Here is a 68853-nt window from a genome sequence, read left to right as displayed (position 1 = left end):
CTCCTTCTCCCTGGCCAGGCAGTGCCTGGTCAGTGTCTCCATCCTCTGTCTCCAGGTGGTGGCCTCAGAACCACCTCCGGAAATGGGACCGGCCACCTGCCCTGCTCTGGGGGTGCTCCCTGGGTGCTAGGGTGTGTCAGGGCCAGCCAGCCTCTCTGTAAAGCCCCCCCAGGTCCCAGCTCCAGGGCTCTGCCCGCCCTTCTCCTCCTGAGCTCCCTGCCTCCCTGCTTCCCTCGCTCACCTCTAGGTGGAGGACTTCTGTGGATTCTAGAGTTCTCGGGACCAGATGCAGCCTGTCTTCGGCCACAAGGATTACAGGCTCCCAGGGGGCGGCTGGTGGACACAGCCAGGTCCAGCTCAGACACGGTGCGGCCAACCCCTTGAGGTCAACTCCTTGAGGGAGCGGGTGGAATCATGGAGGCAAAAGTCCTTTCCGCTGTGAATGCCCCTTCCACCTCCTGGCATTTCCACCCAGGCCGAGGCACCTCGCACCATCCACTTTTCATTCATTTCTAGTTATGGAGCACCGTTTACTCTCTCTCTGTCTTTGGGGACATGTCTAGAGGAGGTGACAGGTAAACAGATGTGACGACACAGGGTGCTAAGTGCTTTGAGAGCAGTGGGTTCTCTTTTTCTTCAGAATTTTGCTTTCCCTCTGGCTTCCAGTCCCAGTCAGTGGCATCATTACTCAGCCCCCTGCTCAGCCCCGAAAATACAGAGTCATCTCAGTGCCTCCTTGGCTCAGGCCTATCTCCCTGTTGGCCATGAAGTCACCCTCACCCTCACCTTCAGCCTCACCATCTCTCTCCCAGGCCATCACTTCAGTCCTGGTCCCCCATCCAGCTCTCACCTCGTCACCAATGTGAGCCCTTCTAAAACTCTCTGATGCCTAGATGCACAAAAGAAAAAAATTAGCAAATATGACTTAGATGAAACTGTCTGTTTGGAAAAAGACACTGCAAACAATGGGAGACCAATGGCCAACTGGGAAAAACGCATTTGCAAGCCATGAGCCAAAGGCTTCATTCCCACGTTTACCCAAAGGTCATGCCAGTCCGAAGGAAAAGACCCCACAGGAAAAATAAGGAAAGAAGAAGGGAAAGAAGGAACCAAAACACAGAGGGAAGGATGTCCAGTCTCGTTCCCAATGAAAGAAATGGAAACCAAAGCAACAGGGAGGTCTTTTTTAATGATCAAAAAGACAAAGGTTGGCCCTAACCGGTTTGGCTCAGTGGATAGAGCCTTAGCCTGCGGACTGAAGGGTCCCTGGTTTGATTCTAGACAAGGGCACATGCCCGGGTTGTGGGCTCGATCCCCAATAGGGGGCGTGCAGGAGGCAGCCAATCAATGATTCTCATAATTCATGTTTCTATCTCTCTCTCCCTCTCCCTTCCTTTCTGAAATCAATAAATATATATTTTTTTAAAAAAAGACAAAGGCTGGAAAACAATAATAGACAAACCTTCAAACCTTGATGAGAACCAATGTGGGTGGGCATACAGGAAAAACTTATTCCCATGCATGGTGTGTGAACATTTGTAGAACTTCTCAAGAAAACTTAAATATATATATTTTAGAGGCCTGGTGCATGATTTTCATGCACATGTGGGGTCCCTAGGCCTGGCTGCCGATCAAGGCCGATCTGTGGGGTGACTGGGGGGCCCCCACTGGCACCTGCCTTGGCGAGCCTGGTGCCACCCGCTCGCCAGCCCTGCCTGCCCCCCCCCCCCGCGCACCCCCCCCTCACACACACACACCGCTGCCGGTTGCCTCCCTCTGCAGGGCGACTGGCAGGGTGATTGGGGGCCTCCTGCTTGCACCCACCTTGGCTGGCCTGGGGCCTGCTGGCTGGGGGCAGCTCCTGCGTTGAGTGTCTGCCCCCTGGTGGTCAGTGCTCATCATAGTGACCGGTTGTTCTGCCATTCAGTCAATTTGCATATTAGGCTTTTATTATATAGGATGCATATATATTTTTTATTGATTTCAGAGAGGAAGGGAGAGGAAGAGAAAGATAGAAACATCAATGTTTCTATCACTGATCGGCTGCCTGCTGTACGCCCTCTACTGGGGATCAAGCCTGCAACCCGGGCATGTGCCCTGACTGGGAATCGAACCATGACCTCCTGGTTCATAGGTTGATGCTCAACCACTGAGTCACACTGGCTGGGCACACACTGCCATTCTTTTTTTCTTTCCAATGTCTTCCCTTTTGAATGATGTATTGAACAGATCTCTTAGCAAGGACATAAAATATTTTAAAAGATTAATTTTTCCAGGAGGGTGGCTATTTATATCTCATGAGTAACTGTAACTTTTAAAGAAAATCTTTATTGTTGAAAGTATTGCATGTGTCCTGTACTTCCCCCCTCCCCCCATTGGCCCCTTCTAGTCTGCCCCCACTCCCTGCCCCAGGCCTTCACCACCCTATTGTCTGTGTCCATGGGTTATGCATATAGGCAAACGAGTTCTTTGGTTGATCTCTTCCCACCCACGCACCCACCCACCCACTCACACACCATTCTTGTTTCTTCTCCTTGTTGGGAGGTGAGAATATTCTAAAGCAAACTCCAGATATCATTTCGTTTTACTCGGGAAGAAAGTTTGGAAATAGCTATCAAAGTAAAAAAATGGATTTACTCTTTAACTCAGTAATCCCACTGCTGATACTACCCCTTTTGTCTAATTAAAATCTTTATAAATAGACGCATGTAAAGTAAAACAAAATAGAGCCCAGCTTGAATGACTCGCTACCGCTACAGGATCAAGTCCAAACTCTTTAGCATCCTTTCATGATGATCTCCCCTTCCAACCCTCGGACTAGCCATTTCTCCCACAACAAATTGGTCCAGAGATTCTCAAAGTGGGTTCCAAGGAACCCTAGCTCCAGCTGCTCCTCCTGGAAGTGGCTCCAGGGTGAGTAAGTTTGGGAAACACACAGCACTTTAGCCCCACTTTGGAGGGTCACAATGCACATTAGCTTGCTGAAAGCTCTGGGAAGTCTGCAGTAAAACAAGCAACAACTGATAAGGATGCACCTGGGCCCAGCTCTGTTGCATCAGGGATAAGAAGCTCACTGCTCTGTGGGGTTGTCCCTGCCCCTTTCCGACCTTGCTCATCCCCATCCCAGCCATATTGGTCCTTCTTCCTGTTCTCAGAAAAGGAGTGCCTTGGTCCAAGCTCAGGGCCTTTGCACCTGCCTTGGCCTGGAATGCCCTTCCCTGTGCTGGCTCCTTCCTTAAGTCATTTGCCCTCTTCAATGTCACCCCAAAGAGGCCTTTCTGCCCCTCCCCACCCCAACCCCAAGCCCCTAAGCACTCAGATCCCCCTTATGTTTCCCTGGAGAATGTGTCAGTCCCTGGTTTGATTATTGCCTCTCTCCCACTAGCGTGTCTGCCCCATATCCAGAGCCTAGGACCGCGCCTGGCACATTGTAGGTGCTCCACTAACAGCAGCCGAACAGAGGCGCTTCCGTACGAGATCCGTTTTCCTCACTTCCCACTGCAGCCCCTGGGTGTTCTGATCCAGCCACAAGGCTGCTGGTGTTCCCCAACACCCCAGGCGTGCCCCCGCACCCGCATCATCTCTCTCCGGCTCTTCTCTGCCCGGAAAAGCCCTGCCCTGGTTTTGAAACCCAGCTTTGTGGTCCCTCCCTGTGAAACTGTCCTCAGAGGTCTGGCCCGAATGAGCTGCTCCCTCCCGCGCCTCCCAGGTGCTTGTACACACATTCCTGTATCACCGCTCCAATAACACTGCCACGATGGGCTGTTTGTGTGTCTGTCTCCTCTCGCTCACCCACCCGCGGTCATGATGGGCAGGGCTGGGCTGACTCAGGGCTGCATTCTCAGCGCCGGGCCCAGTGACTGCCACACAATGAACACAATGAGTGGGTGCTGAAAGAAAGCCAACTCTGGGCTCTCAAACTGTTGCATCCGTTCAGCAAGCGTCACCTGGGCGCTTCCTGTGTACACAGCGCTGAGTGAGACCTGGCAGTGGGTCAGAGGTGAATGGAAAGTTGTCTTTGGGCTGTAAAGCATTATCATTCTGCAGGGGAAGCAGGCCCACCTCCAGTGATTCTAACACAAGTGAGAGTGGCTGGCACTCACCGGGGCTAGAAGGGGCTCGGGGAGTGTGTGTGTGATCACAGTAGGGGAGTGTGAGTGTGATCACAGTAGGCAAGCGTGTGTGTGGTCACAGTAGGGGAGCGTATGTGTGATCACAGTAGGAGAGTGTGAGTGTGATCACAGTAGGGGAGCATGAGTGTGATCACAGTAGGGGAGCGTATGTGTGATCACAGTAGGGGAGCGTGTGTGTGATCACAGTAGGTGAGTGTGTGTGTGATCACAGTAGGGGAGCGTGTAGGTGATCACAGTAGGGGAGCATGTAGGTGATCACAGTAGGGGAGCGTGTGTGTGATCACAGTAGGGGAGCGTGTGTGTGATCACAGTAGGGTATTGTGTGTGTGATCACAGTAGGGGAGCGTGTGTGTGATCACAGTAGGGGAGCGTGTAGGTGATCACAGTAGGGGAGCGTGTGTGTGATCACAGTAGCCGAGTGTGTGTGTGATCACAGTAGGTGAGTGTGAGTGTGATCACAGTAGGGGAGCGTGTGTGTGATCACAGTAGGGGAGCGTGTGTGTGATCATAGTAGGGGAGCATGTAGGTGATCACAGTAGGGGAGTGTGTGTGTGATCACAGTAGGGGAGCGTGTAGGTGATCACAGTAGGGGAGCATGTAGGTGATCACAGTAGGGGAGCGTGTGTGTGATCACAGTAGGGGAGCGTGTGTGTGATCACAGTAGGGGAGCATGTAGGTGATCACAGTAGGGGAGTGTGTGTGTGATCACAGTAGGGGAGCGTGTAGGTGATCACAGTAGGGGAGCATGTAGGTGATCACAGTAGGGGAGCGTGTGTGTGATCACAGTAGGGGAGTGTGTGTGTGATCACAGTAGGGGAGCGTGAAGGTGATCACAGTAGGGGAGCATGTAGGTGATCACAGTAGGGGAGCATGTGTGTGATCACAGTAGGGGAGCATGTAGGTGATCACAGTAGGGGAGTGTGTGTGTGATCACAGTAGGGGAGCGTGTGTGTGATCACAGTAGGGGAGCATGTAGGTGATCACAGTAGGAGAGTGTGTGTGTGATCACAGTAGGGGAGCGTGTGTGTGATCACAGTAGGGGAGCGTGTGTGTGATCACAGTAGAGGAGTGTGTGTGTGATCACAGTAGGGAAGTGTGTGTGTGATAAAGGTGGTAAAGGTGAGGAGCTGTGGTACCTCCCCTGACAAAACCTGGCTGGGGAAAGGGTTCCACACCTGAAATGTTAAAAAGCCCCCAGGGCCAGGGTCCTGAGGCAGAGGGCCCTTGCTCCTGGGGGGGGGGGGGGGAGGTAGTTTCCAAGGAGGAGGCAGGGCTTGATGGGAGGAGCTGGTTGGGGGCAGTGGTGAGGCCAGGCCTCTGCACAGGTGTGCTCCTGCTCCGTCCTCCTGTCCTGCCCTGGAAAGGATGGACGTCCTCCCTTCCAGTGTAGACGTCCTGAGAGGAGAACACTGGGTTAGCAGGCCCCCTCTGCCCCCTGGTGCCCGCATGGGTCCTCCATCCGTCGTCCTCCTGGCCTGGTCCTCCTCCCTGATCTTCCCTCTGCTGATCCTGCCCCCAGATCCGCCCCGCTCTGATCCTTAACCCTCCTCCATTCCTCCCTGCACCCCCACACCTCAATCCTCCGCCTTGTTGGTCAGGCATGTGGGACAGAGTGGTGGCTGGTGGTCAGCACCAAGACAGAGGGCCAAGTTCTGTGAAGTGAAGGAAGAAGGACACAGCCGTGTCAGAATATTTGGGGTTCCCCCAGGGAGACACACCCCACCCAAAGCCAGTTCCCAGGCTGCGGGTAGACGTAGCTGCTGCCTTGAGGAAGTGTCTAAACTGAGGGGAGAGCTTCCGGCATGGCTCAGGGGTTGAGCATCAACCTAGAAACCAGGAGGTCACGGTTCGATTCCCGGTCAGGGCACAGGCCCGGGTTGCGGGCTCGATCCCCAGTAGGGGGCGTGCAGGAGGCAGCCGATCAATGATTCTCTCTCGTCATTGATGTTTCTCTCTCTCTCTCCCTCTCTCCCATCTTCTCTGAAATCAATAAAAATAAATAAATAAAAATAACCTGAAAGGAGAGACAAAGTCTCTCTCTTGGGGAGCCTGGGCCGCGCCTGCCCCTGGAGGAAGTTTCCAGCACCGTAGAGCGGACACCAATGAGTGCGGATTAATAGGAACAACAAGCATAGAAGGGCACAGAGGGCCAAGAACTGGGCCCTGGGAGGCTGGGGTCTGGATGGAGCCCGGAACTGCCCCAGGCCCTCAGAGCACAGCAAGGAAGGGGTGAGCCCCAGGTCTGAAGGGGGGCCTGACTGAGCTTTCCTCTCATCTCCCCCAAACCTCCCTCAGGCTGAAGTGGGGAAGCAAGGTGGGTGGAGGGGGGAACGGGGAGGGGAGAGCTGGAGGGAAGGGGGAGAGGGAGGGAAGGGAGAGGGGAGAGCTGGAGGGAAGGGGGAGAGGGCGGTAGGGCAAGGGGAGAAGGCAGCTCTGGGGGGTAGGAGAATTCCAGCCCATGGGAGGCGGAAAGAGGTCCCACATGTGCCTCGGCCAGGCTCAGGGTCCCCTTCCCAGACTTCCTCCCCACCCCTCCCTTATGGTCTGGCCCTCCCTTCCTCCCTTGCCCTCCCCTGCCCTGGGTCCCATGGGGGCACTCAGGCCTCCGGGTCCTTTCTGGGGAGGGACCTTGGGCAATGACGTCACTGCTTGGAAGGGCGAGGTGTCAGCAGGTGTCTGTATCCTGTGTCTTGGGTTCAACCTAGATGGATGGTTCCTGGAAACCAGTCAGGGGCGGGGCTGAGTCTGCTTGTCCCCAGGGGGAGCACCCGTGACAGGACCCCTGGGGGACCCTTGCTTCTCACTCTCCTCGCTGGGAGGAGGCTCCCAGAGCCCCAGGAAAGTTCCCCATGTCCCACCGCCCCCAGGAGGCAGAGGGTGGGGCCCCAATGGGAGCTACACACAAATCGTTAGTGGGTGGACCTGGGCGGGGCGGCCTCAGGAGCGAGGCTGAGGGAACTGAATGGAGGAGGAAGAGGATCCCGCCTGGCGGGTGTGGCTGGGAGGGTGCACTTCCGAGGGCATGCCTGGCTCTGTGGGAGTGCTTCGGGGGTGAGGTAAGGGGTGGGGGGCCTCTGAGCTCCTGGTGGCCCTGCCTAGCCCATCCCAGGGTCCAGGGAAAGGAGCTGGCAGGCCCCCTAGTGGCAGGGGCCTGGGGGTGGAGGGAGGGTCTTTGAGATCCCTGAGGAATGTGGGGTTCTCTTCTCATTAACCAAACAAGGCCCCAGCTGGGAGCCCATCCCAGCCTCCGGGGCCTCACCTGATGGGACCACACGCTCCCTTCCTGGGTCCCTGTCTTCATCCCAGTGCACGGCCCGGGCTCATGACCCCAGCGATTCACCAAGCTCCTACAGGGCACCTGCTGCTCTGGGCTGTGGGTGGGGTGGGGTGGGGTGGGCATAACCAGGGGGGTGACAGTTTATGCGTGGGGTCCTGTAGGAGCCAGGGTCAGCTGGGCAGCTATGGAGTGGTCTCCATCAACATCAATATGCCCTTATGGAACATCAGCTGTGTCCTGGGGCCCTCAGGTCACCTAGACCTTGTGCCCCCATCGCCATCAAAGGGGCCTGGGGGTCCCAGGACCCTCCCGCAGCACCTGGTCCTGTCCCAGTGCCCCCTGTGAGCAACCCCCGGAGAGGAGACTGGTGACCTCCAGTTAGTCCAGCCTTGGGCTGGTGTGAGGTCCCTGGGGGATGCTGGGAGCCATTCCCTGGGGCCTCCTCTTCTTGTCCGCCCGCCCCCCCCCACCCCCCCACCCCCCGCCGTGTGCTGAATTCCCAGAAGCCTCTGGGGTTGGATCTCATCCGCCTTTTCCTCTCATCCTCTAAGTGGGCCAAGATGCTGACGACGGTGGGGGCTGCGGGCCCAGCGCTGCCAGGGGCCTCTCCCTGCTGGGGGTGGAGGACAGGCCTGGGCAGGAGGCATGGAGGCTGAGAGGACCTGTCTGGCTCCTGCCAGGCCTTCCTCCCCGGCAGGGAGCGTGGGAGCTGCTTGGGCCCTGGGTCCAGGGCTGGCTCTGCCGCAAATGCCCGGGTCAAGCACCCTGAGCCTGAGTTTCCTCCCAGGGAGCGCTGATGGGCAGAGCTGGTGAGGGCTGACCCTGGGCTGCGAGGGAGGCATGGCTGGCCTCCTTGGGCCTGCCAGGGATGGCCGCACACTCGGGGGGCGGGGGGGGGGGGGCGGGCGGCCTTCCTGGGGTCTGATCCTGCCCTTTCACCTGGGGAGAGGGGCTGAGGGGCCTGTCCTTCAGCACTTGGGGCCTTTCTGCCAGAGGGGGCTCCGCAGAGCCGGGCAAAGGGCCCCAGAGTCACTGGTGGCAGGGAAACTGAGTCCCAGTCGTGGGCACGCAGCCTGACGTCAGGGGGCGGGAGCTGGAGAGGGCGAATGGTGGTGATGCGGCCGAGGGCCTGGTGATTTTGAAGGGAGGGGAAAGGCTGACAGATTCTTTGCCCCTTTATTTAAAAAAAAATGATTTCAGAGAGAAAGGGAGAGGGAGAGAGAGAAATATCGACGGGAGAGACACATTGATCGGCTGTCTCCTACACTGGGGATCAAGCCGGCAACCTGGGCATGTGGCCTGACCGGGAATTGAACCGGCGACCTCTTGGTGCCTGGGTCGACACTCAACCATTGAGCCACACCAGCCAGGCTCTCTGCCCCTTTAGACTGAGCCTCAAGGCTAAGGTCTTGGGGCTTCGGAGGTGGGCTCCAGGGGCAGGCACTGAGGACAGTTGGTGCCTCCCGGCCTGGCCCCTCCCCAGGTCCCTGCTCTGCTCCGGGTTCAGTGCTGGACAGTGGGCATCCCTCTGTGAGGGGGTGAGGCCTGCCTGGGGGGAGGGGAGGGAGCAGTCAGCCCTGGGGGGAGGGGTGTCGGGGGGGGGTGTCTTTCTTCACTGCATGTCCTCCTGGGTGACCGCGGGGGCAAGGCCTGCCGCTGTCGCGCCTGGGTGACCTCGGGCTCTGTTGGTTCCCTCTCTCCCCCGAGACAGTGTTGGAGGGCCAGGGAGGCCTTCCTTTCTTTGTTTGTTTGTTATATAAATTAACCCATTTATTACAGGCTCGCAATGTCTCAAACTGTGGAGCTTCTACTGGCCTTTCCATTCCTTCCGTCTTCCGGTGGCTGACTTTCCTGTGGCGGCAGAAGTGGTGCTGTAGGTCCCGGCACCGCCAGCGACCGTTTTCATGCAGGAGCCACAGGGCCAGGTCCCCACGGCTCGCCTCTTCATCCTGGTTTTGCCACAGGAGGAGCAGGTGTACTTGGCGAGCTGGCTGATTCCAGTTTTCTTCGCCATTTTCCCGAGGAAGGCGCCATAACGGGTCCCGTATTTACCGACGACTCCGACCTTCTTGGTGCGTTTAGCCATGTCCTTTTTAAAAAATATATATATATTTTTTATTGATTTCAGAGAGGAAGGAAGAGGGGGAGAGAGAGAGAAACATCAATGATGAGAGAGAATTATTGATCGGCTGCCTCCTGCACGCCCCCTACTGGGCATGGAGCCCACAACCTGGGCATGTGCCCTGACTGACGGGGAATCGAACTGTGACCTCCTGGTTCACAGGCTGATGCTCAACCACTGAGCCACGCCGGCCAGGCCGGGAAGTCCTCCTTGATGTCTAACCTCATGGAGCAACCCTAGTGGCCTGACCGTGGCTTTGAGCCCCTTCCCTCCACCCCCCAGCCACCCTCAGAACCCCAGATGTCTTAGGCAGGGCGGAAGCAGGACAAGATTGGGGTTCGTCCCTTCTCTCCCGGAGGGCACGTGCTGTCCCTGCTCTTTAAGCCAGGAAACACCGTGGGTAAGAGGCCACCCACTCTCTACGCAGAAAGTCTTTCCAGCGGTTGAGTCTCATCAGAGGAGCTCCAGCCGCACGGAAACCCGGCCTCCCTCCCTGTCCCTGTGTGTGGCGGAGCGCCCAGGCCACCCGCAAGCTTCCCGGGGACCAGGCTCGCCCTCCCCTGCCCAGCCCGCGAGCCCTGGCCTTCCCTGGAAGCTCCCCATGCAGACAGGCCCCGTGACGCCAGCGCCCTGGCAGGGCCTAAATCATTAGCGCCGCCGAGATTAGGCTGGTAATCGCCTTGTCGGCAGGCGGTGGCGGGTGCCAGCCGCCAGGATGTGGGATCCTGCTGCTCCCTCGCAGGGCAGGGCTCAGGGGCAGAGCCCACGGAGGGACCCTGCTTCTCCCCCTCATGCCTCCTCAGGGGCCCCACGGGGAATGGCTTTTCTCAGGTACTGGGGCGGGGAGAGGATGAGCAGGAGTGGTCACCCTAACCCTCCTCTGCAGAGTCCGCCAGAGACGGGGAGACAGGCATTATCCTCATTTTACCGAGGAGGAAGCTGAGGCCCATGGCCTGACCTCCTATAACAAAGCTCCCAGAGGTCAGCAGTGTGTCTGTTCCCCTTAGGTAAGGGGCTCCCCAGGCCAGGGCCACAGACTTGGGAGGACCCCAAGTGATCTGGGGGCTCCCCAGGTTAGAGGCGGATTCGCCCGCTCAGCCTGAGGGGCTCCTTAGGGCCCTTGGACCTGGGCGAGGGTGCCCTCCCCAAGTCTCTCACCGTCTCCTAGGGACCAGGAATGCTGGGTGGGGGGCCAGGGCAGCCCCAGGGGTTCAGGCCTGTGGAGCCTTGTTCCGGCCTTTTCTGGCTCCCTGGGCTGGGTTCTCCAGCTCCCCCCAGAATGAGCTCAGAGGCCTAATTGCTGCTGCGGATGCAGGATCACCCTAGCCTGGGGCTGCGGCTCCAACGCCACCTTTGTTTGTGAACAATGGGCTCCTAAGAGGCCGGGGCCCAGGCCAGGCTCCGGCAGGAGAGGGGCCTGGGGGGTGCACTCAGCATGTCCAGCCTGAGCCCCAGGCCCTGGGCGGCTGATACAGAAGCAAATTACGGGGCTGGGGTTCTGGCTCTGACTTCAAGGGCCAGGGGCCCAGCCCCCCACAGCCCGGCTATAAAGGGCTGCCCAGGGTCTCTGTCCAGACCAGGCTCTGCTCCTGGCCAGGGGATACCATGGCTGCCACCACCACCAGCTTCCGCCAGTTCTCCACCTCCGGCTCCATCAAGGGCCTGGGCATGCCCACCGGCGGTTTCTCTCGGACGTCCACGGTCCGCGTCGGGGGCGCCTGCCGAGCCCCCAGCCTCCTGGGAGCCGGGAGCTGTGGCAACATGTCGGTCAATTCGTCCCGCTTCATGGCGGGCATGGGGGGTGGCTACAGCGGGGGCTACTCCTGCAACCTGGGTGGGGGCTACGGCCCCAGCTACAGTGTGTCGGACGCCCTGCTGGGGGGCGGCGAGAAGGAGACCATGCAGAACCTCAACGACCGCCTGGCCTCCTACCTGGACAAGGTGCGCGCCCTGGAGGAGGCCAACGCCGACCTGGAGGTGAAGATCCGAGACTGGTACAAGAAGCAGGGCCCCGAGCCTGCCCGGGACTACAGCCACTACTTCAAGGCCATCGAGGAGCTAAAGAGCAAGGTGCGTGGACCAGGCAGCTCCCTGCCCTCTGACCTCTGCACTCTGCCCTCTGCCCTTAGTACCTGCTTCTGACTCATCCCATCCCACCTGAGTGAACATTCCTATCTTAGATCTCCATCATTCATTCACTCCCTGGTCTCAGGCCTGGAGGACACCCCATGCAGGGAGGTTGTTTGGAGTTCTCTCTTTCTGAGGGGGGGGGGGTACATGTTGGGGTGGTGATGGAGGAGCAGCAGGGTGCGGGGGCTCAGAATCTCGAAGGCAGAAGACGGCATCCCAGGTATAGAGGATGGTGTAGGCAAAGGAGCAGAGGCGGGGGAGAGGTTGGTGCTGGCTGCCGGGGGCTGGAATGTGAGCAGGGAGGCGGCTGCCTGCGGCACGTCTTCCAGGCAGTCCTCCTGGATGGATGGCACTTTCCTCTTCCCCCCAGATCTTGGGGTTCCTTCAACACGTTGAGGTTCAGTCTATGCCCTGCTCATTGTGCGGATCTCACTGAGGTTGGCAGGTACTCGCGCTGCCTTTGTTGTGGGTCCTCTTCACTCCCTCCATGCGGGTCACTCTGGGGCTTCCTGAGGGCAGAGCCCGTGTCTCTCTTTGCAGATTGGGGGGCGGGTTCGGAAGGAAGGAGCTGTGTCTTTCCTCTCAGACTGGAAACTTCAGGGAAGGGATTTCTCTTAGTCTGATGGATCTCTCTCTCTCTCTCTCTCTCTCTCTCTCTCTCTCTCTCTCTCTCTCCCTCTAAGAACATGGCCTTGGCATTCTGTGGACGTGGCACTTGGGTTTTCTGCACGAACCCGCCCCTGCAGGGTCCTAGTGTTGCAACCCCAGAGGCAGCGGGGAGGTCAATGAGAGCCAGAGAGCCAGGCGCGAGGGCAGCAGGGGTGTGGCCTGGCTGGCGCCCGCGGTCAGACTTGCTCCGTTTCCTGGTGGAGAACCAGGCGTGGTGCTGCCTTTCGGGGGGCTTTGCGGGTTCCTGCCTGGGACCTGCGCCAGGCGGGGAATTCCTGCAGCTGTTCCCTGGCAGCAGCGCTCCTGGGAGAGCCAGATCAGATACTGGGCTTGGTCTGGGCAGCGGGGCGCCCGGGAGAGCCCTGGTGAGTCAGTGTGTTCCCCAATCCATTCGGGGTCAGCCAGCTCCTCACCACCAACCCCAGTGAACCCCGCACCAGGCCTCCTCCCTCTGAGTCACTGTGCCCCTCAGGGGTTTTGGCAATGGCCCCGGCCCCTCGCCGGACCCTATTCTGAGCGGGGAGGTGAGTGGGACAGACCCACGGAGGCCTGGGGTGGCTAGCAAACTGGCCCCGGCTCAGTCTGGAAACCTGGGGCCTGACCCAGGGTGAGCCTACTGCCGAAGCTTCCCTCTCTTACACCTTCTACACTTCAGCCCTCAGTCTCCAAAAATTCCAAATGCCACCCCGCTAATCTGCTCCATCTGGGCCTCACTCGCCCCACCAACTCCATGGGTCTTGACTGGAGTTTCTCTTGGGCATTTCTCACAACAACAATGACAGCAGCAGTAATAATAACGAACCTTCTGCTCCTTCCTGAGTCTCCCCTGTTCGCATTTAAGCCTCCTGATGACCCAGTGGGAAAGGAAAGCTTTGCCCCAGGTTTGCGGTGGGGCCAGTGGTAACCTCACTAATTAATTAATCACCTAATTAAACGAGTGTTTCCTCGGGGCCAACTCTGGCCCAAGTACTACGCCCAGAGCCGAGGATTCTAAAGGGAAGGAGACAGACGTAGCCTTGTGCCCTGAATCTCAGAGTTCATGGGAGGAGGAAAGAATTTTAAAAGTCATGGAAAAATCACACTCGGGAGAAGTGCTGTGAAAGAGAGAGGGGCAGGGAGGAGGTATGTCCAGAAGGAGGGACCCTGGTGAGGAGCTGATGAGGGCTTCCTGGAGGAGGTGGCAACTGAGTCTAGAGGTGAAGTTCATTGGGAAAGAGGGAGCCAGGTCCAGGTGGCTTGGGCAGTGACCCCATGGTTGTTGAGGGGTATGTGTGGGTCCCCTGGCATCATGGTTACCTATGCCTGGGCACAGTGCCCCTACCACTCTGTGAGTCCCCCAGCCGGGTCCTCAGAGGAGGAGACCACACCACAGGGACCCTCCCTCACTCGGCACACTCTCCAAAGAGCTGCAAGAGGGGTGCAGAGTCTTCCCGGGGCTGCTGAGGGTGCTTGCTCACGGAGCCCATCATCGCTCTCCCCCAGATCCTGGCCGCCACCATCGACAATGCCAGCCTGGTGCTGCAGATCGACAACGCCCGCCTGGCAGCCGATGACTTCCGCACCAAGTGAGTCTGGGCCTCCGGGACTGCTGGCGGTGGGTTCAGCTCTGCACATCACCGGGCCCTCTGTGTGCACGAGGTCGGGGAGGGGTGGGGGGCTGGTGGGCCTTCATGGCTCATGCCTCCACCCCTCCCAGGTATGAGATGGAGCTGAACCTGCGCATGAGCGTGGAAGGCGACACCAACGGCCTGCGCCGGGTGCTGGACGAGCTGACCCTGGCCAGGGCTGACCTGGAGATGCAGATCGAGAACCTGAAAGAGGAGCTGGCCTACCTGCGGAAGAACCACGAGGAGGTGAGGCCAGCGGGGGAGTGACTGCAGGAGAAACTCGCCTGGGGACAAGCAAGGCTGGGGCCTCCCCATCTGCCCGAGGCCCTGCTCTGCACCCAGCGCCCATCCAGGGTGGGTGCCTGGCCCTGACATGGCTGACCCTCGGAGGGCCCCGGGGGAGGCCTGGAGGGTCTTCTTCCCACCAAGGTACTTTCCATGTCCCCGAAGGCACGGCTCACTGTGTGGTGGCAGTTAACGATCTAATGAGATCGCAGTCGAGGAACAGGCATGCTGATTACTACAATTAATTACAGTGGTGATAGTCATCTTCCCAGCACATAGTGATTCACAGCAATGGTCTCAGCTGACACCAGCCAGCGCTGCGAGAAGGGTGCGCGTTCTCCCCTTTACCAGTGAAGAAACGGAGGCTGAGAGAGGCTGAGGGATTTATCCAAGGCTGCGCAGGCATCTTCCCTCCAATCTGTCCCACCCATGTCCACATCCAGGGCCAACTCACCACTCTGCCACCTCTCCCACCTCCTTTTTCAGAGAACTCTGGATCCCAGGGACCCCAAGACTCAACCCAAGGCCCTGCAGGGGGACTAATGAGCCCGTGGCTTCCTTCTCAGCTGACCTCTGGGCTGCCCTGAGCTGGGGGAGCCTGATCCCCGAGTATCAGAAGCCCAGAAAGTGTCTCCAATTGGCTTTGAGGCTGGTGATAGGGGTTGCATTTCCTAACGAGGTCTGGTCCTGGGGCTGCTTTCCCCCTGCTGTGCCGCATGGCCGACCGGCCGTGGGTGACAAGGGTGGCGAGCTTGTCCTGGCTCGTGCCCTCTCATGACAGGGAGTTGGGGATGGACACACAGCACACATGGGGGATGGGTCCTGCGTGTGTATGGGGAAGATGTTTGATATCCACAGCCCTGCACAGTGGAGCCATGACCTCTGCCTCCACCTTCAGGGCGAGGAGCTGTTGGCCTGTCTGCGTCGGTCCATCTGTCATTGACACCTGTGTCCCCCAGGTGGAGAAGGCGGGCCGCAGGCTCTCTCCCCAGGTGGCCCTGGGTGAGCGCCTGCTCTCCTCTCTGCCCAGGAAATGAACGCCCTGCGAGGCCAGGTGGGTGGGGACGTCAGCGTGGAGATGGATGCCGCCCCCGGCGTGGACCTGAGCCGCATCCTGAACGAGATGCGCGACCAGTACGAGAAGATCGCGGAGAAGAACCGCAAGGACGCCGAGGACTGGTTCTTCACCAAGGTGGGTGGCCCGCGTGAGCAGGTGTGCGCGCACCTGTGCGTGCATGTGCGGAGTGCGGAGTGTGGGCCGGAGAACGTGTAGCCGCACAGCCTGTGCCATCTGGAAGGGCCTTTGGAAACCAGTTGGACCAACCCTCAAGTTTAGACGCTGATCGTGAGGCCTGGAGAGGCCCCAGGCTCACACCACCCTCGGGTGCAGCCTGGGGAACCAGGTCTCCCCCGCAGCGAGGGCTCCTCCCGCACAGGCCTTTGTAGGCATGTGTGTGTTTGGATGTGTAACTCAGACCCTGAGAAGACACACGGAGAAGCGACAAGAACAGGCACAGAAAGATAAAACCCAGGCCTGTCTGGCCAATGTCGCAGCTCCCTGGGCAGCAACTAATGCAGATGCCCGCAAAGCAGGGCGAATCCCGCTGAGGGCCCATGTGGGCACCCAGGGTGTCTGTGTGCACCCATGTGGCCACCGAGGGTTGGGGCCCCACAGAGGCCAGCGAGGTGCTGACGGAGCAAGTCCGGGAGGTCAGGGCTCAGGGGTGGCCCCTGCCCCCGGCCCCATGTCCACAAGCCTCCTCAAGCCCCCACGGCCCACCTGCTTCCAGACCGAGGAGCTGAACCGCGAGGTGGCCACAAACAGCGAGGCCCTGCAGAGCCACAGGACAGAGATCTCCGAGCTCCGCCGCTCCGTGCAGAACCTGGAGATTGAGCTGCAGTCCCAGCTCAGCATGGTAGGGCCTCCGTCCCCCCACTCCCCTCCCTGCCTCCTCCCTGCCATCCAGGGCTATCTCCACTCGGAGAACCAGACTCCCTCACAAATGTCACTTCACCCAGCGACATGGCCCTTCGCTGCCCCAGTTACCACCCCGCCTAGCTACTGGCTGCACCCACAACCCCCCACGGTGGGCTCCTCCTCTGGGTGGGGAAGGGTCCCGCCTCGGTCTTATCCATCCCCTGCGCTTTGGCCACAGAAAGCATCGCTGGAGGGCAGCCTTGCGGAGACCGAGGCGCGCTACGGGGCGCAGCTGGCCCAGCTGCAGGGGCTCATCGGCAGCATCGAGCAGCAGCTGGGCGAGCTCCGCTGTGACATGGAGCGTCAGAACCACGAGTATCAGGTGCTGCTGGACGTGAAGACGCGGCTGGAGCAGGAGATCGCCACCTACCGCCGCCTGCTAGAGGGCGAGGACGCCCAGTGAGTGGGGGCACCTGGGCACATGCTTCGCCCAGGGAGGGGTGATTGAGCTGCAGGGGCAGCCCCAGCAAAGGCCAGGAGGAAGTGTGGAGGCTTGCAGGGGGCGACACGGAGACCGCTGGCTGGGGTCCGGCTGAGAGGAGCACTGAAGGCCACCTTAGAGCCGGCGGACTCGGTGGTGTAGGCATGCGGGTGCCAGGGAGGGGCTCTGCACAGGATGGGCATGATCGAGAGGTCTCAGAGCCTTCACTCTGGCTGCAGACGGAGAGCTGCATCAGCGAGGCGGGGGGGGGGGGGGGGGGCACGGCGATCTGCCGGGAGGCTGAGGAAGGGGCAGGGGCAGGGGCAGGGGCAGGGGCAGGGAAAGGCCTGGGCGTGGGGCGAGCGTGGCTCACAGCGGGACTCAATCAGTGCTGAGTGAGCATGTGAAGGCCTGGGTAACGATGAGCCTGGGTTTCTGGGTCCCATGACTTGTGGTTGGCGACGCCATTACCCAGGATGGGCTGAGGACCAGGGCGGCATCTGGTTTGGAGTTGGGAAGGTGGATCCGGGCCCTGCTGTACAGGGGCTGAGACCATCCTTAGTCATGTGCTCCAGCTTTTCTGTATCCCTAAGATGGTGAAGTCCCCTTTCCCGTGGTCGGCAAACTGCGGCTCGCGAGCCACATGCGGCTCTTTGGCCCCTTGAGTATGGCTCTTCCTAAGCCTTAGGAGTACCCTAATTAAGTTAATAACAACGTACCTACCTATATAGTTTAAGTTTAAAAAATGTGGCTCTCAAAAGAAATTCCAGTCGTTGTACTGTTGATATTTGGCTCTGTTGACGAATGGGTTTGCCGACCGCTGGTCTAACCACAGTCTCTCTTGCTTTAATTGAGTCTATTTGTGGGGGAGTCCTTCTAGGTACAGGAAAACGTGCTCAGCTTCTTGTACATCCCTGGCTAGCTGCAAAGGGCCTCTGGGCCTCTGTTGGGGTGGCCCCTTTCCATACTCCTGCCCACCAGGCCTGTGCCCTTTGACCCTTGCGGTTGCCATTCTTTTCCGTGCACTCCCAGCTGGGATTCCTCTTTGGTTTTCTGGGACCTCTCTCCCCTCACCCTGGGGCTCCCCAGCTGCTTCTCCTCCCGGGGGACAGGGCTCCCAGCGTCACCCCTGGGTTGACAGGTCCCCTCTCCCTCCCTGCAGCCTGGCCAACCAGTACTCCTCGTTCCTGGCCTCGCAGCCCACGCGGGAAGGTAAGAGTCTGCCCCAACCTGCCCAGGGGAGGCGGGAGAGTGGGAGGACCCTTCTGTGTGGGAGATGGGGGAGGGGCTCCGGCCTGAGGTTCCCTGCCCCACCCCCCCTTCCCTCTGCAGCCACGGTGACCAGCCGCCAGGTGCGCACCATCGTGGAGGAGGTCCAGGATGGCAAGGTGGTCACCTCCCGGGAGCAGGTCCACCGCTCTACCCACTGAGCCCTTCCCACTTGCAACAGCCCAGCCTCGAGGGTCACGGGGCAGCCCTCGCCTCCAGCCCCCCGCACGCTACTGCTGAGCCCATGCGCCCATCGGGGCCACTGCCTGAGAGCTATTGCCTTCCTGTACCTGCTTCCCAAAGCCCTCACGGGGGCCTCCTGAGTTGGCCCCAGTGACCACTATTAAAGCTTGGCCTGAAGTTCAATGCCTCCTGGGGTCCGGTGTGGTCATTGGTGTGGGGTGGTGTGGGCTGAGGGACTGGGGGAGGAGGAGAGTCTGTTAAATTTTGGGGTGGTAGATGCCTGGCTGGCGTGGCTCAGTGGTTGAGCATCAACCTGTGAACCAGGAGGTCACGGTTCGATTCCCGGTCAGGGCACATGCCCAGGTTGTGGGCTCGATCCCCAGTGTGAGGCATGCAGGAGGCAGCCCATCAGTGATTCTCTCTCATCATTGATGCTTCTGTCTCTCCCTCTCCCATCCTCTCTGAAATCAATAAAAATGTATTTTAAAAATTTTTTGGGGGGTGGTGCTTGTCACCCGCCAACCGGTTCTACCCACCTCAACCAGGCCTGGGGCTCGTGGGAGGACGAGAGGGAAGGAGGCAGGAGGACCTACGGCTCAGGGATGGGACAGTCCACAAGCTGGGACCGTGTCTGAGAAGCAGGCCCTGGGGTCGCCATTGCCTGTGCTGGCCCCTGGGAGGGCCCCTAGGGCTCCCCGGGAGCTGTGCCTACTATAGACGCTCCCGCCTTCGCCTCTGTCTCGGGGAGAGAGGCCGGGCAGGGCTTCCTGAAGGGTGGTCCGGGACATGGATGGGTGAGAGGAGGTGGCAGCGGCACAGCCCGGGAAACCAGACCGGCTCTGCCCAGCTCGGGGGTGTGTGTGGGGCGGGGTGACCGCTGTGTAAGTGAGCGTGGGGGGCTGTCTTGTTTGCTTTGGTGGCTTGGCAGCTGCCGGGCTATTGGGGAATCTCTGTCGGCTGCTGGCGGGGGCTGTCCGGGCCTGCCTGGGAAGTGGAAGCCATCGGCAGCCTGAGACACGACCACATTCCGCCCAACCTGTCTGCTGGGGCGCTGGGACCCAGGCCGGGCCTGGGGTGGTGGGCAGGGCAGGGGAGCGCTGTAGGGTGGCTCAGGGTCCATCCTGAAGGGCCATGTCAGGGGAAGGACCTGTATGGGGGGGACTGGCTGGGAGGGTCTCAGGAATGCGAAGGTGTGTGCCCTCACCTTACCCCGAGGCCTCTTGGGGTGTAGGAAGGCTAGGGAGGTGGATGGGGGCCTGGCTGTCGGTTCTCCTAGTTCCCTTTTACCACGAGGCGCTCCCCACAGTGATCATGTCCCCATCTGGTAGCTAAGCTCCTCTTTGCCCCCCTGTTAGGGAGTCCTGGGGTTGGGACAGGTCAGAACACTGGCCAGATGGACTTGTAGCCCCTAGGAGCGCTCCCCTGGGGTCAGGGCTGGGCAGAGGGGGGCAGTGTGCCTGGCCCCTTGGGGAAGGGTCTGGAGCTGTGGGATGAGGAGTGAAACACTGCCAGCCCAGTCCCATGGGGGGCAGCGGGACACGATCCCCCTCAAGCCCCTATCTCCTTAGCTATAAAACGGGGTGGTCATCTGAGACTGACAGCGTGACTGTGTTGTGTGCTGAGCCTGGTGGTTTAGGTCCAGGTGCCAAGCGGGATGGGGGCTCCATCCTCGCTGCCTCCCCAGCCCCCAGCCCTGGCCGGTGCGTTGAAGGACAGTAACCTCAGGCTGGGGGTGGGGGAGCTGCCGGGTTCCCCAACCTTTCCCCTACCAGGCCCAGGGGCCAGGTGGGCTGGGCTGGGGTGGCAGCCGCCTGGAAGGGCCTGGGACGGTGACGTCCTGCCTCTCCTCTTCCCCGTATTAGGTCATGGGAAAGCATAGCTCGAGGGCCTGCCTGAATCACAGGTGACGGGCTTAAGAACAGAGACACGCACACGCATATGCAAACACCCAGCATAGGGGTTCGGAGAAATGAGGCAAAGCCCCGGTGGTGGGAGGGGAGGGGGCCCACAGGCACCTGGGAGCTGGCCGCCTGCCAGGGGTGATGAAAGCCCAGGGGAATGGAAAGAGGATGAAGCCTATTGTCATCGCAGCCCCCGCCCACCACTCAGCCTGTTATAAAGGAGGCAGGCGAGCCCCAGCCACAAAGGCACCCAGGTTTCTCTCCTCTCCAGCCCTCTCGCTCTGTGCCTGCCTGCCATCCGCTGCCACCACCATGACCACCACCATCCGCCAGTTCACCTCCTCCAGCTCCATCAAGGGCTCCTCCGGCCTGGGGGGCGGTTCGTCCCGCACCTCCTGCCGGCTGTCTAGCGGCCTGGGTGCCGGCTCCTGCAGGCTGGGGTCCGCCAGTGGTCTGGGCAGCGCCCTGGGCAGTGCCATGGGGAGTGGCAGCTACTCCAGCTGCTACAGCTTCGGCTCTGGCAGTGGCTATGGCAGCAGCTTTGGGGGTGTCGACGGGCTGCTGGCGGGAGGCGAGAAGGCCACCATGCAGAACCTCAACGACCGCCTGGCCTCCTACCTGGACAAGGTGCGCGCCCTGGAGGAGGCCAACACGGAGCTGGAGGTGAAGATCCGGGACTGGTACCAGAAGCAGGCCCCGGGGCCCGCCCGCGACTACAGCCACTACTACCACACCATCGAGGACCTGAAGAACAAGGTGGGCGCTGGGGAGGGCTCTGTGGGGACCATGGCTTCTCCCACATCTCCTGCCCAACCTGGAATCCAGCCTGGGGGCTGTCACAGGGCCTCAGGGGGCCCAGGACAGCTTGGCTCCAGCGTGGCCTCTGGGAGCCCACCTTGGGGCTGCTCTGTGGCTCATGTTATTCGTTTTTGGGGGGCAGCAGGCCAGGCCAGGGGCAAGCAGGTCTCAGGGGGCTCCTTCGAGGCTCCGTGTCCTTATCACAGAGCTTCTTGCCACCTCATGAGTGATAGGATAAGGCGAATGGACACAGCTGGAGGGCTGGGCGGGCTCATGAGTTTGCTGGGTATGTGGGCACCTCTCTCCTCGGAGCCCTAGGGGGTTTGGGGCAATGGTGGGGTCAGGGGTCTGAGTGAGCATCCCATGGCACCTGCTGGGAGGCGGGGACAGGAGAGAGGGGGCGGGGCCTCAGGAGGCCTCTTGCAAGCCTTATTTGGGGATTTTTTCTGGCTTCCCATCTCTCCTGCTGCTCCCTCAAGAACTGGGCCGAGCAAACCCGGGGAGGGGGGAGCTGCCCACTGGAGCCCTGGGCCAAGGTTTAGCAGGAGTCGAGACTTCAGATTGGAAAATACTCTTTAGTGAGGACTCTTTTAGCCTCCCTTTTGGGGGAGACTCTCAGGGGCACCATGTCCCCAGCTGTAAAGTGTGGGGGTTGCCCACATCCCCTCTGCTTTCTGGGTTTCTGGGACAGTTTCTGCCAGGAGGCATCCCCCCACTCCACCCCCCTCCCACCTCCGTTCTCGGGCTCCCAGCCTGAGAGCTCCCAGGCTGCCTGCTCTGGGAGTCTGTGTTGAGAAGGTAGGTCCTGGGGGGACAGGAGGCAAGTTTCAACGCATTAGACTCTCGCTGGCATGGATTTTGTCAACAATTACACACAAGAAAGGAGAGAGGCTGGGCGGGAAGGGAGCCTTCCTGAAGAAGGCGGCCCCATCCTGGCCCCCGGCAGGAAGGCCCATCTCAGAACCCTGGTCTGGACTGAACCACCCGCACCCAGTGATCCGACTCTTTCCCCACCTCCCCAGATCCTCACGGCCACCGTGGACAACGCCAGCATCCTGCTGCAGATCGACAATGCCCGCCTGGCTGCTGATGACTTCCGTACCAAGTGAGCCTTCGCCATTGAGCTGGGGAGGCACTGGGGCACCCCTCCCCACCCTGGGACCCCTCGGTTGCTTGTGATACAGGCCAAGAACTGGGGGTGGGGGATTCTACCTCTTAGTCCAGGATGCAGCAAATTCTGAAGGTCGCGGGGCTGAGGTGATGGACGAGGAGGCAGGAGGGAGAGGTAGGAAGCGAGGCGGGTAGGGCCTTGCCCTGTCTGTTCCCAGGGCCTCAGGCTGGAGTTTGCTTCCACTCCTCGCCACCATCATTCTTCATAAGCCCGTGGAGCCCTGGCGAAAGCAGGGTGCTGGCCAGGACCTGGACCTGCCAGTCCCAGTGTCCACATGGAAGTCTCTGGTTCCCTTTGCAGGTTTGAGACGGAGCAGGCCCTGCGTGTGAGCGTGGAGGCGGACATCAACGGCCTGCGCCGGGTGCTGGACGAGCTGACCCTGGCCAGGGCCGACCTGGAGATGCAGATCGAGAACCTGAAGGAGGAGCTGGCCTACCTGAGGAAGAACCACGAGGAGGTGAGGCGGAGGGGGTGGCAGGTGCTCCAGGGCTGGCCACCTGACAGGGCTGCCCTGTCTGAGGAGCCCTGATCCCGGGGGTCCAGAGCCAGCGTGCAGGCCAGCCTCCTTCCTGCTCCCCTGCATCAGAGGAACCTCCCAGGGGCCCACGAGGCCTCGTCTGCCCTCCCCTGCTTTAACCTCCCTCCCAAGGACAGGGTAGAAGGGAAGAGGTCCCCTTGTCCCAGCCCAAACCCTTGAATCTGGGCCCCATGCAGAAGTTTGGAAATTAGAGGGGACATTCTGGGGGCACAGGCCCGAGAATGAGGTTTATCTTTGGGGGGAGACACAGAACCTACCCTCAGGGTGCCCACAGCCTGATGGGGGAGGCAGAACCCATACAGAGCAGGTGAACAAGTCGTTAGGAGGGTCAGAGGGGAGAGGGCAGGCAGAATGAGGGAGAGGTCTGGAAAGCTTGTGTGGGAAGGGCTGGAGTGAGAGGCCGGGGCAGGCCTGGGTGCCCACACCACAGTCCCCGTCCTCCACAGGAGATGAACTCCCTGAGAGGCCAGGTGGGCGGCGAGATCAACGTGGAGATGGACGCCGCCCCGGGCGTGGACCTCAGCCGCATCTTGTCCGAGATGCGCGACCAGTACGAGAAGATGGCCGAGAAGAACCGCAAGGACGCCGAGGACTGGTTCTTCAGCAAGGTACCAGAGGCCTCTCCCAGCGATGGGGTGCAGGAACCGAGTCCCCACAGCAAGCCCAGGGCCTGGCATCTTGGGGGCACCCTCTCCTCAGTGAGCCAAGTGCACCCCAGGAGTTCAGGCTCACCCATGGCATCAACGGGCTGGGAGCTCAGCTAAAGCTAGGATCTGGGGGTGGGCGGGGAGCCCCACTCAGGAACACAGCCAGAGGATAAAGGCCCCGGGACCCTCCACCTCTCCTGCAAGAAGTCAAGAATGGCACCAGGGTCCTGGCTACTGGTCCTTAGCAGGGGAGGGGGAAGGGACCCATTAGGGTTCTCAAGTTTCCTACTCTTATGCCCTCCACCTGTAGGGATTAAAGATAAAACTTAACATATTCCCAAGGTTTCGGGACTTTGGGAAGTGGGAAGCTGATGAGAGACACTCCCCACACAGTCAGGTTTAGGAAGAGGGCCCAGGGGAGGTCAGGAAGGCGGACAAGGTCAGGGGGTTATGGGGCATGGGGGGGGCCCATGTGCCTGTCTGGGCACCGAATGGGTCCTGGGCTGAGGATATGCAGGGCGTGGTGGTTGTCTGACTTGGAGAAGGGACCCCAGGCTCACGCGGCACCGTCCTGTGTTCTGTCTGCAGACCGAGGAGCTGAACCGCGAGGTGGCCACCAACACGGAGCTGGTGCAGAGCAGCAAGAGCGAGATCTCCGAGCTCCGGCGCACCATGCAGGCCCTGGAGATAGAGCTGCAGTCCCAGCTCAGCATGGTAGGGGCGCGGCCAGGCCTGGGGTGGGCCCTGGGCCTCACTGGGGGCACCGACCACCCTTTCTGACCCTGTTCCTCCTGCACCCCTGCAGAAAGCATCCCTGGAGGGCAGCCTGGCGGAGACGGAGAACCGCTACTGCGTGCAGCTGTCCCAGATCCAGGGGCTGATCGGCAGCGTGGAGGAGCAGCTGGCCCAGCTGCGCTGTGATATGGAACAACAGAACCAGGAGTACAAGATCCTGCTGGACGTGAAGACGCGGCTGGAGCAGGAGATCGCCACCTACCGCCGCCTGCTGGAGGGAGAGGACGCCCAGTGAGTGGGGGCCTGGCGCCAGGGCTGTGGGCCTGGGGCTGGGGGCGGGGCTGGAGATCTCAGACCCACATCTGATCTCCCTTCTCTGTTTTCTTTGCAGCCTGACTCAGTACAAGCCGAAAGAACGTAAGAATCTTGGATCGTGGTCGCTGCGGGCGGGGCAGCACGGGGCAGGCACCCATCTGCACCTTGCTGGGGGAGGGTCCCCCGGAGCTCCAGGAAATGATGGCTGATCCTTTGTGGGGGTGGGAGAAGGGACCCATTAGGGTTCAGGACTGATGCTCAGGGGAATCAGACAGGGAGACACTGCCTGGCCCAATGGGGGCAGGGCAGGGAGATGGTCCTTAATCCTGGAGTCCTAGTGTGATGGGGGAAACCTGTTCCTAGCTCTGAAGGCGGTCCTCTGATGGGGAGGCAGGGACCAGGTCTCAGGACTTTTGCTCTGAGTCCCTACAGATGAGCGAAAGCAGTCTGGACTCTAGCCTGGAGGGAGAAAGGGGCTTGGTCCTTGTCCTCTGGATCCCAGGGAACATAACCCACTAGCCCCGTGGTCCGCAAACTGCGGCTCAGCAAACCGTGGCTCGTGAGCCACATGCGGCTCTTTGGCCCCTTGAGTGTGGCTCTTCCACAAAATACCGACTTCAGTGCATGGGCCACAAAGTTTCAATCGCACTGTCCGTGCATGCCCGCACGTGGTATTTTGTGGAAGAGACGCACTCAAGGGGCCAAAGAGCCGCATGTGGCTCGTGAGCCGCGGTTTGCCGACCACAGCCCTAGCCTGATGGAGGCGATGGGGACCAGGTGCAGGCCTTGGAGAGCCCTGCCCAGGCTGATGGGGGAGACAGGAGCACAGTCCATGACCCGGAGACTGCAGAGAAATGGAGTAGACCCATGTTGTGGGCACCCCGTCTGCGAGGTGCTGCTCTTGCAGAAGGACACGTGGGTCAGAATCACCCCACCCACCTGGGGGGCTGGGGCACCAGCAGCGGGACAAGCTGGAAGGGAGGGAGCCGTGAGGGCGGAGGGACAGTGTGGATGTGATGCCCAGGAGCCAGCAGAGGCGTGGACACCGTGGCTGTGGGGGAAAGAGCGGGCTCCTCTCAGGGGTGGGGTGAGCCAGGCTCTCTGGACCCCTGCCCCCCTCTGAGTGTCTGTCTCCCGCAGCCGTGACCACCCGTCAGGTGCGCACCATTGTGGAAGAGGTGCAGGACGGCAAGGTCATTTCCTCCCGCGAGCAGATCCACCAGACCACCCGCTGAGGACCCTGCTCACCTGCCCCGCCCCCCAGGGCCCTCATCAGCCCTGCAGCCTCGACCTCCCCAGCCTGAGCCCCGTGGCTCCCGTCCCTTTCCCACACCCCGTGCCTGACCAATAAAGCTTGTTGACTCAGACGTGGAATGCCCCCTGATTGTGGCCACTGAGGGGGCCCCCGTGAGGGAGGGGTGAACGGAAGCGGGGCGGGGGGATGGGACAGGGAGGAGTCCGCAGAAGCCCACTGTTGCTGACTTAGATCTCGGACCAGGGTGAGGAGTAGGTCTGGGCAGAGCTTGTGTGTGGTGGTCCCAGGGAAGGTGGTGCAGGCCGGGCCAGACCAGGGTGCGGCCAGCGTATGGGGGGTCTTAGGTGGCCTCTTCGTGTCCTCTGAGTGGGTCTGTGGCCTCGGGCAGTCGCTTCCCCTTGCTGAGCCTCATTCTCTCATCCATAAATGGGTGAGCAGATTTCAGGTGTGGGAGCCAGAGGCCCACGGGATGTTGCATTCAGCTGCTCCTCAAGGTCCCTCCTCGGAGAGGGGGCAGGATAGAAGTCTGGGTTCTCTTGGGAGAGGCACCGGGGGAGGGGAGGTGGTTAGGGCCTCCATTGCCCAAGAGAAAGGGGGAATCTCTCAGGAATGTTTCCTTAAATGGTCAGCTGCGGCTCGGGATGGGGTGCTGGGGCGTAGGTTGTCCTGGGGAGCAGGACCACCCTCCCTGGCAGCCTGCGGGTGCGGTGGTGGGAAATGCATTCTGGGGAGGGGCCAGGGCACCCCCCCCGCCCCCCCCCCCGCGCAGCCACGCCCAGGACCCTGTGGGCCCCGCCCCTTTCAGGGGAGGAGCCTGACACCGGGAAGTCTGCCTTTGAGTGAATCCGGAAACCATGGGGAGGGGTGAGCCTGCTTTCCTGGTTTTCCTGGAGAAGTGGGAGTGGGTGGAAGGGGTGAGTGAGAGGAGGGGTGCCCCCACCCCACCCCGATTCACGGACAGGCCTGGGGCTGTCTGCTGCTGCACAATGAGACCTGGGTGTCCCAACCCCTGCTGCATCCTGGTGCCTGGAGGCGGGGGGCGGGGCTTGGGCGGGGAGGGGGCAGGAGCGGGTGGGGCAGTGGCTATCTTTCTGTCTAGCTAGGAAGTGGGCAGCTGGGGTGGGGCTTTGGGGCAGGTCCCAGGCCCATGCTGGACCGCAGAAGCCACAGGAAGCGAGGAGTGAGATGAGCCCCAGCTAACGGCCCTTCTGGCCCTGATACCGGGGAGGACAAAGACGGCGAGCCCCTTCCCATGGCTGCGGCCCGGACCCCTGCCTGCAGAGGCCACTGCAGCGCCGTGTGCGGGCTGGGCCTGCAGGTGTTGCCCTGTCAGCGGCGGGCGCCTCTCCGCTGCCTGAGCAGCAGCCAGGACAAGGATGCAGGCCAGGCAGGCGGCATCGTATCCCCAGGCCCCCGCCGCACATCCGGCCACAACCAGCAGAACCAGCCGCGGGCCGAGGATGGCTCCTCCGGAGGGTGATCTCATTTATTTGAACAACCTTCCTAGGAAGCAGGAAGGCTCTGGGAAGAGGCGCCTCATTGTGTGAACGGGGACACTGAGGCTCTGAGGAGCAGTGACTCAGCCCTTGCACGTCAGGGATGGAGCAAGGTGCTGCCGGGAGACGCTGTGCTGGGAACCGGCACCCGGAGCCCCACCTCCTGCCCCACCTCCGGCCCCACCTCCGGCCCAGCCTCAGGCTGGGAGGCAGCGGTTCTCTCTCCACAGACGGGGCCTCCTCCTATGCTGCAGGGGCTGCGGAGGGGTCAGAGTGTGGGGCTGGCCAGGGCTTCCCTTCTTGTTGTTTCTTTTCTTTTTATTGTTGCCCCTCTGCTGGGGAAGAAGACCCTGCCCCCAAAGTGAGGGGGCTGGTGGCTCCGGAGGTCATAACACAGGAGCAGCCTGATGTGCTGAGAGCTGAGTTAGCAGAGGCAGTGGCTGCCCTGCTGGGGTTGGGGTTCGCGGGAGATAGTCCTGGGCCCGGCAAGGGGATGCCCACTCTCTCCGGAAGTGCTCGGCCCAGGCCTGGGCAGGTGGGGGCCACAGGGCACAGACGAGGTTCAGGGGACTATGGCCTCTTGGGGATGGCGTGGGAAACTTCGGTGGCTTTTTCCAGGCACCCCAAGCTGACCCAGTGGCTGGGGACATTGCCTGTGGCTGGGCTGGGAGGCCCAGCTGTGGGCTCTATATAGAGTCTCGTGGTTCATCCGTACCCACCCACTCACGGCACAGAATGTTTGCCCCAAATGGTTAACCAGTCGGTAACTGCCCTCAGCGTGCCTCACCTGCTCTCATAGGATGGACACCCACCCACCTGATTCCCAGGCTCAGGCCCCATGGGTAGCCAGTTCCTGAGACTGCCTCCACCACACCCCCGCCCTGGGAGGGTGACCACAGGCAGTACACTGCCCACCGTACTGCCCCGCTCTGTGCCTGGGTCTGCATGGGGACCAGGGGAAGCAAGAGACGCCGGCCCTGGCCTGCAGGGACCCTAGCCTAGGAGGGTGAGCACGGCACAGTGGTGGGCTGACAATACGCCCTTCGCCCTTATGCAGTGTGGGCCTCCTGTGCCACCCATGCTGTGGGTGGCTGAGGAGAACATTGGGACCAGAGCCAGGACAGTTCTCCCACCAGGCACAGGGCTCAGGCTGTAGCCAACATTGACCCAGCCATGGGCTTCCCTGAGGGTTGTGTAGACCATTGTGAGGGGCTGTGACAGCACCTGCCCTTAGAAGGGGGGCATCAAACATGGGGGAACTTGGCATTCAGATTCACCCAGATCCTGGGACCAGTCATGGGGCCAGCGCCTGAGTCAGGGACATTTGTTCACCCCCAGAGAGCCTGCCACACCCCCTGTAAGCCCCTCACCCTATCACAGCTGAGCACACAGTGTACTGGGATTGTCTCTGCCCCCAGTCCTTCCAAATGGTATGCCCTCAGGGTTTCTCTTCTTGTTGTTTTTTGTTGTTGTTCATTTGTTTGTTTTTCCATATCAATGCACATAGTAGGCGCTTTATAAATATCTGTGAATAAATGCAATATGGCCACCAGTCTGTTCTAGGTGCTTTATTTATTTCGCCTCTAACATGCCTGTGAAGTAGTGCTGATCTTCCCATTTCCCAGAGAAGAAACCTGAGGCCCAGAGAGGCACAAAGACTTGTCCAGTATCTGGTCCCTGCCTGCCTGGCTCCAGACTGCTCTGTCCTGGCTCATCCAGCCTCTTCTCTCTTCGTCCTCCCCCGGAGCCCATGGATCTGGCTGCCACCAGGAGCTGAGGGCCCTACAGCCCCCTCTTCTCTTCCCTCAGTCTCCCTGGGGCCTCCTTCCCCTGCCATCCCTCCCCCAGGCCTGGCTGGTTACCAGAAAGAAAACAGTCCTAGCACCTGCCTTGTCCTGCTGATGCTGGTGCAGTGGGCTGATGTTGATGCAATGGACTGATGTTGATCCAGTGGGTTGATGCTGGTGCAGTGGGCTGATGTTGATGTAGTAGGCAGATGTTGATGCAGTGGGCTGATGCTGGTGCAGTAGGCAGATGTTGATCCAGTGGGCTGATGCTGGTGCAGTAGGCAGATGTTGATCCAGTTGGCTGAATTTGATGCAGTGTGCTGATGCTGGTATAGTGGGCTGATGCTGTGCAGTGTGCTGGAGCAGGGCCCAGGGATCTGGATAGGATGCTGATGCTCAGTCAGGTTTGTGAATCTGCCAAGTGGAGGAGTGGCATTGGCCAATAATATTTCCTGGCCAACTCTGGAATGAGATGACCTCATACCTGAGATGGGACGGCCTCAGGAGAGAGGAATGAGGCGAACCCACCACCTGGAGGTGCTCTGTGCCCACCTGGCCTGGTGATTCTGGCGTTTGGCAACCTTGGGGCAGGTATAATGGAGGAAATGCTCCCCACTCCTTCTCTGCCAACTCAGATGTCTGAGGCCCAGCTGGAGCCATCGCGGGTTCAGCCACCTTCCCACGAGGATCTCAGAGGCAGCCCCTCCTTTATTGCTGGGCTGAGAGCTGGTAACACTCACCCAGCTGCATCCTGAGGGCAGAGCATCTCAGGGTTTCCTACACTCAATGCTATTCCCACCTCAGTGAGCTCCCCCAGGTCAAATCATAAGGTCCAGGGTCAGAGACTATGTCACATCTCCCCCACCCCCTGCACCCCCAATGCTGGGCGTGTGGTGGGTGCTTGGTCTGTGGTGTGAATGAGTGGTTCGATGGGTTGGTCAGCAACTTTATTCCTGCAGCTTCTCAGCCCAGGCAGCTCCCTGGACCTTCAGCGCTGGGCCTGTGTGCACCCCTCCCTGCACTGCAGGGATGGGGGAGGGGAGGTGATCCAATTAGAAAGGAGGCGGAGGCTGTGCTGGGGACCCAGAGGGAAAGCTCCCAGAGCCGGGTTCGAGTCCCGGCTCTTTGGCCTCCATGCTGTGTAACCTGGGAAAAGTCTCTCACTCTCTTTGGTGGGAGCGTGGTGGCCTTTGGTGACCTCAAAGGTCATTTCCAGTTCTGAGGGTGATGAGTCTGTAGTCGGCCTTGACCTCCAGGCCCACCCTGACACCTGGGATGGTAGGATTTTTTTTTGTCCCAAATTCCAAGGCCCCTTTACCCATTTGCGGAGTGTGGGGAAGGAGGGAGCATCTCCCAGGCTTAGTCCTAAAGGCGTGTGCTGGGCCCCAGGTCTGCTAATACCACTGGGCCCTGTGCCCACAAGCCAATGACTGACGGAGCGCCATGCTGCAATGGCAAAGCCTGGCTCTGCTGAGGCAGAGAGTTTCAAGGTGGTATCGCCCAGCAGAGCTCAGGCTGAGGCAGGCCCTCTCTGCTCCTCACCTTGACAGAGGCACTTCCGAGCAAGGGCAGTGGCCAGCTCTGTGGGTCACCCCCTCAGACCACCCCGAGGAGGCCTCTGACTTTGGGTCTAGAGACCCTCCCAATCCTGCCTCCAGCCCTTGGGCCAAGGTCATGCCCACTGTGGGTGAGCTCCTTCCAGGGAGGAGGCTGAGCCTAGACACACCTTGGTCCCTGCCTCTAAGACACGGTGGGCGAGTGGGGATGTTAGGGGCAGACATAGAACAGTGGGTCCTCGCGATAGCTGTAAGACACATTAATCATGCTCTGTTATTCGTGATTGTTCTGTTCTGATTAGAGGAAGCACATTCTGACCTGGCTGAGAGTTGTATGCCCCGGGACATGGGAGTCAACCTCGGAATGCGTCCATTCCTCTCTTCCAGAGCTGCCTATCATCATGGAAAGTTTAACAAGCCTGTTGCCAAAACAATCTGGTCCCGGAGGTGCCCTCCCTTGGCGACCACCAGCCTGCATTGCCTGTAACCTGTAACCATTATACTATACCTTGCCCGCTTCCCCATCCCTGTCATTCCTACTTTCCCAGGTAATCTTTGTCCTTCTTCCCAATGTAAGCATATGGAGGGGTGCAGAGCAGATTTTCGTGGATGGCCTGCTGCTCTCCCATACTGCCAGCAGTATTGGAATAAACACTCATACATGATTCAACCCTGTGCCTGCTCCATTGGCTCAAGTAGTGACAGGCAGCCCGGACCCATCCCTGTCCGGTTTCAGAGATGGCCTGAGCTTGGTTCTAGTCCCAGGCTAGTGACTTTAGGGGAATTGCCCCCTCTCTTGGTTTCCCTCTACTTCACAGAATGAGTTCAAGACAAAGATGTATGTTGGGGATGCATAGAGAGAGTGGCGCAGGAAGGTGGAAAGGGCTCAAGCTGGACAAACGGACAGACGGGGGTTCCAACCTCAGCTCCCCATTGACTAGGGTCTTGGGGGGCCCCCTTATCCTCCAAGCTCCCTGTCTGTGAACTAGTGGCAGGAACAGGCCCCCCAGGGAACCGTGTGGCACACGTAGGGCGCACTACACAACACCCGAGCGTGGCAGGTGACCAGACAGCCACCTCCCCGCCTCTCTCAATGGAATGAGAGAGCCCAGCCAGGAATCCATGGACACTTGAGAGAAAACTGCTGGGGACTGAGCCCTGGATACAGTGTGGGGACTCGAAAGCCCATGGTGTGGTCAGGGGTCACTCATGGCACTGGTAGCAGGACGGGGACCCCCTCCCATCACCGTGTATAGTGGGTCCCAGTGATTAGGTGGAGCAATGTATTCGAGGTGGGTTGCTCAGAAGTATAGAAAAAAGGGCAGGGGTGAGGGAGGGAGGTGCCAGGAAGAGGTGGGCTGGAGGGGGTAGGTGAGGGGCATCTGTGCTGGAAAAAAGGGTGGGGGGCTGAAGGAGCTGGCGAGGGTCAGAGCTGGCCATCGGGGAGGGGCCCGAGGGGTCCTTCATGTGTGTTCCTCTGTGGCTGGTGGTGTGTCCTCCTCTTTCACAGATAGAAACCCCTGGGGTTCAGAGGGGCTAAAGGACTGCCTATGCCATGCAGCTTATAAGGGGCAGAGCTGGGGTTGAAGCTGCCACCTGCCAGCTCCACGGGGCGGGCTGGTGCCATGGTGCACCTCACTTCTGGGGGTCCTAGGGGCTCAAAGGCAGCCTCCAGGAGAGAGAGAGAGAGAGAGAGAGAGAGAGAGAGAGAGAGAGAGAGAGAGAATCTGTGGAACTGGAAGGGACTCCAAGACCACCCGGCCCAGCCTGGTCACTTTGCTGAGGGGAAACAGGCCCAGAGAGGGCAGGTGAGGGGTCTCAGGTCACACAGTGAGCGAGGCAGAGCCAGGCCAGGAACCAGCTCTCCTGCCAAGAGCCAGGCGTGTAGATCCCCATCCCAAGGGGGCCCTGGGACGGCATGGCTGAGGCTGTCCCCGTGGGGCAGGGAGTCTTCACCGGGCTGACTCACTGCCCGGGGACGCAGCCGACACAAAGCCACCTGGGCCAAGGCCCTGCTGTCCCCTCGGGCTCCGGGAACAGGAGCCGATTCCTGCCGCCCAGCCTGAGTCACCACCGACCGGCTTTTGTGTGTGTTTTCTCTCAGCCCCACACCCCCAAAGCTGGGTGGGAACTCGAGCAGCACAGCAAAGTGAGTCGACCCCGGGCTGAGTAATCCGGAGTGGGGAGTTGGACGGGACCTGGAGTGATGAAATCCGGAGGGGAACCTGGAGTCAGCAGTTGGGAGGGCCCCGCCTCCCCAGGGACATATAAAGGTGCCCTGGCTCCAGGAGCCCCGCATCCTCCCCGCCTTCCTGAGCACCTCTCTCTCTCTCTTCTCTCTGCCGACTCGCTCACTCACTCACCTCCCTCCTCGGCACCATGACCACCTGCAGCCGCCAGTTCTCCTCCTCCAGCTCCATGAAGGGCTCCTGCGGCATTGGTGGTGGCTCCAGCCGCATGTCCTCCGTCCTGGGCGGAGGGTCCTGCCGGGCCTCCAACGCCTTCGGGGGCATGTCCTCCTCCCGCTACTCCTCCTCCGGGGGGGCCTGCGGGCTGGGAGGCGGCTATGGCGGTGGCTTCAGCAGCAGCAGCTATGGTGGAGCCCTGGGTAGTGGCTTTGGTGGAGGCCTGGGTGGTGGCTTCGGAGGAGGCCTGGGTGGTGGCTTCGGAGGAGGCTATGGTGGTGGCTTTGGCGGTGGCTTCGGTGCTGGCTTCGGGGGTGGCGATGGAGGCCTCCTCTCCGGCAATGAGAAGTTCACCATGCAGAACCTCAACGACCGCCTGGCCTCCTACCTGGACAAGGTGCGCGCCCTGGAGGAGGCCAACGCCGACCTGGAGGTCAAGATCCGTGACTGGTACCAGAGGCAGCGGCCCAGTGAGGTCAAGGACTACAGCCACTATTTCAAGACCATCGAGGACCTCAGGAACAAGGTGGGTGGGCCCGGTGGGTGGCTCTGGTGGGTGGAGCATTGAGAGAGGTCATGGCTGCAGCGGCTCCTAGAAAACCACTTGCCAGCATCTCCATTTTACAAACAGGGAGACCGAGGCTGGCCTGGGGGCAGTGGCCAAGGGCCACTCAGAGAGTTGGTGGCCGGGGTCCTTTTTCAGCATCTAGGTGTCTGAGCTGGGCCTGGGACCCTGACTCTCTTATTTCCCTGCATGCTCAGCTTCTCTCAGACTCGGGCCCAGGATGGGGTGGTGGGAGAGGTGGGTGCATCCCCTACACACCCTGAGCTGGGTGGGAAGGCACCCCAGGCTGGCTAGAGAAGCATAGAGCCTGACCTGCCAGCCAGGAAAGCCCCAAATGTGGGGACACTTCCTTCTCCCTTCTGTGTTCTTCGCCCCTGAGCAGCAGGATCGTGGTTAACGCTGCCTCCCGCCCTTCGCCCCCTCTGCAGATCATTACAGCCACCATTGAGAATGCTCAGCCCATTCTGCAGATTGACAATGCCAGGCTGGCAGCTGACGACTTCAGGACCAAGTGAGTCTCTTGGTGGCTGGGCTGAGGGCTGAGAGCAGAGAGCAGGGGGTGAACAGTGGGGCTCCCTGTCCAGGGGGACCAGCAGGGCTTGAGCCTCAGAGGCCTCATGGATGCAACCTGATGCCCTGACCTCTGTCCGCCAGGTATGAGCATGAGCTGGCCCTGCGCCAGACCGTAGAGGCTGACATCAACGGCCTGCGCCGGGTGCTGGATGAGCTGACCCTGGCCAGGGCCGACCTGGAGATGCAGATCGAGAGCCTGAAGGAGGAGCTGGCCTACCTGAGGAAGAACCACGAGGAGGTGAGGTGGCTGCTGGCATTGTTGGTGGGAGGCTGGGTCAGTGGCGTATAGATGCACCTGGGGTCAGGAAAGGAAGGGCTCAGCTGAGCTGACTCCCTCTCACCACCCCTTCCTAGGAGATGCTTGCGCTGCGGGGTCAGACTGGCGGGGACGTCAACGTGGAGATGAATGCTGCCCCCGGTGTGGACCTGAGCCGCATCCTGAATGAGATGCGAGACCAGTATGAGCAGATGGCAGAGAAGAACCGCCGAGACGCCGAGGCCTGGTTCCTGAGCAAGGTGGGGCTGGGCCCTCAGCCCTCCTGCGGGACTTCCCAGCCGGGGGGCCGCTGGAGTGCCTCACACCTTCTGCCCTTTTTTCCCATCTCAGACCGACGAGCTGAACAAAGAGGTGGCCTCCAACAGCCAGCTGGTGCAGAGTAACCGCAGCGAGGTGACCGAGCTCCGGCGGGTGCTCCAGGGCCTGGAGATCGAACTGCAGTCCCAGCTCAGCATGGTATGAAAACCCGGCCCCCCCGGCCCCCGAGTCACAATACAGTTCCACCTCTCTTTCCCCAAGAGTGGGGCTGAAGAAGGGATCCTTGTACCCACTATATAGATGGAGAAATGAAGCCCAGAATGGTGGAATAACTTTTCTCCATGTTGCCTGACCCACCCGTAGCCCATGCACCTCTCAGAAAACATGCCCAGAGACCTGTAGGGGCAGCAGTGACCACCTCCAATGACTCTCTTGTTCTCTCACAAACAGAAAGCATCCCTGGAGGGCAGCCTGGAGGAGACCAAAGGCCGCTACTGCATGCAGCTGTCCCAGATCCAGGGGATGATCGGCAGCGTGGAGGAGCAGCTGGCCCAGCTGCGCTGTGAGATGGAGCAGCAGAGCCAGGAGTACCAGATCCTGCTGGACGTGAAGACCCGGCTGGAGCAGGAGATCGCCACCTACCGCCGCCTGCTGGAGGGAGAGGACGCCCAGTGAGTGCCTGCCCCTGCACCCCCTCCCCCCCAGTCCTACGCCATAGACCCTTCAGCCCCCCTGCTGCTCCCAGCACCTCTAACTGCTCTGCCTTTTCTCCCCAACAGTCTCTCCTCCTCTCAGCACACGTCATCATCCAGCCAATCCTATTCTTCCCGAGATGGTAAGACTCCTGAGGGTCCCTGGCATTTCAGAGCCTCCAGCGCCCCGCCCCCCCCCCCCCCCCTTTCCCTGTGTGGGGCCAGCTGAGCTCCCAGAGTCCTTCTCACCTCATCTCTTCTCTCCCACAGGCATGTCCTCCTCCTCCGGCCGCCAGACTCGACCCCTCCTCAAGGAGCAGGGCTCCTTGAGCATCAGCCAGGGCCAGAGCTCCAAGCACTGAGCTGCCTCTCCCAGAACTTCCTGCCCGCCCACCGGCCTCACCCCCGGAAGGCCTGGGTCAGGCCTCTGTTCGCCCAGCGCAATTCCCAGCTGTCTCCCCTTCCTCTCCGCCGGTGATGGGCTAATAAAGCTGACTTTCTGGTTGATGCAAACATGTGTGGTCTCTGTCCTTGAACGGATGAGAAGGGAGTTGAAGGTGACGCCCAGGGGCCTTCTGGGGCTCAGTCTGAGGGATACGAGAAAGAGCGAAGCTCGGAGGGGTTTGTAGGGTCTTCCCGGAAGACCTCCATGCCATCGTGGGAGTGGGAGGTGAGAGACAGGGTGGGAAGGAGCGTCCACACGCCAACAGACACCACGCGAGGCGTCTTACAGAGGTTCTTTCCTTAGACCTTCCTAGCAACTCTGTGACCTGGGTGTGGTCACAGACACAACCCTGGGGTTCAGGGAGGTTAAGTCACTTCTCACTCGCATGAAGTCACGCTGATAGTGACAGGATTGAGGTTCCCAGCCAGGTCTGTCTGGCTAAAATGTCCATTCATGACAGTTTTACCAAGACCTTTGAGGAATTCACACGCAATACAGAACATTACAAAATAGACTATTAAGGTAACAGGATGGCCCCAGGGAAGATGATGCCACAGATAATCATCACCCCAGCTTCTCAGGGCCCATCTTAGCGAGCCTTTCTTTCATACCACCCTGTCCCATTCGGTATTTTAACCACAGACTCAACCTTGAGCTCTGAGCTTGATCGCTTGTCGCCTCACCTTTGCACACAATGGTTTTTCTGTGGGACGGTGGGAGGGTGAGACTCTGCCTTGAGGATAGTGCCCTCGGTTAGAGCCTTTCTTCTCCCCACCTGCTCCTCCTCATCACCCCGTCAACTCCGTCCTTTCCCCCCTTCCCCGCAGCCGGTACATTTTGTGCTGATGAGCTCCCTGGGAGATATCTCTTCTTCATTCCCCAAACCACTGCCCCATTCAGACCTGCTTCCTCTCTCCCTAGAACTGGCCACGGCCCACTCACCAGGGCCCCGTGCTATCCATCTCTCCCACCCCCGTTTCTGCCCAGTGATCTTCTAACAAAATGTGGTCAAGATGAGGAATAAGGATGTGATCAGGACTCCTCTGCTTAACCACTCATGATGTTCCTTTTCCCCTTCGATGCTTGGCGCTTCCTTCTCTCCCTGCTTTGCCTCCGTTCCGCCCTTCCCTGCCCTGTTCTCGTGAGTCAACCATACCTGGCTAATTGCATTGTCCCACGCCTCTCACTTGCTGTGGATGCCTTCCAGATTCTACAAATTTTAATCAAACAAATCAAAGTTATGTATGTATAACAGAATAAAACCTTTTATTAAAAAAGAGCCATTCCCCCCAAAAAGGAAAAAAAAAGAGCCATCCCAGTTTGTGTCATAGACCTCCATTCCATCCTCCCACTTTCTTAGCTGTTACTTTTGGCATTTGCCCCCTTATTTTATTTTATTGTGATTATTTTTTAATCCTCACTTGAGGACATGCTTAGAGAGAAGAAGGGGTGGAGAGAGAGAGAGAGAGGAGAGAGAGAGAGAGAGAGAGAGAGAGAGAGAGAGAGAGAAACATCAATTGGTTGCCTTCCATACATGCCCAACCGGGGATCAAACCCACAACCCAGGTATGTGCCCTGACTGGGAATCGAACCGGAAACCTTTAGGTGCACAGGATGATGCTCAACCCCCCTTATTTTTAGACAACAGGCTTAGACTAGCATTTCTTGATTTTTTTTTTAAGTTTTAGTGTTTAATGCTTGACTTCCTGCTATGAAGGATGGGGACTTACTAAGCTCTCTTATACAGCATTGCATCCCACTTCTTCCTCACTTTCCTTTTCCCCCCCATCTTCTCAATATATTCATATTTTCATTAGATAAATGTTTAATGTTTATATTATTATGACTATTTAAATACTAGTCGCAGTCAAATCATATTTTATACTATCTTAAATTTCCTTGGAATAAAGATCAATTTGTTTAGGTTTTCTATGTACCTATCACAAACTTACTCTCTCATTCACTGTTGGAAGTATAAGTCTCCTCTTCATATATTGAACACTGCCTATTCCACCAATTTCATCTTTTCAAAGATGACCCTTCTGGAGCCCTCTGTCCCCCTGCTTCGGTCTATCTGTTTGCTCTCTAGGCCTGCTGTCACCCTGGAATCTCTCTTCACCGTCATCTGGGGGTCTCTTCTTTCTGTGTTGCATCCGTTGTTTTCTGGATCCCATGTCTTACTTTTTCTTTTTCTTTTCCCCCTTCATTTTAGTGAAGCACATTTTCTAGTATTTTCTGAGAAAGGATTCATAGCACTTTTATGCCTGAAAATATGGTTAATCAACCCTCACTACCCTCACTCTTGACTGATAGTTGGGCAGGGTATGGAATACTAGTCTGGAAATAATTTCCCCTCAGCATTTGGAAGGTAGTGTTACACTGTTTCCTCGCATCTCAATAGTGTTGCTGTTAAGTCTAATGCTATTTTGATTATAGATTCTTCGTACGATCCTATTCCTATCCCTTTCCCCAGAACTTTTGGGTTCTCCTCTTTCTTTCTAGCAGCTGAAATATCATGTGTTGTGTCTTCACCTATAGGACTGGGCACTTGGCAGAATCTTTCAATGTGGAAACCCATGCTTTTCAGTTCTGGGAGATTTTCTTGAATATTTATTTGATGATTTCCTCTCCTCCATTTTCTCTGCTGTATCCTGTAGAGACAAGACATAAACCCTTTGGCCCGGCCAGTGTGGCTCAGTGGTTGAGCATCAACCTATGAACCAGGAGGTCACAGTTTGATTCCTGATCAGGGCACATGCCCAGGTTGCGGGCTGGATCCCTATGGGGGGGCATGCAGGAGGCAGCTGATCCATGATTCTCTCTCATCATTGATGTTTCTATCTCTCCCCCCCTTCCTCTCTGAAATAAGAAAAATATATTAAACAAACAAAGAAATAAACAAAAACAACCCATAAACCCCTTTGAAGAAGTACAACCTCAAAGCAGAAATGTGAGTTTCCCCTTTAATAAGGGAACCAGCTTTTCCATCCAGAAATGCCTTGATGCCTGGATTCCTCAAACAAGATTTAAGTCCCAAATCAGACTGCAATTTGCTTGTGGCTGGCCTTCCCCACTTCCTGAGATGCTAGTGCTGAGGTGAGGAGGTTGAGTGGCTCTCGAATGTTCCTTGTAACTTGTCTACTTCGAACACACCCTCAGATTCTTTATGCTTGACTTAATGTCAAGGTTTGTGAAATATTGTTTCAGATAACTGCGTAAAGTGCTGAAACAATGGCCCGAGTGAGAATTAATGATAGCCTGTAAAGTATATCTGCTGATGTAAATGAATTAGTGCTAAGCTTGTAAGCTTCTGCTTTCTTTGGGCCCATTGTTCTTGAGAGCTATAAAAAGCATAGCATGCCTCCTTGTCTCTGAGATAAGGGATTTCTTGTTTGCCTTCCCACTGCGGTAGGTCAGGTGGGTCTTCTGATGACTCCCTGAAACAAACAGGGATGACGCTTTCCGTGTTGCTTGTCCCCACAGCCCTTAGGCGGCGCCCAGCCCCTAAGGGACACTCAGAAATGTTGGTGGAGTCAAATCAGGGGTTTGGTGTAGAAGCCGCTGTTCTTGCTGGTCTCCACGAAACCTTCCTAGAAGCAAATTTCTTGAGAACAGGCTTCTTTGGCTTCCATGTGCCTCTCGTCATGTTGGTACCAGGCTGCTACTGGGGTTGGTATTGAGGAGCTTCTGTGGAAGAGAAAGCAATGGAGGGACAGAGTCCGGTCTGTGAGAGCTGAGGCTCTGAGCACCTGGAGCTCTTAATTGGGCGGGCCTTCCAGACAAAGTGTGTGGTCACCACCGCGGGCTGATGTAGCTTTGCGTCCTCTCTTCCCCCAAATGTCCAGGACTCCTGAAGGGCTTTGAGTGAACTTGGGGCGGGGGGTGGGGGGGTGGGGAGAGGTTAAAGCAAAGATGGCTATTTGGGGGAGTCCATTTTGGAGTTGGCTCCCTGCTAACTTGTTGCTGGGATCCCAGCATCTCTGTCTTCCCCATGATCATGGTATTGCTGCACATGAAACAGATAGGTTTTGTCCTTCCAGTTTTTATCTGCCATGCGAAGAGTGTGATCACATAAATGGAAATGGAAAAAATAGACGCATTCATCCATTGTTCCGTCCCCTGGGTTTTTCCTCTCCCAGGCTCTTCTCTGGCCCCATTATGTGTGAGTTCATGGCAAAGGTGAGTTTCAAAGACCTAAGGGGCTTCATGATTAGATGAATAAGTTCAAAGAAATAAAAGACCAGCATAAAAGACGCAAGTGCCATTATTCATATGGGACTGAAAATGGAAAACGAAGTGACCGCCCATCAGTACTGTACAGTGGAGTCAATAGGGTTCCACTCATACTATAAAATATTCAGCCACCATCACAACCATACATTGGAGCTATGTCAGAAGAGATTCCGCAGGGTCCGGGGGAGAGGGGAATACAGGATGCAGGAAAGCACACGTAGGATATTGATCTCACGTGTGAATAAACAAAACCAGTCTCCCGATTATGTAAATGCATTGTGTGTGTGTGTGTGTCTGTGTGTGTGTGTGTGTAATTACACAAACACCCAAAATATGAAAGGGTATGCATGAAGTTCTTAGCATGGGTTACCTCAGGGCTAGGGTAGGAGGCTGATGTGAGTGAAGGGGGGAGTAAGGGGAGGAGGGGAATCCAGAAAACACAGGAAAGGAAAAAGGCGGGCACACACATTTATACATACACGTGCAATTGTGTATGTGTCTACATGGACAAAGAAAACAAACAAAAAAATTTAAAGGCAAAGAATCAGTTAATTTGTTGAATATCACATTGACTTCCTAGTTAGAAACAGATCGCACACATTAACATCCTAGACTGTCAATTTCATAAAGCTGTATAATAGATTTTCATCGTCTTAATAATCTTCCAGTGTACAGTTCAGCAGTGTTAAATGTATGCACATTGTCGTGCAATAGGTCTCTAGGGCTTTTTTATCTCGCAGGGTTGAAACTCTATTCCCATTAAACACCAATTCCCTCTTCTCCTTCCCCCAGTCCTTGGTAACCAGCTTTCTACTTTCTGTTTCTATAATTTTGACCGCTGTAGGTACTTCATAGGAGTGGAATCGTATAGTATTTGTCCTTTTTCGCTTAGCACAGTGTCCTCTAGGTTTATCCACGTTGGTTAGCATGTGGCACCATAAAATAGATTTAATTCACTTTGTACTTAGATAACAGTGTGACAACACAAGTCAAAATGATACCCAGAAGAAAAGCACTAAAACGAAAGCAGGATCACAGTCCCTTGCAGAAGGTAGTGCGAAATAGCAGCGGGAGGCAAGAGGCCGCCCCGGTGTTGAGCTCCGAGCACGGCGTCGGGCCCGTTCCTTCATCTCTCTGCATCTCCGTTACCTCGTCTGTCAATGTTGGGTACTAGTATCTACCTGAGAGGGCTCATGTGAGTATTAAAGGAGATGAAATGTATACAGCAGGCACCAGCAAATGTTTGCTCACTCTTTCCCTCTCCGTTTCACAGTTTTCTCAGCAGCCTGGCCTGCACGACCTCATTTGATTCTTGCAGCTGTGTTTCTGGCCTGTGAAAGCTGAGCTGGCTCTCTGCCAAGACTCCCACCTGTCTCCCCTCACCGAGCCTCCCGTTTTACAGGTGAGGGTGCTTAGGCCCCGGGAGGTTGAGCGGCCTGCCCGAGGGTGCATGGCTGGCAGGTGAGGTGTCAGAGCACCCATGTGGGTCAGACCCCTGGCCTGGTGTGACTTGCTCTGGTCACGGAGAAGGCGAGTTCTTGCAGGAGCTCAGAGAACTCAGCTGGGCCCACTTCGAGGCTGCTCTGGGCCAGGTGTGCTGGGCTCGGGGTGGGGGCAGAGTGGGGACTACAGTGACCAATCAAGGGCTGCCCTGGTCTTAAAGGAGACACTGCCTTCCAGCACCTAGGCAGGGAATGGCCTTCTTCGTTCTCCTTCTCCCAGAGGTGCCTCTGGTGGGTGCAGGGTGGGCTGTGCTTACCAAATCCAAGCCCCCCTCCCACCCGGCAGCCCCATCTTGGCTGATGCCTGCCCTCCTCTTCCTCCTCCTCTCAGAGAAAGGCAGTGGGGTGTTTACGTCATGGAAGTGGTAAGTGCTCAAATCGGGGCTTGGACAGTGGTCGGCAAACTCATTAGTCAACAGAGCCAAATATCAACGGTACAACGATTGAAATTTCTTTTGAGAGCCAAATTTTTTAAACTTAAACTATATAGGTAGGTACATTGTTATTAACTTAATTAGGGTACTCCTAAGGCTTAGGAAGAGCCACACTCAAGGGGCCAAAGAGCCGCATGTGGCTCGAGAGCCGCAGTTTGCCGACCACTGAATCAAGAAAGCCTAGACTGCAACGTTTTAAGAAAAAAATATTTATTGATATTTTTTTTTTTGCTGTCTTGAGGGCTTTATTTAGTTTTAATAATTACTATTGAAAGTATTACATATGTCCCCTTTCCCCCCATTAACCCCTTCCATCCTGTCCCCGCCCCCACCCCAGGCCTTCAGCATCCTATTGTCCGTGTCCATGGGCCATGCATACATGCATACAAGGTCTTTGGTGGATTACTTCCTGCCCACCCACCCTCCCGGCCTTCCCTTCGAGATTTCCCACTCTGTTTCATGCTTCCATGTCTCTGGATCCACTCCATTCACCAGTTTATTTTGCTACTTAGTTTCCCACATATGAGTGAGATCATGTGATACCTGTCTTAAGAAAAACATATTCAAAATAATGCAGCTTAAGCTTAAAAGTGTGTCATGTCTGCCCAGCCGGTGTGACCCAGTGGTTGAGCATTGGCCTATGAACCAGGAGTTCAAGTTCAATTCCTGGTCAGGACACATGCCCGGGTTGTGGGCTTGATCCCCAGTGTGGGGCATGCAGGAGGCAGCCCATCAGTGATTCTCTCTCATCATTGCTGTTTCCATGTCTCTCTCTCCCTTTCGGAAATAAATGAAAGTAACACTAAAAAAACAAAAAACAACCCAAAAACTCATGTGCCTCACTGTGGGTTCCAGAAGCAGACTCTCAGACAAAAATTCAAGTTCAAAAGTTCAAGAAGTGTTGTGGGTGGTGTCTCGGGAAACACCATTAGGGAGCGGGTAGGTGAGAGGGGGACGGGAGGGAAGGGCTACGAACAGGTGTGTTATCAAGCCAGTGAACACTGTGACAGCTGTAGCCTCATCCTGCTGCGGGACCCCAGGAGACAGTGTAGAATATGCACCCAGTATTCTTCCCAAAAGATGAGGGAGCTGGGGCCTTTGTCCCCTGATCCCATCAGTCCCAGATTGAGGGCACCTCTCAGGCAGGGGGTGGCACTAACTTCCTAGCACTCCAGCCTGCCTCCTGCACAGGCAGAACGGGCTGTGGTGGCTGGAGGCCCTCAGGCACGCGTCTCTGGTGCTGACAGCTGGAAATCTGGCCAGTCAGTGCCCAGGAGAAGTGGCTGGAGCGCGGTGGGTCCAGGAGGCAGGCTGTGATGCCGCCAGGGGTAAGGGACCCAGCTTTATGGACACCCACACATTCAGTGGCGGCTGGGAGGGGTTCAGCCCTTGGAGACGGAGGCCCAGGGGAATCCCCCTGCCTTTATGTCTCTAAGTCTCTAACATAGAGAAGGTAACTCCTTTCCCAAGGGATGAAATGAGGACTCAGGGGCAATGCCTAGGACAATGCCTGACAGAGCAAAGCTCAGTAAACGGAAGCTCTCAGTGTCCTTCAGATGCTATGAGTTCAGACTCTTCTCAGGCCTCAGACCTTAGAAGATAATGGTCTCTCTTGACCGTCAGCTGTGTCTCTTTATTCGTTAGTGGGAGTTTTCTATTCCATCATTGTTTCCCTTTTTGCCTTGGCTGCCAGGCAACCCAGGGCTAGACGTCAGGTATAGCAGCCTCTTCCCTGTGTTACCACCACCTCCCTTTTGCAATAGACACACTTTGGGGTGGTTGTTGGGGCCAAATCTGTACCCAACCTTCTTCTGATATCAACCCCTTTATCCTTGGTCATGGGGGGTGGGTGGTGGCGGCCACATATGTTTGCAGGGTTGGTCATATAAGTTCAGTCACTGGACACACCAGCCCACACAGAAATCTTGCTTGGGACTTCCCTTCCTTCCTTCCTTCCTTCCTTCCTTCCTTCCTTCCATACATTTTTTCTTATTTCAGAGAGGAAGGGAGGGGGAGAGAGAGATAAACATCAATGATGACAGAGAATCATTGATCAACTGCCTCCTGCACATCCCACACTGGAGATCGAGCCCACAAGCCAAGCATGTGCCCTAACCGGGAGTCGAACTGTGACCTCCTGGTACCTCGATCAACTACTGAGCCTCGCCGGTCTGTCTCCTGGGGCTTTTCAAATTTGGTCTGATCATCTCTGGCCATGAGGCCAAAGGATGAGTTCAGGGAGGCCTTCAGACATGGTTCTAGTCTTACGGAAGAAGGAGGAAGAGCAAAGCCTAGTTGTGCATGCGTGTGTGCGTGTGTGTGTGCATGTGTGTGTGCGTGCATGTGAGTGTATGTGCACGCGAGTGTCTGTTGCCCCGGAGAAGAGCCAGGACCTGGTGATGCTCAGTGACTGGCGAGGCTTCCTCCGGCCTCTGGACCTCACTGGGCACCGGAGCTGCGGCTTCTCCATCTCCCTCATACCCAGGCCAGGGCAGGCAGTGCGGGGCCTCCAGCTCAGCCCGGGGGTCCTGCTGGCAGCTCCCGTGCCTCCGTCACACCCACCCTGTCCTGCTGACGCTTCCCCAGCAGGGCGACCGGGCCTGCCTGCTCCCGTAGACTCCGCCCGGCCAGGCCCTCCCTGACTCGCCAGCTCATCACTTCGGCCGCTGGCCCCAGCAGCTCCTCCGAGGGAGGCCTCCTCCTTTTCTTGTCACTCCCACGCCCCCGCGCTTTCCTGGACTCCTCTTCGTTCTTTGTCTCTGCCTGCCTTTGCCTGCCGCCTGTTACCTGTTCTCCTATTGCGCTCACCCCTGCCCCCCATTGGGATCAAGCATCTAGGCATTCATTAAAGGGAGATTTTCCCCAAACACCGACGCTGTGCCCAGCACCGGGCTGGCCACCGCCATGAATTATTGCCTCCTGCCCAGAATCCTGCGTGGCAGAAACTGTTATGCCCGTTTGACAGGAGACGGGCTCAGGGGCTGCAGGGAGTGGGCCAAGGAGTGGAGGGCCCAGACTGAGCCCCCCTGACTGACTTGGGAAGCCCTGCTGCTTCCTGGATCCCGCACATGTCAGCCCGGGGGAGGGGGGCTGCATGACGCTGCATCTGCTCCCCAACCTCTGATGGTGAAAATCATTCCTTCTCTCTCTGGAGCTCCCAGGACCCCTCCCCCGTCTTCCCCTCTCCTCTGGACCCCCCACCCCCCGCCCCCCACGGCCCCTATAATGCAGGATCCTGACACAGCCATTCCGGCTCCCAGTTGCCTGCTTCTCTGAGTTCCCACAGCCACGCCCCTGCCTGGGAATGCCCTCTCCCCACCCCACCCATGCACGGCTCTTCCTTCTCTGAAAACCTGAGTCAAAGGCAACCTTTCCAAGAAGCCTTCCGTGTGGTACCCACCCCACCTGGTGGCTCTTCGGCTCCGTGCTCCCCTCGGCCCGGCCCGTGGAGCAGAGAAAGCGGGAGGCTCATTTGCCCTCCCCCATCAGACTAAACATCTCCAAGGGCAAGGGCTGTGTCTCCTCCATCAGATTAGAGTAATTACAGGAAATTAACATGCCGAGCTCAAGGAGAGGCATTTTGTGGCCCCCAAAGCACCTAGTAAGCTTTGGGGGGGGGGGGCGGGCACAGACCACGGAGGCAGTGGGAGGGCGGAGAAGGGGAAAGCCGGGTGATCTGAGGGATGGGGTGGGGCTTGCAGGAGAAGAGCCGTCTGAGCCAACGCCACCCCTTACCTGGACAGTAGCCAGGTAACATCTTCCTTCCTGGTTTTTCCTTTCCTGCCCCTCTGCCGAAGTATGTGCCCCCGGATGCCAGAGAGGCCTTTGTAAAACACACCTGGCAATGTTACTCCCCTGCGTGGACCCCCTTCAGTGTCCCCCAGCATCGTCAGGGTAAAGTCCGAGCCCCTCAGCAGGACCTCTGTCACCGGCCGCCGCTCTCAGCTCCATCAGGCCCATGCAGTCTCCGGCGCTGGGCTCAGCGATGCTTCAAGGCTGCGGTTGCCCTCCGACCAGTGGGTCTTTGAGCAAGTGGGATGTCCTTCCTCACTTTCTCTGCTTGCTTAGCATCTATTCAGTTACAAGCTCCTCTAAGATGCTTGCCCACGCTGGGATGGGTGGAATGATTGCTCTTTCTCTGGGTTTCATTCATCATTCACCCACCTGCTCATGGGCCTACTCACCCACCATCCATCCTCCTTCATTTTTCTAGTTATCTGTCCATCCATCCATCCATCATCCATCTGTCACATTCCCTTACCAACTTCTCTTTCCTCTCTTTCTCCCTGTTCCCCTCCTCCCTTTCTTTTGTCCTTCATTGAGCACCTACTTTATGCCACACAGTCTGCAGAAATCATATGTTTTTTAAAAAAAATTGATTTCAGAGAAGAAGAGAGAGGGAGGGAGAGATAGAAACATCAATAATGAGAGAGAATCGCCCTAACCGGTTTGGCTCAGTGGATAGAGCGTCGGCCTGAGGACTGAAGGGTCCCAGGTTCAATTCCGGTCAAGGGCATGTACCTTGGTTGTGGGCACATCTCCAGTAGGAGGTGTGCAGGAGGCAGCTGATTGATGTTTCTCTCCCATCAGTGTTTCTAACTCTCTATCCCTCTCCCTTCCTCTCTGTAAAAAATCAATAAAAAATATATATATTTAAAAAAAAATAATGAGAGAGAATCATTGAGAGAATCAATGATTGGCTGCCTTCTGCATGCCCCCTACTCGGGGTTGAGCCCACACCCCAGGCATGTGCCCTGCCCAGGAACCAAATCTTGACCTCCTGGTTCATAGGTCGATGCTCAATCAGTGATCCATGCCGGCCTGGCCAAAAATCATATCTTAAATTTGTGTGTTGAACTGAGGTCAAGCCTTAAAGAACAGGAGGCATTTGGACAGAAAGAAAGAACAGAAGCGGAAATTCAGGCCGAGGCCTGGGATGGGTGGAGACGTGGGGGTCAGCGACGGGACTGGGCCGTTGGGGATGGAGCTGTTTGCAGTGGGCATTGTGGGTAAGTAGCTGGAGAGCTGAAGCCTCGCTTTCCCTGAACAGGGAGCGAATAGACGGTGAGCGGACCCATCTGTTGCTGGCCCTTGGCCATCTGCCCGTTCATGTTCTTAACAACCTGAACGTGGTTCCGGGGTGCAGGCTCTCACAAGGACACCTGGCTCTTTGGGCCCCACATGTTCTCACCCTGCCCAGCTCACATTCCTGGGTGGCATGTGTTCAACATTTCGCACTTTCAAAGCAGGCTCTGCTGTGTGACTTTGGACATGACCCTTCCCCTCCCTGGGCCTCCGTTTCCTAATCTGTCAAGTTCAGAGACGAGGTCTAGATGGCCATGGAGGCCCTTGTTGGCTCTGAGTCTTGGGGACCCCCGAGCAGGAGGGGACTTGGCCCTGGAAAGTGAGCCTTGCGGCAGGCAGAGCTGGGACTGGGTCCTGGCCGAGCAGCTTCCTTGCTGTGGGCTTGGGGGGGTCTCCTCCACCTCGGAACCTTCTGCATCTCTAAGGCGGGGTGGTCAGTCTGCTCCGTCAGCGCTCACAGCTGGCAGGCTCAGGCAAGGCCAGGGACACCGAAACGCTGGGCTCAGCCCATCTGTCGTGTCAGCCCAGGCTCTGACGAGGACACTTGGCCCAGATGGCTGGCTGGCCTGGGAAACCAGTGGGTGGCAGCGCTCTCTAGGGGAAAGGGGACCAGGGCCTTGGGGCAGTGCTTCAGCCTCCTGCTTGCCTCCTGAGCCTGCAATCCTGCCTGCCAGCCTGCTCTGGGCTCCGGGCCCCGTGCTGGGCCTGCCTGTCTGGTGGCAGAGACTGAGGTCCAGGTCAGCTCAAGCCCAACATATTGTCTCTACAAGTGACCGCCCCCAGCGCCAGGAGACCCAGCTACACACAGGTGGCTGGGACTTTGTAGGATGAACAGGAGAGGCTAAAAGCTGCTCCCAGCCTGTCCCTGGCTGTGGGCTCGATCCCAAGTGGGGAGCGTGCAGGAGGCAGCTGATCAATGATTCTCTCTCATCATGGATGTTTCTATCTTTCTCTCTCTCCCTCTCCCTTCTTCTCTGAAATCAATAAAAATATATTTTAAAAAAAGAAGCTGCTTCCAGAAGCCTCCCAGATTGGCCCTGCCCATCTCTTAGCACAACCATCTCTCTGTCTTTTTTAAAATATATTTTTATTGATTTCAGAGAGAACGGGAAAAGGAGAGAGAGAGACAGAAACATCAATGATGAGAGAGAATTCCTGCACGCCCCCTACTGGGGATTGAGCCCGCCACCCAGACCTGTGCCCTCGACAGAAATTGAACCCGGGACCCTTCAGCCTGCAGGCCGGTGCTCTATCCACTGAGCCAAGCCAGCCAGGGTGCACAGCTGTCTCTTTAACACGTTTCTCACCACAGCCTCTGCAACTTGGACAGCTGCCAGTCTGGTAGGTGGGGTAGTGGGTTGAAGAGAGCATCTACTTTATGTAACCTGAGTCAAACTCAAATGCATGACCACCTGGAACCGCAGAACTGGACCTTATTTGAACATGGGTCTTTGCACATGTAACTGTGGTGAGAGCTGAGATGAGGTCATATTGGATTGGGGTGGGCATTAAATCCAATGAGTGTCCTTATTAGACATAGATGAGAACACAGGGAGACACAGAGATGAAGGCCGCATGGAGCTGGAGGCAGAGATGGGAGTGGTGCTGCCACACACCACAGAACGCAAGGAGCCACCAGCAGCCCAGAGAAGGAGGAAGGACTCTCCCTGAGCACCTTCAGAGGGAGTGGCCTGCCCACTCCTTGATATGGGACTTCTGGCTGTGAGAGAAGAACTTTCTCGTGTTCTAAACCACCATATGTGTGGTAACTTGTTACGGCAGTTCCAGAACATGAGTACATAGGCATTGCACTTGTCTTGTGTCTCTTCACATCTTAAGGAATTTTGATATGCAACCTCTCGTCCCTCTCAGGTGGGAGGTGGGCGGTGGGGGGAGGTTTGCTCAGGGCAGGGACAGTCTCTTCCATGAGCTTGGCCTCCAAGGGCATCGGCTGTAGCTCCCTCCTCAGACCGGGCTGTTCCTCCTCAGGATCCCATCGCCTGGCTCCCTGCCTGGTCCTCAGCACACAGCGCAGTCCCTTCATCTGTTTGGATTGGCCTGGGTCCCCCCCACAGGCTGGTGTGGGGAGACTCATCGACCACAAGAGGCACCGCCCCAGGCTCCTCCATTACCCCTCCTTCCCGGGTGGCAGGAGGAGGGTCAGGTAAAGGCACCCACACAAAGCCTGCCTAGGTGTGCAGCGTTGGGGGTACTCCAGGCTCCCACAGAACCCCCCTCCCCCGCAACCCGGTTCCATTAACCCCTGCTGTCCCAGAAAGCTGCCTCCCCACAAAAGGTCCCGAGCACAGGCTGGGCCATTGGTGCCTAGTTCCATGTCTGCAGGGAGGGGGGTTGGCCTCCGGTGTGAGTCAGGGTTCTAATCCAGAGGGGGGGTGGGGGTCAGACTTGCATTCCACAGGGGGGTCCCAGGCTCTGTGGGGAGGGAAGCTGGCAAAGGTCTCTCCTTAGACTGTGCATGAGGCCATGTATGTGTCATTGGGTCCCTACCCTCTTTACCTTTTGGGACCCCCTTGGAGGACGGCAAGGAAGGAGCCTGCTTCGGGTTCCATGAATGAAGGAGGCCTTCTCCTGGGTCCCCCGCTCTGGGGAGCCTCTCTGTGGGTCCCTGCAGCGGAGGGAGGCAGGCGGTGGGCTCTGCACCCACGTCCACTCCCAGGGTCCCTCTGCATGCTGCCTTTTTCTCTGGTGAGCACCCTCCACCCCTAGCCCCCAGCCAACAGCAATGTGCCTCCTAAGAGCATTCGTCTCTCCCTCCTAAAAGCATGTCTCGCCGCCAAAGTCCCTGCTGCCTCTGGCTGGGGAATTACAGGGCTGGGCTGGGGCAGGAGGCCGCTCTGGGGAAGGAGATTAGGAGTGTCTGGCAGGGGTGGGGCCCTGGCTTACTCACATCCTTGTGAGTGCTCTGCGCTGCAGATTTGGGGAGCCCACGGCCTCCAGTGTTTGTCTCAGCATTGTCTCCTGAGCCAGGTGGCGGGACTGGGGGGGGGTGGGGGGGGGGGAGGGGGAAGCTCCCAACATCTGCTTTGATGGCAGGGGCGGGGGGTGGGGAGGAGGAGGCTCCACTTCTCTCGCTTCTATTTCGGGAGCAGTTGATCCTCGGAAGAGCCTCCAGCAGGGGCTGTTGGGGCCTGTCTGGGGAGACGGGACGTGTCAGGCAGCCCCAGACACGACCACATTCCTCCCAACATGCCTGCCGGGGTCTGTGGAGTTGAGGGGCTGGCGGGAAGGCGGGAAGGCGGGGTGCAGCCTGAGGGGTGCCTTTGGAGTTGTCTGGGAGACGTGGGAAAGCTGAGGTCCCCTTGTGCAAGCCCTTAGGGCAGAACGAAATGTCCCCTAACCATCAGGGCCTCAGTAGCCAGGGACCCTCGAGTCCACTCCCAGGTACCCGCACTCCCTCCTTCCTTCCCCCACAAAATAAACCCTTGGGCCAGCTCCACCAGGGGCTTTAATAGGGCCTGAGCCAGCCCCTCCCACCAGGGCTGCCCTGGGGCCTGAGAACACCACCCCCGGGAGCCCAGACTGGGCTACAGCAGTGCTCACCAGTTTTGTGCCCTTTCACATGCACTGCCGCGTTGGATTCTGGGAGCTGACCCCGCAGTAGGCAGGGTGGATGGTGTTTGCTTCCATTTTACAGATGAGCAAACTGAGGCCCAAAGAAGTGTCAGATCCCGGGTCACACAGGAGCAAACGCAGGACCAGGACCCGTCGGCTGCATGCTCTTTCCTGATGTGTCTGGCTGTGCCTGTGGCGCCCCTGCCTTTGGCCAGACTGAGCAGCTAGCACCTTGGACTCCTCCCCTACCCACCTTACCCCGCCCCCGGGCCTGTGGAGGGTCTCACGGTCTTTGCTTAGGGCTGGGGAGAGCTGCCTGGATTTTCCTTTAAAGGGGGTGTCAGGGTGGAAGCCTGAGCCACCTGACAGGTTGGGCATGGTTCAGGGATGTGACAGTCTCCTGGGCACAGCCCTGAGGTCAGACCCGGGAAGGCCCCAGACTTCCTCGTCTCTTTCTCCAGATGGCAACGCTGAGGGGCGCCTCTGGGTTTGATATGACCTGCTGTGCTGGTGTCCCTCGAGGCGGGTGCCACCTTGAGTTGTGGGCTTCCTCTAAGAGGAGTGTCTGAGTCTCGCGTAGTTAGCGGGGAACGAACAGGTCGCCAGATTTATGGTACAGAGTTCCTGCTCCCGCCACCAGACTGAGCCCAGCATGCGGGCTCCCGAGAGCCCCGGCTCCCAGGGCCCGATGGGAAAGTGTAGCCTGCGGGCCCACACCTTCTCGTGTGAATCATGCCTGGCGGGACAAGAAACCCAAAGCACCCCAAACAATGAGTTTCCAGTAAAATATGACAGACATGACAAGGCAGAGGAGAGGAGGGAGCTGGCTGGGAGTTGCCTGGCCTGTGGGTGATGAAAGCCAAGGGGGATGGAAAATGCCAGGCCCGCCCCCTACTCAGGACTATAAAGCACCTGCTTCCTTCTCCCACGGACCTGAGCACCTCTCTCTCTTCTCTTTGCCGACTCACTCGCTCGCTCACTCACTCACCTCCCTCCTCGGCACCATGACCACCTGCAGCCGCCAGTTCTCCTCCTCCAGCTCCATGAAGGGCTCCTGTGGTATTGGCGGTGGCTCCAGCCGCATGTCCTCCGTCCTGGGCGGAGGGTCCTGCCGGGCCTCCAACGCCTTCGGGGGCATGTCCTCCTCCCGCTACTCCATTGGGGGAGGGATGGGAGGCGGCTTCAGCAGAAGCAGCAGCTATGGTGGAGGCCTGGGTAGTGGCTTCGGAGGAGGATATGATGGTGGCCTTGGCTTCTTTAGTGGTCACTTCGGTGGTGGTGGCTATGCTGCTGGCTTTGGTGGTGGCCTTGGTGGTGGCCTTGGCAGTGGTGATGGACTCCTGGTGGGTAGTGAGAAGGTGACCATGCAGAACCTCAACGACCGCCTGGCCTCCTACCTGGACAAGGTGCGCGCCCTAGAGGAGGCCAACGCCGACCTGGAGGTCAAGATCCGTGACTGGTACCAGAGGCAGCGGCCCAGTGAGGTCAAGGACTACAGCCCCTACTTCAAGACCATCGAGGACCTCCGGAACAAGGTGGGTGGGCCAGGCAGCTGGAGGTGCCATTCCAGCTCCCTGACTCTAGAGCAATAGATGCCTCAGGCCATGGGCACCTTTAGGTTCCTGGGATAGATGCCTGACTCTGGCCCGGATGCCCCACAGAGCGGGTCAGAGGGAACATGGTTTCCCTTCCCCTGCCTCGCTCGTGCCCTCCTGAAATCCGGGTCCTCAGACCACGCGAGACCATAAATTCTTAACCTTGTACATTACGGAGGAAGAAGCTTTAGCTTTGCGTGGTGCCGTGGCCTGCCGAAGGGCACACAGCAAGTTAACGGCAGAGCGGAGGCTAGAAGGCCTGTGCTCCACCTGCCAGCACAGGAGACAGCTACCTGTTCTCTAGCACAGGGGAGGAGCAGGGCTGTAACGGGACCGGGTTAGGCACCCAAACTGCTCATTAGCTCATTAGTCTGGGCTGTGGCGGCTGCCGCCCATGAGCCCTGGCACCAGCCGGCCCCACCCCACAGCCAGGAGAGTAAGGAAAACCCACAGAGGCCATCAGTGGCAGCCCTTTACGTGCCCTTTGCAGGAAGGAGCCTGGGGGGCTTTTGGCATCTGACTCGGGGCCCCTGCTCTGTGCCCCCACCCCACCCCACCTCACCAGCCCTTCCTGCTGGCCCTGCTTCCCTTGGTGTCTTGCTGATGCCTTTTGTGGATTAGGCAACGAAGGGAGGGAACTCCAGCCAAGCCATGGTTCAATTGGTCTTTGTCTTCTACTTCCTCTTTTCTGATTCTCTGTGCGCTCCCTGCGGTCCCTTGCTCTGTGAGCTGGGAAAGGAATGCGTGTGCCCGCAGGGTCTGGCCGGGCTGGCTTTGCAGAGAGAATTCAGATTGAGAACTGGGTCTCACCTGTAGGAAGGGAACTGGAAGCCCTGAGAACCGGTTCAGGTTTGGCAACACGTCAGTGGTAAAACCAGGACCAGAACTCAAGAGCTTTTGGTTCGAAGGCCAGGGCACTTTCCACCCCCTCTGCTGACCATGAGTCAGCAAAGCCTTGGGTCAAAGCTGGACTCCCAGAGGTTACCCTTTAGGCTGTTGTGGCGTAGGCTTGTGGGAGGAGGTGGGGACTCAGGCAAGAGCATGAAAGCAAAGGCCAGATGCTGGCTGCAGTGAAGCCTGGCTAGTGATGTCCATTTGACCAATGACCTGTGCCCCTTCCCTTGCAGATCCTCACGGCCACCGTGGACAATGCCAATGTCCTCCTGCAGATTGACAATGCCCGCCTGGCCGCGGATGACTTCCGCACCAAGTGAGTTGGCAGCGGTGGCCAGAATGGCCAGTCTCCCAGGGTGGGGCATTGGTGGAGCAGTGTTGCCTGAACAGAGCGGATGAGCGCCAGGCTGGCCATGTGAGAACCCGTTAGGGTGCTCATAAAAAGAGAAGGTTTGGGGGCCCCACCCTTGGAGTTCTGATTCAGTTATTTTAACAGGCTACCTGGGTGATTCTGACCCACAGCCAGGTTTGGGAGTCAGTCTTATGGAGAGGCACTCCCCACTTCCCCACGTGCCCCTGAAGTTTAGGAGGCAGTCCTATTTGGAGGTCTTGTGTGCTATCGTTGACTGAAGCCGAAAGTATCTCCCTTCCCCGAATTCTGTACCAGGATAAACTGCCCTATTCCCTGTCACCCCAACCCAGGAACGAGCATCTGAGCAATCAATGGGTACTGTGTCCAACCATGCCATTTTCGAGATTGGCACCTTAAACAACCCACAGGGGCCAACTGTGGGAAGAAGCTGCGGGAGGAGGAGAACAGAGCCTTCAGTGTGGTCAGGATAGCCACACTGTCTCATTCCTTTTCTCTCCGGTCATTCCAGGTACGAGACAGAGCTGAACCTGCGCATGAGCGTGGAGGCCGACACCAACGGCCTGCGCCGGGTGCTGGACGAGCTGACCCTGGCCAGAGCCGACCTGGAGATGCAGATTGAGAGCCTGAAGGAGGAGCTGGCCTACCTGCGGAAGAACCACGAGGAGGTGAGAGCTCAGTGGGAAAGCCAGCTTAGAAGATTAGCGGGGAGAGGAGAGATGGAATTGAGAAGGTGGAGGCCAGGAACACCTCTGACTGGGGAACCCCAACCGGCTGCCAGAGCGAGGCTCCCACTGTGGACTGTTCTTTGGTTGCGCAGGAGATGAACTCCATGCGAGGCCAGGTGGGCGGGGACGTCAATGTGGAGATGGACGCCGCGCCCGGCGTGGACCTGAGCCGCATCCTGAACGAGATGCGCGACCAGTACGAGAAGATCGCGGAGAAGAACCGCAAGGACGCCGAGGAGTGGTTCTTCACCAAGGTGGGTGCCATTCGGGTGCAGGGGACCCAGGATGCCTGCCTCCCAGGAACTTCCAGGGTAAATAACGTTTTCTTTTTTGCAGACCGAGGAGCTGAACCGCGAAGTGGCCACCAACAGCGAGCTGGTGCAGAGCAGCAAGAGCGAGATCTCTGAGCTCCGCCGCACCGTGCAGAACCTGGAGATTGAGCTGCAGTCCCAGCTCAGCATGGTAGGGGCGCGGCCAGGCCGGGGGTGGGACCAGATCTAGGAGGAAGAGACTGACCGACTCAATGATCCTTGGTCCACTTTCCCTCCCTTGCAGAAAGCATCCCTGGAGAACAGTCTGGAGGAGACCAAAGGCCGCTACTGCATGCAGCTGTCCCAGATCCAGGAGATGATCGGCAGTGTGGAGGAGCAGCTGGCCCAGCTGCGCTGTGATATGGAACAACAGAACCAGGAGTACAAGATCCTGCTGGACGTGAAGACCCGGTTGGAGCAGGAGATCGCCACCTACCGCCGCCTGCTCGAGGGAGAGGATGCCCAGTGAGTGCCCTGTCCTCCCTCCTGGTCCATCCCTTCATGATTCACTCACTGCACCCCCAATGTGTTTAATGATCTTGCCCCTTTCTGTCTTCACAGCCTCTCCTCCTCCCAGTTCTCCTCTGGCTCTCATTCATCCAGAGATGGTAAGACTTTCCTCTTCATCAAGCCTCAGGACCAGCCCTGGTCTCCCAGTAGGCCTAGGGTGTTGGATATGGGCTTCTTGGAGGGGTGGGGGGTGAGCTAGAGTTTTCTCATCAAGTATCCCTTATAAACCATTATCTAAATCCTCCATAGAGCTAAGAGCTGGTGGCTTCCACGTTTTACTTTTGTGACCCAGTGTCTATGGCAGACCACATGGTCCTAGGGGTCAGCACCATGGACAGGGGCCTACAGGGCTCTGTCTGTCCTGGGCCAATCTGTGTCTATTTGGGTCAATCTAGACGGAACCAGTCCCGTCTGAGTTCTTAGGAGGCTCCAGTCTGAGGACACAGACTCTACTCCCAACCTTTGGAAGCCCTAATCTGAAAAATAAAATGTGCTGATTGTATCAGTGCTGGTTCAGGAGCAGTGAAGGAAGAGAGAATCAGGAGGCAGGACAGCAGGGAGGCAGCTCATTTGATTCCTCTCAACTCCTTGGCCTCCCCACTTCCGATTGCTTCATTGCCTATTCACTGCTGCTAACGCCTTCTCTACCCTATTCCCCAGTGTCCTCCTCCAGTCGCCAGATCCGCACCAAGGTCGTGGACGTGCACGATGGCAAGGTGGTGTCCACCCACGAGCAGGTCCTTCGCACCAAGAACTAAGGCTGCTCAGCATTGCTCAGGCCTAGGAAGCACGCCCCCCGCCCTCCCCTGCTGTGTGGACACAGATCTGATTGGGGGATCCCCTCTCCTGAAACACCACTCCCCACACATAAGCACTTCACACCTGAGCCCTGCCTCACCCTTGCCCCCTCCTGGCATTCAATAAAGCTTTGTTATCTGAGTTGCACAACTCCCGCCTCTGCCTGGTCATTGTCAGTAGTGGAGGTGGGAGAAAGCGGGGGAAGCATCTCTTTGGAGCTCGTCCTAGCACCTGGCTATAGCCTCTGGGCCTGGGAGAAAGGGCCTGGGAGAGAATCGGGCTCAGGTCCCAGCATGGCTTTCACCATCTCCAGAGATACAGATGGAAGTGTGCACCGAGTCATGTGTGGTGTCTCCTAGGGCATGGAGGCACACACATTTGTTCAGTCACTCATTCATTCGTTTGTTCATTCATCCTCCAGATACTATTGAGTATCTTTGGTGTGTCAGGCACTGTGCTAGGGATTGCCGTTAGGGATTTCTTTGAGAATATATTGAAACTATAGATCTTCTCTTCCCCCCCCCCCCCCCCCCGCCAATAAGCATACACACATTTGCATACAGTTCATGAGGTTCGTGGGTTCCTAAAGCTCTTCAGTGGAAGTCTGTGAATCTCATAAGAACTATATGCTTTCCTGAGAACTTTGTTTCTCTCCATCCACCTGCTCTTGCCTCCAGAGCTGGGCCTGAATCCTGACCTTAGTTGACATGGAGCACGTTGGTTATCCTCGCCAAGCGTCAGTTTCTACGTATGAAAAGTGAGCATAACAGCAGCGCCTTCCGTGTGGGCTTGTGGTGAGGCTTTTCGGGAGGAAGGCCTGTGAGGCCCCTAACACAGTGCCTGGCACAGTGCAAGCTCCGGGCGCCGCTGTGTGAGCAATTCCAGGTCCGCTCCCTCTGGTGCTTGGTGACTCTCTGTCCATGAAAAGGCCCTTTTTAGGGGTGCTGGGAACAGACTAACTGGTTTCTAACCCTGGCTCTGTTCTGGGTGAGCTCTGTGATCTTGGAGAGCCCCAGTTTCCCCACTTATCCAGGCAGCATGCGCTCTGTTTCTTGGTGTTGATATGGGAATCCAAGGAGTAAATACACCTTCAGAGCCAGGGTTATGGAAGCCTCCCCTGGTGGGAGTGTCTTCTCTTTTGGAGGCTGAAGAAGGATGGGGGAGGGGAAGAGCTGAGTGCATAGTGGAGATTCCAGAGGTGGGTAGGGCTCACTGCCCTGAGCTAGGAAGGAGTGGCATGAGTGAGGCTTCCAGGGAGAGCCAAGGGTGGGATGTAGCCCTGGCCGGTGGGTCTCAGTGGTTAGAACATTGGCCAGTTCACTGAAGGGTTGCAGGTTCAATTCCAAGAACTCCCTGCGTTGCAAATTCTATCCCCAGTTAGGGATACAACCAATCGATGTATCTCTCTCACACTGATGTTTCTCTCCACCACCCCCCCCCCACTTCCTCTCTCTCCCCCTCTCTTTTTCTCTCCTCCCACCTTCTCTTCCGACCAATCTTTCTAAAAATTAATGGAAAAATAGCCTCAGGTGAGGATTAATTTTTTAAAAAAGAAAGAAAGATGTAGTCTTTGAGGGCAAAGTGGCTAAAAGCCCGAGTTTTGGAATCAGATATCCTGGGTTGGAGTCCTGGCTGCTACACTGACTAGCCTAGAGGAGTTTGGGCAAAATACTCTTTTGAAAAATGGGGAATAAGACCCTCAGTCTATAAGGCCGATGAAGGATTAGATGATCTCGGGCAGGTGACGATTTTAGCATTGTGGTCGGCACACAGTCGGTGCTCTCTAAATGGTAACCCAAGGGGACGAGTTATTAGGAAAAGGAATGAAGTGATCTGGGTGCCCTCTGGGTGAGAGTGGGCCGCTCCAGGGTGCATGACTAGAGTTTTGGATGTACGGAGGGCTAATCAAGGAGGAGGGAGACTTGAAGGAGCTCCCTCAGAGAGTGCCAAGGGATGGTTTTGTGAACCAAGAAGTGATAAGACCCTGGGGGAGGGGCTGAGTGACTCCCCAGCAATGCTGGACCATGGGGACCAGCTTGCCCAGCTGGGCATCAGGCTCAAGGGTAGCATGGCATCTGGGGAGTAGTCCACATGCGGGAGGCCTCATGGGCCTAGACCAGTGGCCGGCAAACTCATTAGTCAACAGAGCCAAATATCAACAGTACAACGATTGAAATTTTTTTTGCGAGCCACATTTTTTAAACTTAAACTATATAGGTAGGTACATTGTTATTAACTTAATTAGGGTACTCCTAAGGCTTAGGAAGAGCCACACTCAAGGGGCCAAAGAGCCGCATGTGGCTCGCGAGCCACAGTTTGCTGACCACGGGCTTAGACAGAGAGCAACACGTCAGCGTTCATAGTGAGGATGAGCCTAGGATGCTCTGCACTGCACAACCATCCCCGGACACCACTCTGCTGCAGAGGTGGTGCCAGAGTGAAGTTTCTACCCTCAAGGAAGATCTGGTTTAGGGGAATATAGTGACGTGAGATTTCTTAGACTTCGGAGTGGTGGGTGAGTCCTCCTCCGAAGGACTGCCATCGCTGTCTAGAGCAGTGATGGCGAACCTATGACACATGTGTCAGAGGTGACACGCGAACTCATTTTTTGGGTTGATTTTTCTTTGTTAAATGGCATTTAAATATGTAAAATAAATATCAAAAGTATAAGTCTTTGTTTTACTATGGTTGCAACTATCAAAAAATTTCTATCTGTGACACAGCACCAGAGTTAAGTGAGGGTTTTTCAAAATGCTGACACGCCGAGCTCAAAAGGTTCACCATCACTGTCTAGAGGGAGTACAGAGAGAGTGGGATTGCTGGATGGTAAAGATGGTGCCTGGAGGCCACCTGGCTAACCTGGGCTCAGAACTGAGAGGCAAGGCGGTCAAGCAGTGGGCTTCCAGGTGGTCCCACCTTGTATGGCTGAGACCCAGAGGGGAAAAGCAGGCCGGGCAGCTCTCCCAGAGCGCCACATGGAGTCCACTACCCCCCACCATGCCCCACCGGGAGAAGGGGAGCCCACTTTGGGTCTGCTGCTGACCAGTGCTGTCATCCACAGGGCCCAGGACCCTTCAGTCTGCAGGCTGATGCTCTATTCACTGAGCCAAACTGTCACCATCAGCACCCAAATAAGACCTGGGCCAGCCACTCTGACAATGGCAAGACTGCCTCCCACCCTCACCCCAGATCTACAAACCAGGAAAGTGACTCCATAGAACAGACTAGTGGAGGCAGGAGGAGCTGCCCCTCAAAGTCCTGGGCGGGTCATGTGACCCCTTGCTCATAACAGTTCCCGCATCCTTCTAGTGAGCTTTCCTGAACGCTAAAGGCAGATCATTTTCAACCGATCTTTTCCAGACTCACCTTACATCTACGGCTCTAGGTACAATTTAGGTTTTTCCAATTAGATGCACTCCTGTGGGACATGAGTAGTGAGGGGATTGGGGAGATGTCGGGAGGGGGAAAATGTTTGTGTTGCTATAGATATACCAGTTGCTTTACAGTCCTGCGGCCAACAGATCTGGTAGTGCCTTCCCGCGTCCTAAGCTTTCTCATTGTGACAGACCAAGCGTTCCCTTGGGATGGGTTCTATGGTGTTAATCCGAGAGTCATTTTGAGGCTCAATCTAGTGTTTGCTCCTCTAGCCTCCTAATCCTATATAATAAAGCCTAATATGCAAATCAACCTAACGGCCTAATGACTAGTTGCTATGATGCACACTGACCACAAGGGGGCAGATGCTCAATGCAGGAGCTTCCCCCAGGCTGCAGGCCCTAGGCCAGCCAGCGCCCCCTCCCCCCACCCCACCATCACCCCACCGGTTGCCCCATAGATCAGCTCTGATCACTGGCCAGGCCTAGGGTAAGTCTTACCTGTGCAAGACTTTTGTGCACCGGGCCTCCAGTAATTTTATAAGCAGCCAATGGTCTGTCTCAAATTCCCTTCTGTTAAGAAAGGGAGATTTTTTTCCTGTTACTTAAAACTGAATCCTGACTGAATCAGGATCTTGCTGGTGCTCTGCCTACCTATTGATTATACTACTCTTTCTTTAAGCTCTCCACTACAGTTAAAAGAAACTAGTAAAAAAAAAAAAAAAAACAAACCCCAAAACAAAACAACCAAAAACACCTATTCAATCACCATTTTATCACTGTGTGTTGTGGCATGGGCTTCCAGAATCTCATATTTTAATAGTAGCTATAGTTTTACTACCTTCATTTCAGACCCATCTAGGCCGGACAACCATTCTGATGCTCACGCCATTCATTCAACAACTTTTTTTGGGTAAATATGTATTAAGTCCCTTCTGTGCCACACACTATTTAATGAACAAAAGAGACAAAGATTCTTGCCTATATGGAGGTTACATTCTAGGTAGGGAGAGGGGAAATCAAGAAATGAAATGAGTAAATAAATTATCATAATATATTTGAAGGTGATAAGTGCAAAGAGAAGAAGGGAAGGGTGAGGGGGATTGGAGTGCTGTGATGGGGCTGGGGAGAGAATTGCAACATTAATAGGGTTGCAAAAGTCAGGGTCCTCGAGAAGGTGAAATTTCAGCAATGACTTGCCAGAGTGCGGGAGGTAGGCAGGTATGTGATGGGCGATGACTCAGGCACAAGGCTTGAGTGAGTGAAGGCCCTGAGGTGGGAACATATTTGATATGTTGGAAGACAAGTGAGGAGGCCAGTATTGTTGGAGCAGAGTGAGCGAGTGAGGAAATGAGTAGTGGAAGAAGAGGCCAGAGAGGTAAGGGGTGGCTGCATCCCACTGGGCTTCATGGTCCCTCTATGGAGCTTGGCTTTTACGCTCAGTGAAATGGGAATCACTGAAAGCACAGTTGCAAGCTCAGGGCCCCAGGAAGGCAAAGGCCAGAGGAGCTGGATGCCAAGTTCCCTGACCGGAGGGGAGGCTTCAGGACACCTGCCCAACCAGGAACCACCACACTGGTTCCTACAGGAGCAAGTGCAAGCATTTATCCCATGAAGCCAGTGAGATTTTTGAGGTGCCTACAGCAGCTAGCCTTGGCAAACATAACTCACCCACAGGACTTTGAGCAGAGAAGCAGCACCATCTAAGTTATGTGTTAAAAGGATCTCCTTGTCTGCTGTTTGGTTAGAGGCTGAGGGAGAAAGGTGTGAATGCCTCATCCATTTGCGGCTAGGGTTCAGGATCTGGAAAAGAGGCCGCACACAAACGAATACACTCGATAAGAAATATGAATTTAGAAGGTATGGGGGGCCAGGAGGAAAACCTCTCTCTAGTGGAGAAGCTCCCCTGAAAACTTGGTCCCATCTGCTTTTATTTACTTGAATACACATTTGCCCTAGTTAGGAATGCAAACAGGCATATCAAGGGTAAAGTTTGGTAAACAGTAAAAGGATTATCAGGTTAGGCCCTCACCATTAGGGAATTGCCTTCAGCCATTTGGGCAATAGCAGGGCAATATTATGCTGATTTTCAGCCCTGCTGAATATCAAAGTCCATTAGCCTTCTAGTGGAACTTTCGAATAATTATGGTAACTATTGTTGGACTTTGCCTCCAGCACAAGGGTAGAAGCATAGAGACAGTCTGGAGGGAGGTAATCTAGGCAACAGACGATGGCACTCAGACTGGGGAGGGTCTGAGGCAGTTGATCCCAGACATAACTTAAAGGTGGCACCATCAGGATTCTTGAAGGACTGCATATCAGTGTAAAAGAAAGAGAAAAGTCAAGATGTCTCCGTGTCTTTTTTTTTTTTTTTTTAGAGGAAGGGTGAGGGAGAGAGAGAGAGAGAAACATCAATGATGAGAGAGAGTCATTGATTAGCTGCCTCCTGCACACCCCACACTGCGGACCGAGCCTGTAACCCAGGCATTCGCCCTGACTGGGAATTGAATCATGATCTCCTGGTTCCTAGGTTGATGCTCAACCACTGAGCCATGCTGGCAGGCACTCCGTGTCTTTTGTTTGAGCAACTGGATGAGAAAAGTTGTTACCCAATAAGATGGCGAGGCTGTGAGTAGAGGCTGTTGGGGTGGATAATGAATCCATTTTGGACATGCTGAATTTACAATGTCTTTAAGGCGCTGTTATGGGCTGAGTCATGTCCTCAAAACCCATATGAGGCCTTAACCCATAGTATCTCAGAATGGACTTTAGTTTGAGAAAGGGCTTTGAAAGAGGCGATTAAATCAAAATGAGGCTATTAGGTTGGGCCCTAATCCAGTCTGATTGGTGTCCTTATAAGAAGAGGAAATTGGACACACAGAGACACCAGAGAAAGACCACGGGAGGACACAGCAAGAAGGTGGCCACCTGCAAGCTAAGGAGAGAGGCCTCAGAAGAAACCAAACCTTCCGACTCCTTGACTTTGGAGTTCTAGCCTCCAGAACCGTGAGACAAAGACATTTATGTTGTTTTCGTCACCCAGTCTGCGGTAGTCTGTTATGACAGCCCTACAAGACTAGGACAGACAGCCACGCAGAGACTTCTTAGGGCTCTTCTCACCTGTAATCCCTTCTTTGATGAAATTCTGTATCAATCGGGGTTTTAGCCTGCAAAGACCAGAGCCCGCTCTCTGAAGCCAGCTTGTTAAGGGATGTTGGGTAAGCCATAGAATCTCCAGGAAGAACTCCCAGAGAACGAGGCTTGAAGGCTGTGCAGCCAGAGGAAGCCCCACTCCTGCCACCATCTGCGGGCACAGACTTGGCGGCACTTCCCGCTGGATGTCACTGCTCAGCCTCTGGCATTGCCGCCTCTAGAAGCCGGATGACTCTGGGGCCACTCCTGCCAGAATGGATCCCGTGGGGGCACCTCCTTCAGGACGTTAGCTGCCAGCTTGCAGGCTTGGGCAATGCATAATGGTTGTATAATAATGGTTGGGCGAGCCCGGCCGCGTGTCTGTGCTCCAGCTGCAGGGGCAGCTGGGAGGCTCATTTCTGGCTTGTATATTGGGGAGGCACAGCCATCGGATGGAAAATTCCCTTTCAAAGACCTGGGTGACCAAGAATAAGAACAATTGTCCACAAGAGGAGGGGACAATCCCTTACTGAGGACTTACCCTGTGCCAGGCACTGTGTTAAGCACTTCATACATGTGTTACCTTATATAGTCCTCACAACAGCCTCTTGATGCTGTTCCCTTTTTATTTCCTACACGAAGAACCTTGATTAGTGGGATTAAATGACTTGCCAGTCCTGGCCAGTGTGGCTCAGTTGGTTGGGCATCGTCCCAAGCACCGAAAGGTTGCCAGTTTGATTCCCTGTCAGAGCACATGCTGGGCCTGTGGCCTCCATCCCAGTAGGGGACCTGCAAGAGGCAGCCTATTGACGTTACATTCTCACCTCTCTCTCCCCCCCCTCCCTTTCCCCCTCTCTTTTTCCCTTTCCCTCTCCTTCTCTCTCTCTCTAAAAATCAACAATAATAAACTATTCTTAAAGAAAATGACTTGCCAAAATGATCACATGGCTTCTAAAGGGTAGAAGCAGGATTTCAATCTGGGAAGGCTGATCCAAGAAGCAGGGGTCACCTATATCACAGCCCGCAGCTGGACGTGGTTTCTGTCCACATGTGTGTCCCTGGTGGGTGGTGAGGTCCCATTTTATAGATGAAGAAACTCTAGCGCAGAGAGTTAAGTAGCTTGTCTGAGGTGACATAGCTTAGCAATGACCAAGCAAAGACTCAATTCCAAGTTGGCCTAGTCCAAAGCTGCTGTTCTTCCTGCCCTCTTGGCCTCCAGTGAGTTGCAAGTCCCCACTGAATACAGAGATGAGCAAATCCTATCAGCAGAGGCTCGTCAGAAATGCCTTTTGTGGGAAGCAATGATAGACAAAGAACCGAGAAAAAGACCGGTGACTTCACATGTGTGGCTTCTTTCCTGGGGCCTCGGTTTCCCACCCTAGAAGGCCCAGGTCCGCGTCTGCCAAGGGAGAAAGGGTAAATGAGCGGATCGTGGAGGAATGGGAGTGACAGCGGGACTGTCTCTGAACATCCTTTTGGCTCCAGCATCTATTATTCCAGCACTCATAAATCTCGCACTTTGATCTCTCCGAGTTTCCTCTCCATGGAGTCTCTCCTACATGTCAAGGCTGCTGCTGGTCCTCTTGGCCCTGGGGCCCTGCCGCTCTCTCCCTATCTCAGGCCCAAACAGGAACCAAGTCGGTTCCCTGCTCTGCTCCTCTTACTAGACTTGGAACTACTGCAGAGTGTGCCGAGGGGCTGGTGAGGGTTGGTGGTGAGCAAATCATGAAGGATTTGCTTAGTGAAAGTGAGGAGATGGAAGGGCTGCAGATAAGCCTGTACCCCCTCCACTCTCACCTGTGGTGGGGAACAGGGCTCTATTGGCCAAGAACTGCCCACCATCTTCATTCCAGATAAACCCCTTCTGGGAAAGGATGAGTCTGGCAAGAAGACAAGTGGTCTCCATTCTGGTGGAAAGTTGCATTGGTATTGGGGAAGGTCACCCTTCAAACTCCCTGCACCTGCTTTCTCCAGGTAACCACAAGGGCCAGGTTGTGTCACTGCTTCAACAGCTCCCCGTGTGTGTCCCTCACACGGTCACTGGTGAGGTTCCCTACCCCCCAGCTGAGAAGGGATCCCCTCTTCTCTCCAACGGTGTGCTCCATTGGTAACAACTGTAGTTCTCCTTGTCATCATTATGCTCCACTTCACCCTAGCCTCGTCATGATTGCACCAGCACCTCCTCTGTGCTCAGTCTATGGAAGGCCTTTACATAAGTCATCTACTTGAAGTCCCACAACCACTCAGCTTCCCAGATGGTTCACTGAGCCTCAGACAGATGCCAGAACTCAGCTGACAAAGGATCTGGATGGGTCTGACTCTCAAGCCCACCCTGACCATCGCAGACCCACTGAAGTCATCACAGAGCACCGGCTGAGGGCAGAGATGAATGTCTCCCAAGAGCAGGCAAGCTTTGGACATCCTCTTCTCAGGAAGCGAGAAGACACAGAGAACAATGTGTCTATTTCCCAGTTATTTCTTGTCTCTGAGCCTCCATGATCTCGCTTGAGGTCCCCAGTGTGTGGAACAAATGGAGGGACATGTAGGAGTGAGGACACTTGTATAGATGGTGCCCACAGACTTTCTGAGCCATGGAAATCCCTGGGGTCTCACACTCATTTCTGCTGTCACCATGCCCTCAGCTACAGGGCCAGACAGCCCTCCTTTCTCTCAGGGCCAAAGATGAACCAACCACATCCCTTCCCTCCATTCCCTTCGACATGACTACAACATTCTGAGATTTCCCAAGGGAACTGCTGTCAGCCCTGATGGATACCTGGAATAAATACAAAGAAAACAAAAGAAAATTCAAACCCCACAGCCAATAGTCATGTATGAGAAGCAAAAACTCTTTGTATGTGTGTGTTGTGTATGTTGTGTGTGTTGTGTATGTTGTGTGTGTTGTGTGTGTGTTGTGTATGTTGTGTGTGTTGTGTGTGTGTTGTGTATGTGTGTGTGTTTGTGTGTGTGTTGTGGTGTGTGTGTGTGTGTGTGTGTGGCAGGAAAGGAGGTTTGCTCAGAGCATCCCCTTTATTAGAGCTCCTAACAGGATCCCCTTCTGGTATTCTCTGGGCCTTTGAAGTTTCCAATGTATGTTCCCTGGGTGTTAGTAAATATAAAAATAGTCCCCCCCCCCAAACCAACACTGTTGTGATCAAATCCAGTGGAAAAGGTGGAAATAAATGAGCCAAACGTGGACCTCACCACCCACCAGGGACACACATGTGAACAGAACCCACGTCCAGCTGAGGGCTGTGATAGGCGAGTTCAGGCTAAGGAGCTCAGTGCGGGGATGCCCAATCTGGACGTGGATGAGGACCAGGGATAGGATTAGAAGACGCAGGTGGAATGGGAAACACGTGGAGGTATGGAGGCGGTGGTGGAATGGGTGGTGGGGAGGGCAGAGGCGTGGAGGTAAGAGCCAGCCTGGCACTTTCAAGACACCGGGAGAAGTTTGGAATGGTGGAAGGGAGAAAGCGCCCAGGCTGTGCAACCTTCGAAGGCCCACTTTCTTGAGCCATCTTGGAGGCTGCTCTGAGCCTCTTGCCCACATTTCCTGTTTGTGCAGGGCAACAGCCAGGAGAGATGGGAGCTGTGGTCCTCAGTCTGAAGACTGACCCCTCTCCCAAAGTGTACCCTCCCATCCGGTGGATCTGGGAGGAAATTGAAGTCCAGAGAGGTTAGTGTCTGGTCTAAGGACCAACAGGTAGTGGGGGGCTCCCTACCCTCCTGGACTTGAGCCCATGTGCATGGGGTTCCGTGGCTGGTGGGATTTCCTTCCGGCATCTTGCCTCCACTCCTTGCAAGGAATTTAGGGGTGTTTTGCAGTCCCCCTTGACATATGCTCTGAGTCTATGCAGCTTTTCATATCTTGATCCCCAGGGGTCCCACTAAACTCTACTTCCAATGGGACTGAACCGAGGGGGCTGTTCTAGTCCGGGAAGGTTTTAGACGTGTGGGTTGCATTGTGATTCCAACATGTCTGGTACAAGGAGGAGGGAGGCTGGGCTGACCACCTTCAGGGGCGGATGGGGCAGGGAGGTCCGCCCGGAAGGTGTGGGCAGTTTGCATCAGCTCCAGCTTCCTCCACAGCCGTGGCAGCAGCGGCCCCTGGTGGCCATTTTACACACACACACAGGAGGAAACTCAGATCAATTACAACTCACAGCTGGGAGCGGAGGAACCTTGCCTTTGGAGAGGTGGCCTCCATCATGCCTTGTTGCCAGAGAGGGACATGCACAGGTCACACAGCCAGAATCCAGGTCTTTGGACGTCTAGCCCTCCTGGGGCCCGGAAACCACTCTTAGCTCAATGCAGGTTTGCTGTCTGTAGAAAGGCCAGGGAGCCCTGGCTGGGGTGGTTCAGTGGGTTGGGCATCGCCCGGTGCACCGAAAGGTTGCCGGTTCAATTCCTGGTCAGGGCACACGGCCGGGTTGCAGGCTAGGTCTCCAGTAGGAGGTGGGTAGGAGGCGGCCGATGGATGTTTCTCTCTCCCTCTCCCTTCCTTCCTCTCTTTCTAAAAATCAATAAAAATAATCCTTAAAAAGAAAGTAGCCTGGGTGGAAGGCCTCCCTTTGCCTAGACAGGCCCCCTGTGACCCTCCTCTTTTGTCAGAATTGAGCAGAGTCAGGGGTGCAGCAAGAGGCAGGGGAGGTAGCAGGGAGGCCACCTGGTGGCAGGGCAGCTAGTCCCATGTGGCCTCCAGGGGGCGCTGTGGCACCAAGTTGGCGAGGCTCTGGGTGCCTCCTGCACAGGCAGAGCGAGCTGGGCTTGCAGAGGACGAAGGTTGCTGCAGGCGGCAGGCGGGGCTTGCAAAGGCAGGGCATGGCCGGCAGCCTGCTGGGCAGGAAGCTGTGGCTGGCTCCGAAGTGGACACCTCCACCTTTTCCTGTGGCTCAGATGCTGGCCTCTATCCACCTCGCAAACCCCTCTTCTCTCGGAGCCTCTGAATGGCCGGGGAAGGGGGACAGTGGGATCATTGTCCCTGTCGCTAGTCTGGAAAAGGGTTTCATAGAGGCCGAGGGATTCTCCAAGGCCAGCCAGCTGCTAGGACAGAGCCGAGACTGGATCTCAGGGCTTCTGATTCCACCGCAAGAGCCTCAAACAAGGGGCATTCCCCTGCGTTGTGAGCTAGTGGAAGGCAGGGGGGCTTTGGGATCAGCTCCACTGCTACCTGCCCACGTGGCCCTCAGCCAGGCACTGAGCCGCTCTGTGCCTCAGTCTCCTCATCTGTAGTGTGGGTGGCGGCCATCTTCCTTGAAGGTGGTTGTAAGAAACGGAGAGGATGGATTTCTGTCCCGGCGCCGGCGCTATAGAAGCTGGTGTAAATGTGGGAACGTCGGAGCCAGCCCTGCTCTGTTCCCCTGGGGTGGGGTGAGCTAGCTGCCCTGCGCTGTGGGGTGCAGAGTGGGGGGTGGGCGGGCATTGCTCAGGCTGCTGGAGCCAGCGCAGAGCTAGAAGTGAGCGGAGCTGGGTCTGATGGGGTCAGTGGCAGGGCAGGGTGTGAGGGCTGTGGGGTGAGTCACTCACTCAGCAGCTCAGATAATGTGGAGAAAGGGAAGGGGTGTGGGGGTGGCCGGGCCTGGAGGCACCAGGCACCGGGCTAACAAGCAGGGAGGCAGCCCTGTGGAAGGAGGGGAGGGCCTGGCGCTGGGCCAGCCGCCCCAGGAGCTGGGGTGGGGCCGCAGGAGAAATGTGGCCTGGGACCTCTCCGTGTGTGGGCTGGGTGGGCAGGGAGGTTCAGAGAAGGCCTCAGGCTGCTTCCTGCCCCCTTCCCCTGTCTTCTCCTCTTCTTCCCCTTGTTAAGGCCTTTCTTCCCACCTGTACAGCTGGGGGCGGAGGAGAAGGCTCTGTGGGCCTCTCTCAGCCCCTGTGAGGTCACCGTCTAAGACAGACAGACAGACAGACAGACAGAGGCAGTATCCACATGTGTGCTAGGCCCACTGCAGCTGGCCACTCACTCGGCCGTTAGCCACTCTTGCATGGGTCAGGCCGCCCACGGGATGTGGTGGGCTCTCAGGGCAAACGGAATGACGTTTAGAGAAGGATTTTGGAAGTGTGGACAGAAGTAGGGACAGGGGAGGAGGGAGCAGTGTGATGGGAGCTGCAGAGAGCTTCCCCACAGGACCAGTGACCACAGCTGACCTGTGGGAGGGGAGGAATAGTTATTCAGTCTCTCTCTTCCCATCCATCTCCTGCAGCTGATTCCCATTGGCTGACCCACCAGGTGGCCAGAGACCAGCCTTCCCAGCAGAGAGAGGGGCAGGAATGGACCCAGAAGGACCTGGGAGAATTCTTAGGACCATGGGGGACACACAAATGAATAGCAGACCCTGCCCGCAAGATGCTTACATCTAGTAGAGGAGGTAAGATCCAACTAACTCTCACCAGTGGGGAGAGGACAGCCCAGGAGAGATTCGGAGAAAGCACCAGATGGGCTCAGAGGAGGGAAGGAGCTGGGGTGGGGAGAGTGCCAGGGATCATGGAGGCTTTAAGGAAGAAGTGGTGTATTGGCTTCCACGGCTGCTGTCACGCGTTACCACAGACTTAGTGGCTTACAACAGAAACCTGAAATGGGTCTCAAGGGCTACAGCCAAGGTGTCAGCCGAATGGTGTTAACTTCTGGAGGCTCAGGGAAGAATCCATTTCCTCGCCTCTCCCAGCTTCCAGAGGCCGCCTGCATTCCTCAGCTTGTGGCCCCTTCCTCCAAAGGGCATCCCTCCAACTTCCATGTCCCTGGTCACACCTCCTCTCTCTGACTTTGACTGTCTGGCCTCCCTCTTATAAGGACCCTGGTGGTTACACGGACCCACTCAGATAATCCAGG

At 56.9% G+C, this 68853-nt stretch overlaps 4 protein-coding genes across 4 annotated transcripts; 3 read left to right on the top strand and 1 right to left on the bottom strand.

Moving 5' to 3' along the window:
• Positions 1-9217: 9217 nt before the first annotated feature.
• On the bottom strand, positions 9218-9496 carry LOC308531767 (large ribosomal subunit protein eL43-like; the record flags this gene model as incomplete). The annotated part of the gene is made up of 1 exon (XM_081108867.1): positions 9218-9496. The coding sequence occupies one exon, from the start codon at positions 9494-9496 to the stop codon at positions 9218-9220; it is 279 nt and encodes a 92-aa protein (XP_080964993.1).
• A 1641-nt stretch (positions 9497-11137) lies between these two features.
• On the top strand, positions 11138-18052 carry LOC308532396 (keratin, type I cytoskeletal 42; the record flags this gene model as incomplete). The annotated part of the gene is made up of 8 exons (XM_081109843.1): positions 11138-11602; positions 13814-13896; positions 14028-14184; positions 15254-15415; positions 16014-16139; positions 16380-16600; positions 17785-17834; positions 17955-18052. 8 exons carry the CDS (start codon positions 11138-11140, stop codon positions 18050-18052), a joined length of 1362 nt encoding a protein of 453 aa, XP_080965969.1.
• A 2235-nt stretch (positions 18053-20287) lies between these two features.
• On the top strand, positions 20288-25506 carry LOC308532397 (keratin, type I cytoskeletal 17; the record flags this gene model as incomplete). Its single annotated transcript, XM_081109844.1, has 8 exons — positions 20288-20731; positions 21796-21878; positions 22245-22401; positions 22929-23090; positions 23718-23843; positions 23935-24155; positions 24256-24281; positions 25320-25506. 8 exons carry the CDS (start codon positions 20288-20290, stop codon positions 25412-25414), a joined length of 1314 nt encoding a protein of 437 aa, XP_080965970.1. The 3' UTR covers positions 25415-25506.
• Positions 25507-32652: 7146 nt separating this feature from the next.
• LOC308531892 (uncharacterized protein) lies at positions 32653-55481 on the top strand (the record flags this gene model as incomplete). Its single annotated transcript, XM_081108983.1, has 17 exons — positions 32653-33204; positions 33672-33754; positions 33898-34054; positions 34171-34332; positions 34424-34549; positions 34802-35022; positions 35131-35186; positions 35281-35398; positions 39628-39667; positions 51215-51850; positions 53038-53120; positions 53686-53842; positions 53995-54156; positions 54239-54364; positions 54458-54678; positions 54775-54821; positions 55384-55481. The coding sequence occupies 17 exons, from the start codon at positions 32653-32655 to the stop codon at positions 55479-55481; spliced, it is 3045 nt and encodes a 1014-aa protein (XP_080965109.1).
• Positions 55482-68853: the final 13372 nt, after the last annotated feature.

The sequence above is a fragment of the Myotis nattereri genome (genome assembly GCF_964212035.1).
Source record: "Myotis nattereri genome assembly, chromosome: 16".
Taxonomy (NCBI): Eukaryota; Metazoa; Chordata; class Mammalia; order Chiroptera; family Vespertilionidae; genus Myotis; species Myotis nattereri.
The sequence above is the reverse complement of the archived record's forward strand: the minus strand, read 5'-3'. Positions and strand labels throughout refer to the sequence as shown.